The 72,089-nt window shown below is 47.1% G+C and overlaps 1 protein-coding gene and 2 long non-coding RNA genes across 4 annotated transcripts; 2 read left to right on the forward strand and 1 right to left on the reverse strand.

Annotated features, from left to right (window-relative positions):
• Positions 1 to 17,210: 17,210 nt before the first annotated feature.
• LOC137839932 (uncharacterized) lies at positions 17,211 to 22,236 on the reverse strand. Its single transcript, XR_011086330.1, has 3 exons — positions 22,145 to 22,236; positions 17,578 to 17,607; positions 17,211 to 17,369 (listed from the first exon to the last, which is right to left on the reverse strand). It is a non-coding gene; the product is annotated as an uncharacterized lncRNA (long non-coding RNA).
• A 13,186-nt stretch (positions 22,237 to 35,422) lies between these two features.
• LOC125993160 (janus kinase and microtubule-interacting protein 3-like) lies at positions 35,423 to 37,272 on the forward strand. Of its 2 annotated transcripts, none has more exons than XM_068649752.1 (5): positions 35,423 to 35,523; positions 35,605 to 35,658; positions 35,779 to 36,419; positions 36,499 to 36,624; positions 36,994 to 37,272. In XM_068649752.1, the coding sequence occupies exons 3-4, from the start codon at positions 36,192 to 36,194 to the stop codon at positions 36,613 to 36,615; spliced, it is 345 nt and encodes a 114-aa protein (XP_068505853.1). In that variant the 5' UTR covers positions 35,423 to 35,523; positions 35,605 to 35,658; positions 35,779 to 36,191; the 3' UTR covers positions 36,616 to 36,624; positions 36,994 to 37,272. The 2 variants fall into 2 exon arrangements, with proteins under 2 accessions (XP_068505853.1, XP_068505852.1); XM_068649751.1 differs by having other exon boundaries at positions 36,584 to 36,624.
• Positions 37,273 to 62,597: 25,325 nt separating this feature from the next.
• On the forward strand, positions 62,598 to 71,528 carry LOC125993161 (uncharacterized). The gene is made up of 2 exons (XR_007490045.2): positions 62,598 to 63,170; positions 67,062 to 71,528. It is a non-coding gene; the product is annotated as an uncharacterized lncRNA (long non-coding RNA).
• The last annotated feature ends 561 nt before the right edge of the window (positions 71,529 to 72,089 follow it).

Here is a 72,089-nt window from a genome sequence, read left to right on the forward strand (position 1 = left end):
TGAGTAACTAAGAGCTGAATCGACCCTGTTCCGAGTGCACACGGAAAGGCTTCGAAAGGAGACAGCTCGACCCTACAACTAGAGAAACTGCTATTCATTGAAAAGATGGCTAGCGGTGGAAGGAGATCGGATCCCGAACCTGGAAATCCTATGAAAGGAACCGGAAAGGAGGGGTCTAATCCAGACTCTCCAAGACGACATGAAGAACCAGCATGTGTAATATTGTATGGAGGAGGCTTAGAGAAGTGGCCTCAGAAATGGACTGAGTACATAGTGGGATCAAACCCGTCGATAGAGGCGGGATGCCTCTCGACGCGGATGAAAGAAGCCATCGAAAGGGATGGAAGATTTTTTGCCGAGCAACCAGGAGAAGATGGACTATCAATAATAGTGTCAGCCCACCCTGAAAGGGGCTACACTCGAAGAGAAGCACCTGACTGGTGTGAATGGGGGGCAAAAATGGTGGAGGAATGTAATATGAGAAAATTAATAAGCACAAGTACAGATTTGGACTCAATAGTGAAAATGCTGACCAACGAAGCTGGCATCGAGAGCGAGCTTGCAACCCCATTACCTGGAGAAGTGAAGGCAGTGCCTCGCTATTACGAGTGCCTGCAGCACCTGGCGAAGATGAGAAGTATTTTGGAGAAAAAGACTGATCAACCGGTATTCTCCAGTGAAGAAGAAGAGGAAGTGCCTAACGGAGAAGAAGGACTGGGCACTAGCAAGGACACAGAGGAGGTGTGGGAGGCCAAGGACACCAGGCGCGGAGGCGCCCTTGCACCGAAGCTTAATCTCCTCTTTAGAAAAGACCCCCTACCGTCTTTGCCGGAAGAATCAACCAAGAAAGTGATTGTGGGTAATGGAGTGTGGATGTGCCAGTTTGTCGGAGATATTTGGTCACTGACAGGAGACGCCCTCATTGTTTTCACCAACGACAAATTCCGTGCATGGAACCAGACCTTTGATTCACGACTGAGATTGATGGCCGGTGAAAAATATATTGAGGACCTACAGGATGCAAGACGACAAATGGAGCATGACCCGGAGGATCTTACTTTCATCTTCACAAGTGGGGGAAGATCAAAATACCACATGATAATACATGCCGTCGTGCAAAAGTGGAGGGCAGACCTGGACCAGCAGGACTATCTGAAGATGATGACAAGAATTCTGGAGAAAGCGGTGGATGCTGCCATCGAAAGAGGAGCCAGAAGAATAGTTACGGAAGTGAATGGCGTCAGATCTGGACGGATGTCATGGAAAATTGCAGAAACAGCAATTGCAGGGGCTTATAAGCTGCAGATAGCCACCCCGATCACAGCAGTGGAAGGGCTGGAGTTTGTGTTGGCAATATCAGCCTCTCAAAGAAGAGAGAGGGAATTAGTAGCTCTGGAAGCCACATATGACCAAGCGCTACTGGTGGCTCGGAAAGAGCAGAATATGGAACAGCAAACACAACAGAAGTTGACAGTCCTGCCCCATCCATCGGTCAAAGCAATTCGAACAGAAGAGGAAAAAGTGGCAGCCTCAAGTTCTACTCCAGTATTGCAAGTGAGGACCGTACGGTCAAGGACACCATCCCCAACAACAGGGGATGAGGACGAGACCGTGGCCAACGAAATCAACCCAGAGATAACCAAACCAGGGGGGCCGGATCCGGCACCAACCGAGGTCCCGGCTCCAGGGAAACCACCTCAGGAAAGAGGGAGAAGAATTGAAAGGGAGAGGAGAGTGGTTTTAAAATCAAACCGAGAAGTGGCTGGTACCTCTTACCGAGCACGCCTGACGTCTACTCCCAAAATTAGACCCTCCACAGTTCAGGGCCCACGTCAACAAATAGAATCAAGGAACACCGAAGTTGGGGCCACTGAACATGCTCATACATCCAACGAGGAAGAGGGTGATAATGATGAAGAGGGAGAAGACAGGGAGGCGGCCACCTCAAGTGATGACGTGGTTTCCGAAGAGGAAAATCAGGCTTCGGTGATGTCGGCAGTGGTCCCTCCTGATCTTAATGACCCCCCACCGAGAGTTGTGCTAGGAGCAACCCGGAAAGGAGCCAAGAAGCAACAGCCAGTGCTAAGCATCTTCCGGGCTTCGGAAAGGCTGGCAAGGGAAGTTCAATTAGGATGGGTGGAAACCAAGGATGGAAGGAAAACTTACATCCCAGAAGTCAGACAGAAAGAATACCCTTTCCCGCCAGCCTGGTGGGAAAAAATAGAAAGAAATATAGATATCCCGGTGAAACTAACTTACAGGGAGGCAATGAATGTGTTAAACACACCAGCCTACCACACCCTGGTAAGTTACACAGATTTGACAAAAATTTTTAGGGAAGGCTTTGTGACCGTAATGTATGACGTATTGTTGCGGAGGATGAAGCAGGGTGTGTATGATGCCGCTCAAGCAGAACTGAGAGCGTGTGAAGATTTGGACACACACACTGTTAATCCCGCAATGTCCACACAAACCAACATAATTGGAAACTTCACCCAACAAGCTCAGCCGAGCACCACGCAACTGGGAGCGACTTATCTGGAAAATACAGGGATGCCCGGAAATGACCTGGAAAGAGAGACACGAGCCTTTAAAACTCTAAAAGGAATGGTACGCGTAAAGTACCAAAAGGAAAGCATCAACGAATATTTATTGGCAACCTGGCTGGTAATCAAAGACAGTCCGGGCGGATAGTTGTCAAAGAAGTTGTGGCTGCAATATATTACAGCCGAGCCCATTGGAAGGGATGAGACAGCCCAGGATGCCTACCAGAGGTGGGTGGATGATGAAGAAGATGACGAAGATGCACATATAACCAGAGCTAAAGAAGCATTAAAGCAGGGTCTCACCTTGCTGAATGTATGGCATAAGTTGAAGCAAGTGATAAGCCCGAACAGATACGTGCGAGTATTGAGAGCAGTTACCGAGGACAAGGACACCACTTTTGTGAAGCTGGGTGCGGAGGCAACTCTGGCACGAATCGAAGAATCCATAAAGAAATGGGACAGAGTAACAAAACACTACATGGAGAGACAAAAGCCGAATCCATCGGGCAGCACTCGCACTCGCACAGAAGATACACAAGCAGGTCGGAAACCACCACCACGACCAACTTATGAGAAGGGGCAAAAATCTAATGAAAATAAGAGACAAAACACCCAAGATAATCCCAAACCACTTTATGGCAAAGTGAATTCAACTGGTTATGTGGCAAAAGATGTGTATGACAAAATGTCACCAGAAGAAAGAAAGGCCCTGGCAGAGGCTCGCAAGGCTGCGGCCCCTGCTGGGCCCAGAAAATAAGTAAAAAGGAGGCGCGGGTCACCCTGTCGGGCGTGTACAGAGAGGGAGACAATCTCTACACTGATATTGATGGAGCTCCGTATTTAGTAGATACCGGAGCCGAGGTGTCGATGACCCGCAAAGCCTTGAAAGTGATAGGACACCTAACTGTTATGATGGCAGATGGATCAGTGACCAGCATGCCGATTGGAGTCTGGAAAAGAATCGTTTGGGTGAAAGGGCCCCGCAATTTACTGACATTGAGAGACGCCGAAGATCTGACAAAACCAGCACATCAGCGTCAGCCAGTAAAAGCAAGATTGGAAAACATCAAAGCAAAAACAGTCCGAGTGGGTCCAACTAAAACCATGCCACTGAATGAATGGTACAAACCTGTGGATGTGGATTCCGTCCGGATCCAATTGGTCCAAAACAGCGACCTGTCTCCAGATGGGAAGCAGAAACTGACCGCTATATTGGAGAAGGCAACTGTGGCGCATTTCAAGAACGACTGTGGTGACCTTGGATCAAAATACATCCACACAATTGAAGGAGGAGTGCATCCACCGGTGAGACAATATCCCTTGAATCCCGAGGCAGTGGCTGAAATGGAAACAATCGTGAAGGAACTTCTACAGCTTGGCATCATTCGGGAAGAATCAAATCCAGTGACCAACAGCCCAATTCAGGCAGTGAAAAAACCAGAGGCGTCTGGGGGAGGATGGAGGCCAGTTATAAACTTTAAAGCTCTTAACCGCCGGACGGTGGCTAATCGAGCGAGCCTCATGAATCCCCAGGCATCCCTAAAGACTCTAAGAGTGAAGAAATACAAATCATGCATTGATTTAGCAAACGGGTTCTTTTCACTACGACTGGCCAAAACATCACAAGGAAAAACAGCATTCACGCACAAAGGGAAATCATACGTGTGGCAAAGATTGCCACAAGGATACAAAAACTCCCCAAATGTGTTTCAATCAGCGGTTTTACAAGTTCTGAGTGGTTTGGATGTTACGGTGTACATCGATGATGTGTTTGTTTCAAATGACGAAGAGGAGGAACATTTGGACTTGCTGCAGAAAGTGGTGGAACGAGTCTCCGCTGCCGGTCTCAAGCTGAATCTCAAGAAATGCCAACTAGCCCGATTCTAAGTGGATTACTTGGGATTCCAAGTGACTGAGAACTTAGGAATCTCAGAAGGATTTCGACAGAAAATCGAACAGATCTCGCCCCCGAGATCAGAAACAGAGTTGCAGCGAATACTTGGACTGTGCAATTATGTGCGGGATCATGTTCCTCACTATCAGAAGCATGCAAGGCCACTGTACGGCCGCTTGAAGAAAACTCCGGAGGGCCAAAAACCAACCAAGTGGCAGTGGTCAGACAGTGACAATCAGAATAATTTGAAACAGGCCGTCCGAGAAGCCGTGCGGCTTGAGCCACGAAGTTTGACAGTAAGACTGGTCGCAAAGGTGCAGTGCGAAGAAAATGATGCAATGGTGTCGGTCAGCAACGAAGGTGCCGGTTTGGTGGCCTTGTGGACCTACACCCTGTCCAGCATCGAGAAAAAATTCCCCCAGGAGGAGAAAGAACTTGCAGTGTTGGCAAGGTACTGGAGTAATTTAAAAGACCTGGCCCAAGGACAAGGTATCAAAGTCCAGACGGGAAGTAACGTGCATCGTTTTCTAAGAAAGACTACAATCGAGAGCACTAAAGCGACCAACATTCGATGGGGCAGATGGGAAGACATCCTACTGGACCCCGACTTGGAAATTGGACCAACTACAACCTCCACAAAGAAGCCGATACTCAAAAAGAGTATGGATGAAGAGAAGCCCTACGAATGGACTCTATACACCGATGGGTCAAAAAAGGAAGGAGAGCAGAATGCCCACTGGGGTTTTATTCTGAAGCAAAATGGAGTGGAGCGTTGCCGCCGCAAAGGAAAGACACCCGGCAGCGCGCAAGCAGGAGAGGCCACGGCAGTGCTGGAAGGACTGTTAGAAGCGGAAAAAAGTCACGCTGGACGCGTAAGACTTATAACTGACAGTCATTATTGCGCGCAAGCTCTCAAATTCGACCTAGCCATTTGGGAAGAGAATGGCTTTGAGGGCGCGAAAGGAAAACTAGTGGCCCATTATGAAGTGTGGAAAAAGATAGCCGAGTTACGGCTAAATTTGAGTCTGGATGTGGTTCACCAGAAATCTCATGTGAAGGAAGGAGCTCATTGGAGAGGTAATAACGAAGTTGATCGATACGTCCAGGAAAGAAGAATAATAGTTGTAGGAGCAGAAAAATGGGACAAGACCCCACGCGGAAAAATGGTCCCAGATGAGAGCGTGAGGCAAGTCGTGTCGGCAGTGCATGAAGCACTAGGCCACGCGGGTCCACTGCCTACGCGAAAAAAGTTAGAGATGCTGGAACTCTGGGTCCCTGACCGGACGATTCGTGCGGTCCTGCGGGATTGTAATCCGTGCAACAAATACAACGCAGGGCGAAGAGGACGATGCACGGATGGATTGACGATTAGGAGTACTGTGCCGTGGGGCTCGGTTTGTATGGACGTGGCTGGCCCCATGGGAATAAGTGGCGCAAAGGGTGAGAAATACCTGGTTGTGCTGGTAGACTCGATGTCAGGACACGTCGGGCTGAAAGCAGTGAGAAAAGCCAATGCAAACAGTGTGATCAAGACACTGGAAGATGGGTGCATGTGGCTAGGAATCCCAAAAGAGTTGAGAACAGACAATGGAACACATTTCAAAAACGCCCAGGTGGACGAATGGTGTCGTAGGTGGGGAATAGTCAGAGTCTATTCGCCTCCTTATACACCACAAGCAAATGGGGTGGCAGAAAGAACTATTGGTCTGGTCAAAACCTGGTTGGGAAAAAATGCTAACGGAAAAGAGTGGAGTACTAAACTGCTTGATTTGGTTGCGGACCTGAACGGGAGGAGCAGAAGCAGCCGGCCCTCCCCGTCCGAAGAGCTGAACCAACGACTCTTTGTGTCACAAGAAGTGGGCAGAACCCAAGACGGCTCGTCCCAGAATAAGGAGAAGTGTCGGTTCAGCGTTGGACAGAAGGTGTGGATCAAGTCGAGGGACCTGAACAGCAACACGGCAGTGAAGGCCAAGTACGACTGCTCGGACATCGTTAGTGAAGTTTTGGATAGAAACACAGTACGACTAAAGAAGAAAGGTATCCAAGGAGTTGAACAGCTGAAGCCGTTATCGGCTGACCCGAATCAAGCCAAGAAGTAATTCAAATAACATATGGCAACGGACCACGGAACAATCCCGGCCTTCGTGCGCATGGCCGCACACAAAGGTGCGGTCATCGTAAGAAGAACACTAAATGGGATCCAGACCGGAAGGGCCCTAAATCTGGTGAGATTGGCCAAGCGGGGTTGCACACCCAGTGGACCAGAACATTTTCACTGGACATGGGTCGACGAAGCTTGTGTCATTTGTTTGACACCCAACCTGTTGCCTACTATGTGGTCGGGAGTAGGCTTCATGATGCCATCTGTACTGACCACCGAAGTAAGAGAGCTGGAATTTGCCCAGAGAAATGAGGACAAGCTTCCAGTCAAAGTATTGGATGCCATGGTGTGCCACCAGTGTCGAATTACCATTTTGACACGAATGGTGTTCTTTTCACAATGGGAGATCGGACCAACCATGGATGTACGGGCTGGACAAATTAGCTCGTGCACGTGTGTTCGGGACGGGAGTGAGCGCTCCTCATCGCTTTCTCTCGGCTGACTTTTACACGCACCCAAACGCAGGATATGGATTACACCGACCTATGGAGATGCCCAGCGAGGCCCCTGTGGGGCTTGTCCGGCCTGCGCGTCGGGGAGGAGGACGGTGTGTTGGACATTGGACCCTGGATGGGTCTTACGTCCGGTGCAGAGAGCCATGCGAGGGTTGCATGGGGCGTCGGGATCCAGACGGCAGCCGTGCGTATGGAGGGCCTGGCTACAATGACGATCCTCCCCTCGACTCACCCATCAGCCCCGTACGGCTGATAAGCCCGCTGGATGTGGATGCAGCTCCTTCTGAGTCTGAGGACGACGATGAGGCTCGAGACGGAGGACGCAGGAGCGAGGCTGAAAATGAGGATGCAGATGTCAAGAGTGTGGCCACAGGGGGTTCAACACCACCGGAGCTGAGAGCCCTCGCCGTGGAGAACCACGCTGACGACGACAACGCTGCTGGTCGGTTGTCGCGCCTGATCAACGCCCTCGCAGAGATCGCCCGACAGGGAGACATGGCAGCGGCCTGCCCTACTTCAACGACCGCTGAGGTTGTGAATATCTCAGACGAAGACGACGACATGGCTGTGTCGCTCTTGGGGATCAGGGATAATTTATACCTGTTTTCAATCCAAAGAGGGGGTGTCATGTAACATGGGGGTAGAGATGGTGCAAATGGTAGAATATGGATTGTTCACAGGAATAAATTGGCAGAGCTGAAATTCCAAATTTGTCCAAAAGATGGCGCCAGACCAAAACGTGAGCCCAAAAGAGGGGCCAGAATAAGCTGAACCGGTTAAAATAGATATAAAAAAGGAACACGGTGTCAGAGTGTGAGTCACGCATGGAAGCACAAATGTGATTTTTATTTTTTTTTTATTTCCTTGCTTGGCTAAAAATTTATTCTGTAACCGCTTTAAGCAATATTATTTGTCAATTCGATCAAGAGACCCGTTACTATGAGAATAGGGGCGTGACATAAATTGTTTGGAGAAGCACAAATGTGATTCTTATTTTTTTATTTCTTTGCTTGGCTAAAAATGTATTCTGTAACCGCTTTAAGCAATATTATTTGTCAATTCGATCAAGAAACCCGTCACTATGAGAATAGTGGCGTGACATAAATTGTTTAGAAAAGTAGGTCAAGGGTTTGGATTTTTAATTCAGAGTTAATTGAAGCGTAACTTTAAAAAGTTATTTTCATGTAACAGAAAGAGAAGAAAAGGGGAAGTGAAAGGTTTTACCACTAGCTGTGCATTTGGTGGAAAGTACTGCGTGGTCAGGGCGGAAACAGCTGCTGAAGGCCACAGATAACCAAGCGTGGGGAAACTGGCCAGTTCCCTCTATGGGCGTGGGAAAACTGGCCAGTTCCCTCTATAGGCGTGAGAAAGCTGGCCAGTCCCTTCTATAGGCGTGGGAAAACTGGGCAGTCTTACCCTATAGGGAAAGTACAGGAGAAAAGAAAGGGGAGGGGGGGGACGGAGAGGTCTATAAAAGGTCCTGCAGGAGCAGCTTCAGGGCTTTTTCCCCCAAAAGAGCGCTCATACGTGAAGAGGCCCGGAGGAGTTTCAAGATTTTTTTTCCAAAGTCCCAAAGATCTTTGTGTGAGACGCAGGATCGCTGGACTGAAATTAACTTGGATTTACTCCCAAAAATTGGACTGGACAACTTTATAGGAGAAATCGGTGAGGATGACCGTTTTTATGTATTTTAGCGAGAGGGGGGAATAGTCATCGGGCCGCCGGCTTCCTCGTGGCCAGCCTGTTTCTCTAATTTGGATTTTAGAAGCAAGATCGAACTGATCACTCGATTTTGCTTCCACCAAAAATAGCACGCAGCTGGTATTTACCTCTTCCCTTTTTTATGAACTGTGTTTTGCAATCGAATTGTTCTGGGATTGAATGATTTTATTAACACGGGTATCAGTGAGTGAAATTGTTCAGTTTCTGGAGTAATTGAGATTTGTAATTCTATTCCATGTTACTACAATAAATGTGTTTTGTATATTACTTACTTCGTTGTGCGCGGATTTGTACTGAATATGCAACCGAAGGCTCAGGCCCGCTTCCCCTTTTAGACGGGCCGCGTAAAAAGGAACTCCGAACAAGTTAGAGACTTAAATAACTTCCGTAGTTATCTGAGCCACGAGTGAATTTCGATCCGTTCGAAAGTTGTTTCGACTGAATAAATTAAAGGAAGTGTTTAAATCACATTGAATGATTTTATTAACACGGGTATCAGTGGGTGAAATTGTTCGGTTTCTGGAGTGATTAAGATTTGTAATTCTATTTCATGTTTCTTCAATAAATGTGTTGTGTATATTCATCTACTTTGTTGTGCGCTGATTTGTACTGAATGTACAATCGATGGTTCGGGGTTGATTTGACAATTTGATTAATGTGCGGGGGGTTATTATGGTATAACATAGGACCGTAATAAATAAAAGTAACATCAGACAATTTTAGAGAATTGAATAACTTTCGTAGTTATTTGAGACACGAGTGAATTTCAATCCGTTTGAAAGTTTGCTTCGTCTGAATAAATTAACGGAAGTGTTTGAATCGGATTATTGGTTTGGTGTAGAACTGAAAGTAATTTAATTATTTGAAGGGCGCAGGCCCGTTTCCCCTTTTGACGGGCCGCGTAAAAAGTAACTCCGAACATGTTAGAGAATTAAATAACTTTCGTAGATATTTAAGGGAAGAGTGAATTTCGTCAAAAGTGAATTCGTTTGAAAATTTACTTCCTCTAAATAAAATAACGACGATGGTTAAAATAGATCATTTGAGTTGGTGAAGGATAAAAGTATTTCGATTGTCCGTCGGGCGCGGCCCAGTTCTTAATTTTGTCGGGCCGCGTCAAAAGTTAAACAGGACACGATCGAAAAATAGACTTGCCTTCCAAATTAATTACTGGGCAAATCTAAATAGAGTAAGACATTTTTATTCGTTTTAAGAAAGTTGTTATTCTTTTTAAAGCAATCAAGTGGGGTGAAGCACTCCGACAGTTAAGTGCTAGATCTACATATAAGAAGTTAGAATTAATAACGTAAAGTGCATTAATTTTCTCCTTAAATGCTATTATTGTCACACTTTTATTAATTCGATTCTCTTTCGAATAAACAAGTTGGTCGGCTCGCTGCTTGAGCGACCAAGTAGAACGGACCCATATCAACATTTACTTCGGCAAAACTAGTGCTAGGGTGCGCTATACAAACGAATCCCTGAGGTCTTAACAAAGACATCTAAAAATATCCGTAACATAATAAGAACTTCAAACATTAGCGGGGAGCCATCAATACGATGCGGTCACTTCGAAGTCTTGCCTCGAATTGAGTTACTCGGCTCGAGCTTAGGGTGACTTGAGAGGGATTGGCGTCGTACAGAAATTAGATTGATTCCGGTGGAGTTAATTTAACTCGGGTGGTTAGATTACGGACGAATCTCCGAACCCGGCTAAGACAAACCCGTTACCGGGAAGCCGGGGGCACCTTATTGAAAGAGGTGCGTTTGACACTACCATCAGCTTTTCTCTGGTCTGAAAGGAGGAGGAGGAGCCTCCCTCCTCCTCCTTTCAGACCAGAGAACACCCGAGCCTGGGTGAGAACGGGGAGGCTGCGACCCGGCCGGGGGTTGCGGGAAGGGGCGCCACCTTGATCTCCTTCTCGGCGTCGTAGTCCCCTCCGCTGGTCTGGGCTAGCAGAGCGTAGGCTCGTTGCAGCGCTTGATATTCTTGCGTCAGCTGGCGGTAGCGAAGCTCCGCCTCCTCATGCACACACCAATGCAACACAGCACTAGTACCAGAATCAGTCAGACCGGCGACAAAGCACCCGCGACGCAAAGACGAGTCCGATTCCAGGCTGAAGAGGAATGTTTGGCGCCAATACGCTGGCAGAAATGGCGGGCTACCTCTTCGGGTTCCGTGTCGGGGGTTCTGTCGGTGTGAAAAGACAAGGACGATCCGTCCGAGTCCACCAACACGTCTTCGTCGTAGCCGTAAAATGTTTCGATGACCTGCGGGCGCGGAAGCAAACATCTCTCTGAACAAACTGAAGCGACACCTCACGATGAATCGACGAGAGGAACGATAGCGAGAAAAAGGCCATTTCATCTTGCGCAACACCAAGCAGCCGCAAACAAACAGACTCACCTTGCAGGACCTCACGCTTTGTTCCTCCTCAGAGATTCTCGACGTCGGTATCGTAGCAGCAAATCTCTCTCCTGTCGACACAAATAATCCGCCTTTGAGATTCTTTGGATGCAAAGGGAACGAACGGCTCCGGCGCAGAAACAAACGCGACTCACGATGACATTTCTGACATGAGCTCCTGTCTCCAGAGCCTGAAAAACCCGTCACCGGCGATGATTGGAGGGACGCTCGTCTTTTCCAAAAGTGACAACTACAGGGTGTGTCAGGGTTTTCCAGATTATCTTTATCGTACGATTATGTTGCTTTGACTTTGACTGCAACCTGTAATAAATAATATTATTTATCCCTTATTTATCCCTATCGCTTATCCCTTCCTACACAAAGTCGTAAAACATCCCTTGCTATGTTTTGACTAGAGGTCAAGGGCTTTCTCTATTCAATCCACTCTTACACCCACCCTGTTTCTCTTAATAAAAATGCTCGTGCAGGAGCCGAGAGTCAGACTTCATTCGTACAACGGATGGACTCTCCACCTGCAGGTGTCCAAAAGAACTTACTTGTCTCCCGTGTGGTTCTTGCAAAATAAGTTGGAGCGAGCGCAACTCTAACAGGGTGCATTTTGCCACTAGCTGCCTACGGACAATGACGTCGCGCTCGCGGCTCATGGTTGACGGGCTGAGCAGCCGGGCGAGTCCGTCGTTTTCAGCGCACAGCGAGTGGCAAAGGCGCTGACAAAACGGGAGCTTTGAGCTGCTGAAAACGGCAAAACAAGTCTAAAGCGTGTTCAAACGCGTGCGCACAATGCTCCTGCTTGAAAGGTCGGAATTTAAGGGGCCAATCTTTTGGATGGCGGCCGCCGGCCAAGCTTTGGACGGAAAAGGTTTCCTGGCGACAGCGAGCGAGCGCGGCGCTGCCGTACGTGCACCGAGTCACCTGCCTGAAGACCTTGGACAAGTCGTCGATGATGTGCCGCTGCTCCACAACTTGAAGGAACTCCATTTCACAGTCCTGCTGGCCGCAACCGCGCTCCAGGTCATTGAGCGAACTAGGCCTTCTCTGTGGAACACAAATGCAGTGGACTCTGTTGGCACGCCGCCGTTGTCCGCGTCGACTTACCAAGCTTGCCATCTCCTCGTTCTCCTGGGTGACAAAGCGCACTTTGTTTTCAAGGCGACACAGCACCAGTGAGAGTTCTTCATTCTTCCTGCTCAGGCGTTTGTTTTTGTACAGGAGTGGCAGAAACTGGCTTTCTGTTTCTCTCAGTCGCTTAAGCTGCAAGCATGAAGTGCGGGATGCGAAAGACGCACAACACGCGGGCCAGAACGTATCCATTCCTTTTGCATCGGTTTGAACGGAATCGTGGCTTTGGCTCCCAATAAAAGACATCTACCAGGCAACCGACTCGCCGCACCGCTCAACTAATAAGCAAGCGCAATGGGTGCCTCGCTGGATGGCGCGCATCAAACGTAGCGCAAACCTTCAAGCGTGCCGTCAATAAATTACCAGTTCATTGCGCTCTTCAGAAAGCAGGGCGTTTCGATCCTCCAGTTTCCTGATGACTGCGCTGAGCTCAGCGATTTTCAGATGAAACCTTCGCGTGTCCCGATCCTCCTGAGACTGAAAACGCCCCGCAACACACACACACAACCACTCGTTCAAAGTTCAAAACTGTTTTTGTGCTACCTTCCTCCAGCAACGAACTAAGTCATGCGTACTGCAAGTGTGTGATGAGGTGGCTTACGCTATGAAGAGGATTGCTAGTAGCGCCGTTGACCCCACTTCCAGGGTAGTTTAGGCCCGCCCTTTGGGAATCCCTCAGGGCAGCGATCTGCTGCTCGGCAGCCTGAGTCTGCAGCTGAAGGCGGTGGACGTGGCCGGCCCCAGGGATTTATCCAAAACACTAACCGCTCTGTCTTTCAGCTTGATCTCATCCATCTGGATGTACAAACGGGGAGCGCTCAGGCAGGCGGGCAAACTCATTTGCCAGAATTGTGACAAAAACAAAGAGAGCAACCGGCCAATTTTTATCTTGAATCGACTAGAACACCATTGCTGTGACAAAAGCGAAGCGAGCAACCGGACGTTTTCTTCTTGTGAAATAGAATAGAATAGAATGCCTTAGGTGTCATTGCACTGCAGGTATACAACGAAATTGGGAACATAGCCACGCACCGCGCATCTGATCAGTCCTACCAGTCGGCGGATCTCCCTCTCGCAGTCTCTCTTGGTTCGGCTCAGCTCCTCCCGATGCTGGTGATGAGCCGATCGGAGCTCGGCCGCTCGGGACTGCCAGGCCTGCTGGGCCGCTGCCAGGGCTTCTTCCGCGCTCCTGGTGGAGGCGACACCGCTCGGTCTCCCGACACCGCCGCGTCTCCTCCACTTCCGCCAGCAAAGCGCCCCCGCTCCTCACCTGAGCAGACATTGCGCCACATCGGGCCGTTGAGACCGCAACGGAGCGCCGCGACGCTTACTGAGGACAAGCTACACAATACGGTAGCGGCCGCATCGGAGCCCGACGTGGCGTGCGGATAGTCAGACACGGATTGAGCGGATCACCTTGTCCATGGAGCCGTCCCTCAGGCTGAGGACCAAGGCATTCAGTCGCTGGATCTCTCCATCTTTGATTTTGATCACTCTCATCAGCTCCATTTCATGCTGCCGCAGTAATGTCTCCCTGGTAACGGCTAACTCTTTCTGCTTCTCCTCATGGAGTTTGCTTTTGAGTTCCGTCATGGCGGCGGTGGCACGGTGGTGCTCCGCCCGCAGGTCCTGACTTCTCTCTCTCTCCAGACAGCTGACCTGACATGACTTAGACAAACTTTATTGTCATCTTGTCTGCACATGGTGCATACAAAACGAAATTTCGTTGCACACGGCTTACAACAAAGTAGTGATATTGCAGTTGAATAGAAGTAACATATCCTATGAAAATATATATATACATATACTGTATATATATATATATATTACAAATAAGTATAAAGTGCAGCAGTGCTAATTATGCAATAGTGCAAGTAGGCAAAACAGTATTCAAGAGTGTGCAGAGGAATGCTAAACCATGTATTAAACTTCTATTTAAAGGGTTTACACAAGTTCAGTAAAGTTGGTAGTGCGAGATAGTGCAAGATAGAGGTCCGTAGTGTCATAAAGTACAGTTCTGTGAATGTGTGATGCAGAGTTCAGTTTAGAGCTCAACAGTTCTAATGTTCAACAGTCTGATGACAGCAGGGAAAAAGCTGTTGCAGAACCTGGTGGACCTGCAGCGGATTGTGCGAAACCTCTTCCCAGAGGGCAGCAGGGAGAACAGTCCATGGTGGGGGTGTGATGGGTCATTGATGATGTTACGGGCACGGGACATGCAGCGCTGAGATGAAATGTCCTGAATGGAGGGAAGAGGAGCCCCTATGATCCTCTCTGCTGTCCTCACCACTCTCCTCACGTTCTTCCAATCGGAGGCGGTGCAGCCTCCACACCACACAGAGAGTCAGCTTGTCAGAATGCTCTCTATGGTGCTCCTGTAGAACGTCCTCATGATGGGTGGGGGCAGGTGGGCTCTCCTCATCCTCCGCAGGAAGTACAAGCGCTTCTGTGCCCTCTTGATCAGTGCCGTAGTGTTCATAGTCCAGGTGAGGTCTTCTGTGATGTGGACCCCCAGGAATTTGGTGCTGCTGACCACCTCCACAGCTGAGCTGTTGATGATCAGTGGAGCGTGGTGAGGCTGGTTTTTCCTGAAGTCGACGATGATCTCCTTCATCTTCTCCACATTCAGGATCAGGCTGTTGTCTCTGCACCAGCCCACCAGCTGCTCCACCTCCTCTCTGTAGTCCAGGTCGTTGTTGTCTCTGATGAGCCCCACCGCCGTTGTGTCGTCTGCGAACTTCACGATGTGATTGGTGGTGAACCTGGGGACGCAGTCGTGTGTCATCAGGGTGAACAGCAGGGGGCTCAGGACGCAGCCCTGAGGGGAGCCTGTGCTGAGGGTGATGACATCAGAGGTGTTCTGTCCGACCCGGACTGACTGAGGTCTGTTGGTGAGGAAGTCTAGCAGCCAGTTGCGAAGGGGGGTGTTGAAGCCCAGGTGTTCCAATTTTCCTACTAGATGCTGTGGGATGATGGTGTTAAACGCTGAGCTGAAGTCCAGGAACAGCATCCGAACATGGGTGTTCTTCTCCTCCAGGTGAGCCAGGCTCAGGTGAAGAACGGAGGAGATGGCGTCCTGAGTGGAGCGGTTTTGCCGGTCGGCAAACTGGAACGGGTCAAATAATGGGGGGAGTCTGGAAACGATGTGATCTTTAAGCAGCCTTTCGAAGCACTTCATCATGACCGGAGTCAGTGCAACAGGCCGGTAATCATTAAATGAGGTGATTTGAGGTTTCTTCGGCACCGGAATGATGGAGGCAGTCTTAAAGCACGCTTGCACTGTGGCTTGGCCCAGCGAGGTGTTAAAAATGTCTGTGATGACCCCAGCCAGCTGACTTGCACATTCCCTGAACACACGCCCAGGAATGTTGTCGGGGCCAGGGGCCTTACGGGGGTTGACTCTCCTCAGGGTCTTCAACACATCGGCGGAGTCAAGGCAGAGTACCTCCTCTTCCTGATGGGGGACAGTTTTAACTGCTGGAGTGCCGTTTAGTGCCTCGAACCTCCCAAAGAAGTTATTTAGACCATTTAGAAAGTCAGCATCAACTTCACCCACCGGGGGGGGAGGGTGAGTTGTCGTCTGTAATCGCCCGTATGCCTTGCCACATACTCCTGGTGTTGTTGGCGTCGTGGAAACGATCCTGAATTTTTCGACTGTGGTCTCGCTTCGCTACCCTGATGGCACGGTTCAAGTTGGCTCTCGCTGTCCTCAGTGTCTCCTTGTCGCCAGACTTGAAGGCAGAGTTCCGTGCTCGTAGCGTTTGACGTACCTCCTCAGTCATCCAGGGTCGTTGGTTGCCCCGGGTGATGATATTCTTAGTGGTGCTGACGTCCTCGGTGCATTTGTTGACGTAGGCTGACACAGTCATGGCACACGCATGTCAAATCTACATCGGGGAAACTGGGAGGGAGGGAGGGAGGGAGGGAGGGAGGGAGGGAGGGAGGGAGGGAGGGAGGGAGGGAGGGCGGGAGGGAGGCAAGCAGGGAGGCAGGCAGGCAGGGAGGCAGGCAGGGAGGCAGGCAGGGAAGCAGGCAGGGAGGAAGGCAGTGTCTGTCTGTTGAGGTTTTCACCTTGTTCTTCTCCTGCTGAAGTTCTAACTGGACGTCCATCAGTTTGGCTCTCAGCTCGTCATTGGCGGCCTGAAAGGCGTCCGTTCGCTCCGCCTTGACCCGCCCTGCCGGAGCTCGTTTGGACATCTCTTACTCGAGTCTCGCCCGGTCGTCAGTCAGAGATCACAACATTTGTACCTGGAGAGCACAAACGCAGCGCTGTTTTCCACTGGCTTCGGACTCAACTTCAATCGGTACCGTAACGTACAACATCATAAACATAGATCTAGCTTGACTTATTCATTGAATAAATGCATTTGGTTCTTCAAAACTGCATCACGCAACATAGCGTGACCGAGACGGCCGTTATCCACCTGCGTGAAGTTATTTGGTGAAATGAATGAGATGTTTAAGACACCATCGTTCTGTCTCTATGTAGATGAAGGGAAATAATCGATTGCTGAAGGTCCAAAGGTGTTGTGATAAACAAATAAACATATTAGTGACATATTTGTGATAAACATATTAGGCAGGATAATCACATATGTTAACTTGACTGCCCACACTGTATTTATTTATGGTTATTTGTTAAATCGAGTACTGTTAGACATGAAACAGGAAGTGTTTAACATAAATGGACGACGAAAGGGGTACTCACCATTGTAGCTCCTGCTGGTCAATGATACGAGCCTCTTCTTGCAGTGGAAAACATACAGCCAACAAACACCGTGGAACCTAAAGGAAGGAAATTAAACATTAACATTTAGCCTCAACCAACATTCACAGATACAACGCAACGCAAACTACACAAACGAGTTGTACTTACCGTGTACGCTCTAGACGGTCCACTTGCAAGCAGAAAATAAAGATATTTCTGTTGATAATCGTCGTGTTTGTATCCGTTGTCTCGCTCAAGGCCATTGCGCCCACAGATTTGAATTTTGGCGAGAGTTCAGCCTATTGACGTCATTTCCGCGGTGTAATACCCGCATATCTGAAACGGCAAAGTTAAGAGTAGAGTTAAATAAAGTTTTTAATCAACGCAAAAATTTACAAACGTTGACCAGTTGAAATAATCGTCGAAATTTGGCGTCTGTGGCTGGAAGCAGACGCCGAGTTCGACGTTCCTCCCAAATGCCACACTGCCTCGCTTTTCAGGCCAACAAAAAAACATATTTTTCAAAACAATGAGTTGTAATTACCTTGTACGCTCTAGACGGTCAAGTTGCAAGCTGAAAACAAAAATATTTGTCTTGTTAGTCGTCGTGTTACTAACCGCTGTGTCTTGTTTGCCAGCATTGCCGCTTTCCTACTTCCTGTTGCAAGCCACGCCCACGGATTATAATGTTGCCATGAGTTCCGCCTATTGACGTCATGTCCGCGTCGCATGACTGCGACGTAATATTATCTAAAACTGTTTGTGCGGCATGGTGTTGTTCTGTGCGGTATTGTGTTATTCTGTGCGGCGTCGTGTTGTTCAGTGCGGCATGTTGTTGTTCAGTGCGGCATGTTGTTGTTCAGTGCGGCATGTTGTTGTTCAGTGCGGCATGTTGTTGTTCAGTGCGGCATGGTGTTGTTCAGTGCGGCATGGTGTTGTTCAGTGCGGCATGGTGTTGTTCAGTGCGGCATGGTGTTGTTCAGTGCGGCATGGTGTTGTTCAGTGCGGCATAATATTGTTCAGTGCGGCGTAATGTTGTTCAGTGGGGCATGGTGTTGTTCAGTGCGGCATGGTGTTGTTCAGTGCGACATGATGTTGTTCAGTGCGGCATAATGTTGTTCAGTGCGGCATAATGTTGTTCAGTGCGGCATAATGTTGTTCAGTGCGGCATAATGTTGTTCAGTGCGGGATGGTGTTGTTCAGTGCGGCATGGTGTTGTTCAGTGCGGCATGGTGTTTTTCAGTGTGGCATGGTGTTGTTCAGTGCGGCATGGTGTTGTTCAGTGCGGCATGGTGTTGTTCAGTGCGGCATGGTGTTGTTCAGTGCGGCATGGTGTTGTTCAGTGCGGCATGGTGTTGTTCAGTGCGGCATGGTGTTGTTCAGTGCGGCATGGTGTTGTTCAGTGCGGCATGGTGTTGTTCAGTGCGGCATGGTGTTGTTCAGTGCGGCATGGTGTTGTTCAGTGCGGCATGGTGTTGTTCAGTGCGGCATGGTGTTGTTCAGTGCGGCATAATGTTGTTCAGTGCGGCATAATGTTGTTCAGTGCGGCATAATGTTGTTCAGTGCGGCATAATGTTGTTCAGTGCGGCATGGTGTTGTTCAGTGCGGCATAATGTTGTTCAGTGCGGCATAATGTTGTTCAGTGCGGTATATTGTTGTTCAGTGGGGCATAATGTTGTTCAGTGCGGCATGGTGTTGTTCAGTGCGGGATGGTGTTGTTCAGTGCGGCATGGTGTTGTTCAGTGCGGCATGGTGTTGTTCAGTGCGGCATGGTGTTGTTCAGTGCGGCATTGTGTTGTTCAGTGCGGCATGGTGTTGTTCAGTGCGGCATGGTGTTGTTCAGTGCGGCATGGTGTTGTTCAGTGCGGCATGGTGTAGTTCAGTGCGGCATGGTGTTGTTCAGTGCGGCATGGTGTAGTTCAGTGCGGCATGGTGTTGTTCAGTGCGGGATGGTGTTGTTCAGTGCGGCATGGTGTTGTTCAGTGCGGCATGGTGTTGTTCAGTGCGACATGATGTTGTTCAGTGCGGCATAATGTTGTTCAGTGCGGCATAATGTTGTTCAGTGCGGCATAATGTTGTTCAGTGCGGCATGGTGTTGTTCAGTGCGGCATAATGTTGTTCAGTGCGGCATAATGTTGTTCAGTGCGGTATATTGTTGTTCAGTGGGGCATAATGTTGTTCAGTGCGGCATGGTGTTGTTCAGTGCGGGATGGTGTTGTTCAGTGCGGCATGGTGTTGTTCAGTGCGGCATGGTGTTGTTCAGTGCGGCATGGTGTTGTTCAGTGCGGCATTGTGTTGTTCAGTGCGGCATGGTGTTGTTCAGTGCGGCATGGTGTTGTTCAGTGCGGCATGGTGTTGTTCAGTGCGGCATGGTGTAGTTCAGTGCGGCATGGTGTTGTTCAGTGCGGCATGGTGTAGTTCAGTGCGGCATGGTGTTGTTCAGTGCGGGATGGTGTTGTTCAGTGCGGCATGGTGTTGTTCAGTGCGGCATGGTGTTGTTCAGTGCGACATGATGTTGTTCAGTGCGGCATAATGTTGTTCAGTGCGGCATAATGTTGTTCAGTGCGGCATAATGTTGTTCAGTGCGGCATGGTGTTGTTTAGTGCGGGATGGTGTTGTTCAGTGCGGCATGGTGTTGTTCAGTGCGGCATGGTGTTGTTCAGTGCGGCATGGTGTTGTTCAGTGCGGCATGGTGTTGTTCAGTGCGGCATGGTGTTGTTCAGTGCGGCATGGTGTTGTTCAGTGCGGCATGGTGTTGTTCAGTGCGGCGTCGTGTTGTTCAGTGCGGCGTCGTGTTGTTCAGTGCAGCATGGTGTTGTTCAGTGCGGAATGGTGTTGTTCAGTGCGGCATGGTGTTGTTCAGTGCGGCATGGTGTTGTTAAGTGCGGCATGGTGTTGTTCAGTGCGGCGTAATGTTGTTCAGTGGGGCATGGTGTTGTTCAGTGCGGCATGGTGTTGTTCAGTGCGGCATGGTGTTGTTCAGTGCGGCATGGTGTTGTTCAGTGCGGCATGGTGCTGTTCAGTGCGGCATGGTGCTGTTCAGTGCGGCATGGTGCTGTTCAGTGCGGCATGGTGTTGTTCAGTGCGGCATGGTGTTGTTCAGTGCGGCATGGTGTTGTTCAGTGCGGCATGGTGTTGTTCAGTGCGGCATTGTGTTGTTCAGTGCGGCATGGTGTTGTTCAGTGCGGCATGGTGTAGTTCAGTGCGGCATGGTGTAGTTCAGTGCGGCATGGTGTTGTTCAGTGCGGCATGGTGTTGTTCAGTGCGGGATGGTGTTGTTCAGTGCGGGATGGTGTTGTTCAGTGCGGCATGGTGTTGTTCAGTGCGGCATGGTGTTGTTCAGTGCGGCATGGTGTTGTTCAGTGCGGCATGGTGTTGTTCAGTGCGGCATGGTGTAGTTCAGTGCGGCATGGTGTTGTTCAGTGCGGCATGGTGTTGTTCAGTGCGGCATGGTGTAGTTCAGTGCGGGATGGTGTTGTTCAGTGCGGCATGGTGTTGTTCAGTGCGGCATGGTGTTGTTCAGTGCGGCATGATGTTGTTCAGTGCGGCATAATGTTGTTCAGTGCGGCATAATGTTGTTCAGTGCGGCATAATGTTGTTCAGTGCGGCATGGTGTTGTTCAGTGCGGGATGGTGTTGTTCAGTTTGGCATGGTGTTGTTCAGTGCGGCATGGTGTTGTTCAGTGCGGCATGGTGTTGTTCAGTGCGGCATGGTGTTGTTCAGTGCGGCGTCGTGTTGTTCAGTGCAGCATGGTGTTGTTCAGTGCGGAATGGTGTTGTTCAGTGCGGCATGGTGTTGTTCAGTGCGGCATGGTGTTGTTAAGTGCGGCATGGTGTTGTTCAGTGCGGCATGGTGTTGTTCAGTGCGGCGTAATGTTGTTCAGTGGGGCATGGTGTTGTTCAGTGCGGCATGGTGTTGTTCAGTGCGGCATGGTGTTGTTCAGTGCGGCATGGTGTTGTTCAGTGCGGCATGGTGCTGTTCAGTGCGGCATGGTGCTGTTCAGTGCGGCATGGTGTTGTTCAGTGCGGCATGGTGTTGTTCAGTGCGTCATGGTGTTGTTCAGTGCGGCATGGTGTTTTTCAGTGCGGCATAATGTTGTTTAGTGCGGCATAATGTTGTTCAGTGCGGCATAATGTTGTTCAGTGCGGCATAATGTTGTTCAGTGCGGCATAATGTTGTTCAGTGCGGCATAATGTTGTTCAGTGCGGGATGGTGTTGTTCAGTGCGGCATGGTGTTGTTCAGTGCGGCATGGTGTTGTTCAGTGCGGCATGGTGTTGTTCAGTGCGGCATGGTGTTGTTCAGTGCGGCATGGTGTTGTTCAGTGCGGCATGGTGTTGTTCAGTGCGGCATGGTGTTGTTCAGTGCGGGATGGTGTTGTTCAGTGCGGCATGGTGTTCAGTGCGGCATAATGTTGTTCAGTGCGGCATAATGTTGTTCAGTGCGGCATGGTGTTGTTCAGTGCGGCATGGTGTTGTTCAGTGCGGCATAATGTTGTTCAGTGCGGCATAATGTTGTTCAGTGCGGTATAATGTTGTTCAGTGCGGTATAATGTTGTTCACTGCTGCATGGTGTTGTTCAGTGCTGCATGGTGTTGTTCAGTGCGGCATGGTGTTGTTCAGTGCGGCATGGTGTTGTTCAGTGCGGCATGGTGTTGTTCAGTGCGGCATGGTGTTGTTCGGTGCGGCATGGTGTTGTTCAGTGCGGCATGGTGTTGTTCAGTGCGGTATCGTGTTGTTCAGTGCGGTATCGTGTTGTTCAGTGCGGCATCGTGTTGTTCAGTCCGGTATCGTGTTGTTCAGTGCGGTATCGTGTTGTTCAGTGCGGTATCGTGTTGTTCAGTGCGGTATCGTGTTGTTCAGTGCGGTATCGTTGTGTTGTTCGTATTGTGTTGTGTTGTTCGTAATGTGTTGTGTTGTTTGTATTGTGTTGTTGGTATTGTGTTGTGTTGTTCGTATTTTGTTGTGTTGTTCATATTGTGTTGAGTTGTTCATATTGTGTTGAGTTGTTCGTATTGTGTTGTGTTGTTCGTATTGTGTTGCCTCTAACACTTAGCTTCTAACACTTAGCCTCTAGCACATAGAAGGTAAATAAATAGAAAGGAAGGACTCACCGGTGACGTCGTCGCCCACGTCCAAGCGTTGTACTTTGTATTTTCATCCTTCTGACAGTGGAAAACATATAGCCAACAAACACCGTGGAACCTAAACGAATGAAAGAAAACTATCATTTGGCCACAACCAACATTCACAGATACAACACAATGTGATGTGCGGTGTTGAGGTTAAAGGTTGAGTGAAGGGCCCTCGTTTTAAATTACTTTTTTGAAAAGGAGTGGGAACAAGTAAGACGTATTTAATTTATTTATTGGGAAGTAGTAAGACTTATTAAATTTATTTAATCTACTTTTCTTCCCAGGCAAAATTTGACGTGCTGCAATTCCAAATTTCCAAAGTGAATGAAGGAATGAAATCCTTTAAATTATGATTTTGTATAAATACTAGGCATAAACACAAAATCTACGGCACAAAATGGGCAGACTTTACTTGTTTGAAAAGGACTGGTTACAAGACAGACTTTTTTAATTTATTTAATGGGAAGAAGACTTATTTAGTTTAAGTGATCTATTTTTGTTCCCTGGCAAAATTCGATTTGCTGCAATTCCAAATTTCCAAAGTGAATGAAAGAATGAAGTCGTTTAAATTATGATTTTGTATAAATACTAGGCATAAACACAAAATCTACGGCACAAAACGGGCAGACTTTACTTGTTTGAAGAGGACTGGTTGCAAGACAGACTTTTCTGATTTATTTAATGGGAAGAAGACTTATTTAGTTTATTTAATCTCTTTTTGTTGCCTGGCAAAATTGGATTTGCTGAAATTGTATTTTGCCAAATCTTGACTTGAGACCTGATAGGAAGTATTAAACGCTCAGTTAAATCGATACAAGTTGGTAATAAGAGCGAGTAATGTTGGTTGAAGCGATGAATGAAGGTTAAAAGCAATTTAAATTATGACTTTGTATAAATACTAGATATTAACAGAACATCTACTGCGCAAAATGGGCAGAGTTTACTTGTTTGAGAAGGAGTGGCTTATTTAAGTCTAAGATTTATTTAATCTGTTTGTTCCCAGGCAAAATTGGATGTGATGCAATTCCAAATTTCACCACATGATGGTGCCAAATTTTGACTTCATAGGACATATTCAACACTTAACTATTATGTTCAAGGTAATCAGATTTGTTTATTATTCTAATGGCCTTTTCAAAACTATTCTGGATTACTACTTTGGATCTATTCTACATTACTTGGCAACAACATACTCTGTAACAGATTAGGCAGTATAATCACATATGTTAACTTGAGAGTGCCCACACTCAATCTACTTATCGTGATGTGTTAAATCAATTACTGTTAGACATTATTATTCTGATAATCTACCAAATCTTTGAATTGAAGAATTTGTGATTTAATTAATAGCTTGTTGTTATGTTCAGGGTAATCAGACTTGTATATAATTCTAATGGCCTTCTTTTGAAAACTATTCTGAATTACAACTTTGGATCTTATATTACTTTGCAACAATATACTCGGTGACAGATTAGGCAGTATAATCACATATGTTAACTTCAGTGCCCACACTGTATTTATTTATGGTTATTTGTTAAATCAAGTACTGTTAGACATGAAATAGGAAGTGTTTAACATAAATGTTATGGCTACTCACCGTTGTAGCTCGCTCCTGGTCAATGATACGAGCCTCTTCTTGCAGTGGAAAACTTGCAGCCAACAAACACCGTGGAACCTAAAGGAATGAAATTAAACATTAACATTTCGCCTGGACCAATATTCACACGTACAACGCAACGCGGCTACACTTCTGCTAGCGCCTCAGCTACACGTTGCTATTACAAACGTAAATCTCTTTAAACACAATGAGTGTTACTTACCGTGTACGCTGTAGACGGTCCAGTTGCAAGCAGAAAATAAAGATATTTCTGTTGATATTCGTCGTTGCTCAGTGGCTCACGGCCATCGCGCCAACAGATTTGAATTTTGGTGGAAGTTCAGCCAATTACGTCATATCCGCGGCACATGACTGCGACGTAATACCCGCTTATCTGAAACGGCAGTTAAAAGTAGAGTTACATCAAGTTTTCTTTTTTAATCAACGCAATCATTTACAACCGTTGACCAGAAAGAATCGTCGAAATTCGACGTTCCCCCCAAACGCCACACTCACTCGCTTTTCAGGGCAACAAAAGTACTTCTTTTTAAAAACGATGAGTTGTACTTACCGTGTACGCTCTGGACGGTCCAGTTGCAAGCAGAAAATAAAAATATTTCTCTCGTTAGTCGTATGTTACCATCCGCTGTGTCTTTGTCAACATCGCCATTTTCCTACTTCCTGTTGCGAGCCACGCCCACGGATTTAAATTCTGGCGGAAGAGCCCGCCCATTGGCGTCGTTTTCGCGTATAGCAAATCCGATTGGTTGGGAAGGGGGCGCGGTTATGCAGCCGAGGGGTCCTGTGATCGGTGGGATGTAAAGTAGGCGTCGACGTCACGTCCGCGTCACGTGACCACGACGTGGCAGACGTCATATAGCAACCGCTGTTTTGTTTAGTAGACTTACAGTTGTTATGCATTGACATAATGGCGCACACTCCAAATAGATTTAAATAAATTAAATAATTCTTCTGCCCACTCCCTTTTAAACAAGTTAACTCTCCCCGCGGATTTGAATTCCGGCGGAAGTTCTTACAGTTGTTATGCGTTGACATAATGGTGCACTGGTTAGCATGTCCACCTCTTAAGCATGATGTTGCGGGTTCGACGCCTGATCAATGTTAGCATGGAGTGAGCTGAAGTGCATGGCGCTGAAGATTTGAATCTTTGAAATGCGCTGAGGTCTGACGTATCAGGCAGAATGGTTTGCCATCACGTTCAACAAAAAATAGAAACTTTCCCACTCTGATAAAAACGTCCTGTGTTCATCTACATATTTTCGTTTTGCTGTGCATCTTTTCCCTGCCATTTCGAGAGCCCAATTGACACTAATAGTTTACTGGAATGTGTTTGCCCATCCTACTTTGTGGAATTTCACCACATGCGCTTTTGACGAAAATACTAAATTGAACTCAAGTGAAGCCAACACGCACAACCCCCCCCCACACACACACACACACACCTACACACACACACACAAATGTTGATATGAACATAAAAGAGCCGCATGCGGTTCGGGAGTTGCGGCTTGGCCAAACCTGTACTATACAACTTTATTTGTGTAAAATTTTCACAACAGCTGTCACACAAACAAAGCGGGAAAAACCGAAGACGTGCGTGTTCCGCCCACGCTGGATTTATTTGCACCTTTGAAAAGACACCGTATTGCCGCAGATGTGGCAAAGAGTACTTTTGGGCATCTGAGACGGAAGGATGTCCAAAGCATCACGTCACCTGCTCTGGTAGGAATGGTGGTGGGACGTTGAGGTCAACCGCTTTGGGGTTGGCTGAATCTTTGGTCGCAGGATGCCACACACTTGAAGACAGAAGCAGAAAAGCAGAGCTAAATGCAAAATGTACTCACCGGTGACTCCAATTTTTTCCCCCCCTGAAGAAATGGATGGACGGGTGGCCCCGGCTGGCCGGTGGGACTCTTGTTATTCTGACCCTTTTTAGTGCGCGTTTGGGGCAACAACCGTTTTTTGTGGCGCTCTCTTCTGGTTCAAGAGTGCCCTGCATGTGAATTTGCCTTTCCTGCCTTCTGATTGGATGAGCGCCGGTGTGACGCGGTGCCTCTGTCACCGTGGCGGGGGGTATACGTCGGCATCGGAGCGTCTGCCAACGTCTGAGACCGGCTGGCAGTGTATCGGAGGTGTCGAGTGCGGTGCCGCTGGAGCTCACTCACCAGCTGGTGTTAGGGCCACAGAATGAAGGCCAAGGAGAAGACTAGAAAGAGAAACAGAAACTTCTCAAGATTCAAGATTCAAGAGTTTTTTATTCGCCATGTTTGAGCGTGCCAAACAAGGAATTTGACTTCGGTAAATCACAGCCTCTGTTCAACATTTAGGTGACTAACAACAACACTCAGGACATGTGAAGAACGAAAGATATTCTCAAACACCCCCTGATCTTAAACTCCCAAGAGGGCAAGGAAAAAACTCAAAACTCCAGCTAGAGGAAATGAGAAACCTTGAGAAGAGACCACAGATGGGAGGGTCCCTCTTCTAGGATGACCAGGCTGCAATGGATGCAGAGAGGACACATAGTACAAACAGTGTAGACAAAAAAGGTGTGGCAAGCGGGATGTTATTGCACAGTAATGACTCTGAGACTCTAAGAGTGGTGTGAGTTCATCAGAGCGACAGCCTGGGGAAAGAAGCTGTCTCTGTGTCTGCTGGTTTTAGTGTACAGAGCTCTATAACGGCGTCCGGAGGGGAGTAGTTCAAACAGGCTGCAACCTGGGTGCGAAGGGTCTGTTGAGATGTCACTTGCACGTTTCCTGGTCCTGGACAGGTACAAGTCTTGGATAGATGGGAGGTTGATTCCAATTATCTTTTCTGCAGTCCTTATTGTCCGTTGCAGTCTGTGCTTGTCTTGTTTGGAGGCCGATCCAAACCAGACAGTGATGGAGGTGCAGAGGACAGACTGGATGATGGCAGTGTAGAAGGTCTTCAGCAGCTCCCGTGGCAGGTTGAACTTCTTGAGCTGTCTCAGGAAGTACAGCCTCTGCTGGGCCTTCTTGCGGACAGAGTCTATGTGGCCGGTCCATTTCAGGTCCCGAGAGATTGTGGTTCCCAGGAACTTGAAGGTGTCTGTGGAGAGAATAGTATTACTGCGGATAGTGAGGGGTGAAAGTGGTGAAGGGCCTCGCCTGAAGTCCACTGTCATCTCCACGGTCTTGAGCGGGTTCAGGTCCAGGTGGTTTTGGCTGCACCAGTGGACCAGCCGCTCCACCTCCTGTCTGTACGCAGTCTCATCACCGTTCTGGATCAGTCCGATGAGAGTGGTGTCGTCTGCATACTTCAGGAGCTTCACGGAAGAGTCACTTGCGGAGAAATCGTTGGTGTAGAGGGAGAAGAGCAGTGGGGAGAGGACGCATCCCTGAGGGGCTCCAGTGTTGGTAGTCAGGGTGTCAGATGTGATGCTCCCCAGCCTCACACGCTGTCTCCTGTTGGTCAGGAAGCTGGTGATCCACTGACAGGTGGAGGCAGGCACCGCAAGCTGGATGAGCTTCTGTTGGAGGATGTCAGGAGCGATGGTGTTGAACGCCGAGCTGAAGTCCACAAACAGGATCCTGGCGTACTTTCCTGAGGTGTCCAGGTGTTGCAGGATGTAGTGCAGTCCCATGTTGACCGCATCATCTACCGACCTGTTTGCCCGGTAGGCAAACTGGTGGGGGTCCAGCAGGGGGCCCGTGACATCCTTCAGGTGGTTCAGTACTAACCTCTCGAAAGATTTCATGACCACAGATGTCAGTGCAACAGGTCTATAGTCATTCATACCTGTGATGGCGGGCTTCTTGGCCACTGGAACGATGGTGGAGCTCTTGAAGCACGAGGGCACCTCACACAGCTCCAGGGAACGGTTGAAGATCCGTGCAAAGGTGGGCGCCAGCTGCTCAGCGCAGACTTTCAAGCAGGAAGGTGACACGCCGTCTGGGCCCGGTGCCTTCCTGATCTTTTGTCTCCGGAACATCTGGCGCACTTCCTCCTCGCGAATCTGGAGTGCGGGCGCGGCCTCTGCAAGAGAGAGAGTCGGTGACCACGGTGATGGAGGTGTGGACAGAGCAGTTGTGGGGGGAGGTGAGTATGTGGATTGTGTGGATTGTGCTGCAGGAGGTCCCGTTGTGTGGGAGGACCGATCAAACCTGCAGTAGAACCTGTTTAGCTGGTCAGCGAGCCTTGGGCTCTCCACAGGACGGGGGGTTCGTTTCTTGAAGCCCGTGATGCTCTGCAGGCCTTTCCACACTGTTGAGGGATCAGGATTGGCAGAGAGGTGTCTCTCCAGGCTCTCCCCGTAACACCTCCTGGCTTTCCTGACCTCTCGGTTCAGTGTGTTTCTGGTCTGCTTGAACAGGTCCCGGTCGCCGCTCCTGTAGGCCTCCTCCTTGACTTTGCGCAGCCTCCTAAGGTTCGGTGTAAACCAAGGTTTGTCGTTGTTGTACGTGCAGAAGGTCTTAGTCTCCTCCAATTGTTTGATTTGTCTCTTCTGAGCTTCGATGAATTCTTTCAACTCTTTGTTCCTCTAGGACGGACAAATGGAAAGTAGCCTTCAAAAGCCAGTAAGCGTGCAAGTAAGTGCCGGGCTGGCTTTGGGCCCTTACCTGTTGCGCGCTGTGCAGCAGATCCATTCTCTCTTGGAGGATGCAAGCGTCGCGCTCCCTCAACTCCCACATCAGGGCTCGCTTCCATTGGTCCACGGCGCTCCTAAGCTCTTGTCTCTGATCCGCCGTCAGCACGTCATTCACGCCAGTGTGGCTGGCTTTTTCGCCGTCCATGGCGGGGCAGTCCCGCTGCGGTAGCGCCTCGTACAACATGGCCTCCAGCTCCATGATCCTCTGGGCCGCAATCCTCGTCCATCAGTGGTCCGGCGGGAGATTTGAGGGCGGCTTACCTTATGAGCCTGGTCCATGGAACGCTTCCTGAAGTCCAACTCTTCATCCAGGTAGCCCTTCTGGTTGCAGAACATATCCTAGCACAGCTCAAGGTCAGAATTGTTGGGGCACATTGCCCCGAGTTCCCCTTGGCTGATGTCGCGTGTCTGTCTACCTTCTCACTTTCAATGTCCAACATCTTCTGTTGAAGTGCTGACTTGGTCACTTTGATGTATTCTAACCACTGAGGAAAGGCTGCTGTCACATAAGCAGAATGCGAGAGCGTGCGTGGACGTGCGCGTTACCTTCTCGGCTAGGGTGGGAAGGGTCCTGGCGTGAATCACGACCACCTGCTCCTCGTTGGTGAGATTCTGCAAGAGCCCAAAGGCACAGCGTCAACAAGGTTCTTTCAGCGCAAAGCCTTCCAAAAGTCACATTTGAGCCGCCGAGTCTCGTGGAGTGCGAACATAAGGAGTTCGACATACACTTACGGCGTTATCGCCCAGGATGTCCAGCTTCTTCATCAGATCACTGATGACGATGTCCTGGGGAAAGGCGCAAGGAGCAATGTAAGGTGTTCTGGGACCTCAGGTTAAGGTTAGGGTTGCGAGGGACGCCTTACGTACGCTCACACCGTCGGCCTCGCAGTAGATCTGCAAAGGGCTGAGGCCGTCTGGGAAACGGACTTGCAGAAACTTCAAGACGGGGGAGCGCCACTCCCTCTCCTGAAAGGCAGAGGCATGCATCCGTCCGTCCGTCCGTCCGTCCGTCACATCTCTGGCCTCAACACGCTTGTGCGAGTCTTGTTGACTCTGACCTGACATGACTTAGACAAACTTTATTGTCATCTTGTCTGCACATGGTGCATACAAAACGAAATTTCGTTGCACACGGCTTACAACAAAGTAGTGATATTGCAGTTGAATAGAAGTAACATATCCTATGAAAATATATATATATACATATACTGTATATATATATATATATATTACAAATAAGTATAAAGTGCAGCAGTGCTAATTATGCAATAGTGCAAGTAGGCAAAACAGTATTCAAGAGTGTGCAGAGGAATGCTAAACCATGTATTAAACTTCTATTTAAAGGGTTTACACAAGTTCAGTAAAGTTGGTAGTGCGAGATAGTGCAAGATAGAGGTCCGTAGTGTCATAAAGTACAGTTCTGTGAATGTGTGATGCAGAGTTCAGTTTAGAGCTCAGTAGAAGGTGATCCGCTCAATCCGTGTCTGACTATCCGCACGCCACGTCGGGCTCCGATGCGGCCGCTACCGTATTGTGTAGCTTGTCCCCAGTAAGCGTCGCGGCGCTCCGTTGCGGTCTCAACGGCCCGATGTGGCGCAATGTCTGCTCAGGTGAGGAGCGGGGGCGCTTTGCTGGCGGAAGTGGAGGAGACGCGGCGGTGTCGGGAGACCGAGCGGTGTCGCCTCCACCAGGAGCGCGGAAGAAGCCCTGGCAGCGGCCCAGCAGGCCTGGCAGTCCCGAGCGGCCGAGCTCCGATCGGCTCATCACCAGCATCGGGAGGAGCTGAGCCGAACCAAGAGAGACTGCGAGAGGGAGATCCGCCGACTGGTAGGACTGATCAGATGCGCGGTGCGTGGCTATGTTCCCAATTTCGTTGTATACCTGCAGTGCAATGACACCTAAGGCATTCTATTCTATTCTATTTCACAAGAAGAAAACGTCCGGTTGCTCGCTTCGCTTTTGTCACAGCAATGGTGTTCTAGTCGATTCAAGATAAAAATTGGTCGGTTGCTCTCTTTGTTTTTGTCACAATTCTGGCAAATGAGTTTGCCCGCCTGCCTGAGCGCTCCCCGTTTGTACATCCAGATGGATGAGATCAAGCTGAAAGACAGAGCGGTTAGTGTTTTGGATAAATCCCTGGGGCCGGCCACGTCCACCGCCTTCAGCTGCAGACTCAGGCTGCCGAGCAGCAGATCGCTGCCCTGAGGGATTCCCAAAGGGCGGGCCTAAACTACCCTGGAAGTGGGGTCAACGGCGCTACTAGCAATCCTCTTCATAGCGTAAGCCACCTCATCACACACTTGCAGTACGCATGACTTAGTTCGTTGCTGGAGGAAGGTAGCACAAAAACAGTTTTGAACTTTGAACGAGTGGTTGTGTGTGTGTGTTGCGGGGCGTTTTCAGTCTCAGGAGGATCGGGACACGCGAAGGTTTCATCTGAAAATCGCTGAGCTCAGCGCAGTCATCAGGAAACTGGAGGATCGAAACGCCCTGCTTTCTGAAGAGCGCAATGAACTGGTAATTTATTGACGGCACGCTTGAAGGTTTGCGCTACGTTTGATGCGCGCCATCCAGCGAGGCACCCATTGTGCTTGCTTATTAGTTGAGCGGCGCGGCGAGTCGGTTGCCTGGTAGATGTCTTTTATTGGGAGCCAAAGCCACGATTCCGTTCAAACCGATGCAAAAGGAATGGATACGTTCTGGCCCGCGTGTTGTGCGTCTTTCGCATCCCGCACTTCATGCTTGCAGCTTAAGCGACTGAGAGAAACAGAAAGCCAGTTTCTGCCACTCCTGTACAAAAACAAACGCCTGAGCAGGAAGAATGAAGAACTCTCACTGGTGCTGTGTCGCCTTGAAAACAAAGTGCGCTTTGTCACCCAGGAGAACGAGGAGATGGCAAGCTTGGTAAGTCGACGCGGACAACGGCGGCGTGCCAACAGAGTCCACTGCATTTGTGTTCCACAGAGAAGGCCTAGTTCGCTCAATGACCTGGAGCGCGGTTGCGGCCAGCAGGACGGTGAAATGCAGTTCCTTCAAGTTGTGGAGCAGCGGCACATCATCGACGACTTGTCCAAGGTCTTCAGGCAGGTGACTCGGTGCACGTACGGCAGCGCCGCGCTCGCTCGCTGTCGCCAGGAAACCTTTTCCGTCCAAAGCTTGGCCGGCGGCCGCCATCCAAAAAATTGGCCCCTTAAATTCCGACCTTTCAAGCAGGAGCATTGTACGCACGCGTTTGAACACGCTTTAGACTTGTTTTGCCGTTTTCAGCAGCTCAAAGCTCCCGTTTTGTCAGCGCCTTTGCCACTCGCTGTGCGCTGAAAACGACGGACTCGCCCGGCTGCTCAGCCCGTCAACCATGAGCCGCGAGCGCGACGTCATTGTCCGTAGGCAGCTAGTGGCAAAATGCACCCTGTTAGAGTTGCGCTCGCTCCAACTTATTTTGCAAGAACCACACGGGAGACAAGTAAGTTCTTTTGGACACCTGCAGGTGGAGAGTCCATCCGTTGTACGAATGAAGTCTGACTCTCGGCTCCTGCACGAGCATTTTTATTAAGAGAAACAGGGTGGGTGTAAGAGTGGATTGAATAGAGAAAGCCCTTGACCTCTAGTCAAAACATAGCAAGGGATGTTTTACGACTTTGTGTAGGAAGGGATAAGCGATAGGGATAAATAAGGGATAAATAATATTATTTATTACAGGTTGCAGTCAAAGTCAAAGCAACATAATCATATGATAAAGATAATCTGGAAAACCCTGACACACCCTGTAGTTGTCACTTTTGGAAAAGACGAGCGTCCCTCCAATCATCGCCGGTGACGGGTTTTTCAGGCTCTGGAGACAGGAGCTCATGTCAGAAATGTCATCGTGAGTCGCGTTTGTTTCTGCGCCGGAGCCGTTCGTTCCCTTTGCATCCAAAGAATCTCAAAGGCGGATTATTTGTGTCGACAGGAGAGAGATTTGCTGCTACGATACCGACGTCGAGAATCTCTGAGGAGGAACAAAGCGTGAGGTCCTGCAAGGTGAGTCTGTTTGTTTGCGGCTGCTTGGTGTTGCGCAAGATGAAATGGCCTTTTTCTCGCTATCGTTCCTCTCGTCGATTCATCGTGAGGTGTCGCTTCAGTTTGTTCAGAGAGATGTTTGCTTCCGCGCCCGCAGGTCATCGAAACATTTTACGGCTACGACGAAGACGTGTTGGTGGACTCGGACGGATCGTCCTTGTCTTTTCACACCGACAGAACCCCCGACACGGAACCCGAAGAGGTAGCCCGCCATTTCTGCCAGCGTATTGGCGCCAAACATTCCTCTTCAGCCTGGAATCGGACTCGTCTTTGCGTCGCGGGTGCTTTGTCGCCGGTCTGACTGATTCTGGTACTAGTGCTGTGTTGCATTGGTGTGTGCATGAGGAGGCGGAGCTTCGCTACCGCCAGCTGACGCAAGAATATCAAGCGCTGCAACGAGCCTACGCTCTGCTAGCCCAGACCAGCGGAGGGGACTACGACGCCGAGAAGGAGATCAAGGTGGCGCCCCTTCCCGCAACCCCCGGCCGGGTCGCAGCCTCCCCGTTCTCACCCAGCCTCGGGTGTTCTCTGGTCTGAAAGGAGGAGGAGGGAGGCTCCTCCTCCTCCTTTCAGACCAGAGAAAAGCTGATGGTAGTGTCAAACGCACCTCTTTCAATAAGGTGCCCCCGGCTTCCCGGTAACGGGTTTGTCTTAGCCGGGTTCGGAGATTCGTCCGTAATCTAACCACCCGAGTTAAATTAACTCCACCGGAATCAATCTAATTTCTGTACGACGCCAATCCCTCTCAAGTCACCCTAAGCTCGAGCCGAGTAACTCAATTCGAGGCAAGACTTCGAAGTGACCGCATCGTATTGATGGCTCCCCGCTAATGTTTGAAGTTCTTATTATGTTACGGATATTTTTAGATGTCTTTGTTAAGACCTCAGGGATTCGTTTGTATAGCGCACCCTAGCACTAGTTTTGCCGAAGTAAATGTTGATATGGGTCCGTTCTACTTGGTCGCTCAAGCAGCGAGCCGACCAACTTGTTTATTCGAAAGAGAATCGAATTAATAAAAGTGTGACAATAATAGCATTTAAGGAGAAAATTAATGCACTTTACGTTATTAATTCTAACTTCTTATATGTAGATCTAGCACTTAACTGTCGGAGTGCTTCACCCCACTTGATTGCTTTAAAAAGAATAACAACTTTCTTAAAACGAATAAAAATGTCTTACTCTATTTAGATTTGCCCAGTAATTAATTTGGAAGGCAAGTCTATTTTTCGATCGTGTCCTGTTTAACTTTTGACGCGGCCCGACAAAATTAAGAACTGGGCCGCGCCCGACGGACAATCGAAATACTTTTATCCTTCACCAACTCAAATGATCTATTTTAACCATCGTCGTTATTTTATTTAGAGGAAGTAAATTTTCAAACGAATTCACTTTTGACGAAATTCACTCTTCCCTTAAATATCTACGAAAGTTATTTAATTCTCTAACATGTTCGGAGTTACTTTTTACGCGGTCCGTCAAAAGGGGAAACGGGCCTGCGCCCTTCAAATAATTAAATTACTTTCAGTTCTACACCAAACCGATAATCCGGTTCAAACACTTCCGTTAATTTATTCAGACGAAGCAAACTTTCAAACGGATTGAAATTCACTCGTGTCTCAAATAACTATGAAAGTTATTCAATTCTCTAAAATTGTCTGATGTTACTTTTATTTATTACGGTCCTATGTTATACCATAATAACCCCCCGCACATTAATCAAATTGTCAAATCAACCCCGAACCATCGATTGTACATTCAGTACAAATCAGCGCACAACAAAGTAGATGAATATACACAACACATTTATTGAAGAAACATGAAATAGAATTACAAATCTTAATCACTCCAGAAACCGAACAATTTCACCCACTGATACCCGTGTTAATAAAATCATTCAATCCCAGAACAATTCGATTGCAAAACACAGTTCATGAAAGAGGGAATCAATTTTTAGCCAAGCAAAGAAATCAAGAAGTAAAAATCACATTTGTGCTTCTCCAAACAATTTATGTCACGCCACTATTCTCATAGTGACGGGTCCCTTGATCGAATTGACTAACAATATTGCTTTAAGCTGTTACAGAATACATTTTTAGCCAAGCAAAGAAATCAAAAAGTAAAAATCACATTTGTGCGTCCATGCGTGACTCACAATCCGACACCGTGTTCCTGTTTTATTTCTATTTTAACTTGCTTAGCTTATTTTGGCCCCTTTTTTGGTCTCATGTTTTGGTCTGGCGCCATCTTTTGGACAAATTTGGAATTTCAGCTCTGCCAATTTATTCCTGTGAACAATCCATATTTTACCATTTGCACCATCTCTTCCCCCCATGTTACATGACAGTAGAAATGGGTCACTATCAAAGCAGAGTAGCAGATCTGGAGTCAGCGCTGAAGCAACAAGGACAGGTAAGCTTATCAATGAGCACACCTTTTTCTCAGACAAAATAGCTACATTCTTCAGTCACTCATTCGTCTGGCATTACTGGACCAACCCCCCCCCCCCCCCCCCTTGAACGTGGCTGGGAAAATGCGGAGAAAAGCAAATGTCATTTTCCAGTCAACCAAAGAATTTGTGGATGAAAATGACACAACATTTCAAAGCTGTCCACGCGTTTGTCTCTTCTAGAATGTCAAGTGGGTGGAGGAGAAGCAGCTGCTGCGTCAGAGCAATCAGCAGTTGGCCGAAAAGGTGACGGAAAGAAAGGCGCTGGGCGGAGTCGCTTGGCGTCACACCCGTCCGGAAGCCCCGCAGATGAGGTCTGACTGTCTTTTCAGGTCAGGCGGATGGAGGCGGAAGAAGCGCGTCTGAAAGAGCACATCCAGGATATCCGAGACCAAAACGAACTGCTTGAGTTCCGCATCCTGGAGCTGGAGGTGGGAAGACTCGCACAAGCGTGTTGAGGCCAGAGATGTGACGGACGGACGGACGGACGGACGGACGGATGGATGCATGCCTCTGCCTTTCAGGAGAGGGAGTGGCGCTCCCCCGTCTTGAAGTTTCTGCAAGTCCGTTTCCCAGACGGCCTCAGCCCTTTGCAGATCTACTGCGAGGCCGACGGCGTGAGCGTACGTAAGGCGTCCCTCGCAACCCTAACCTTAACCTGAGGTCCCAGAACACCTTACATTGCTCCTTGCGCCTTTCCCCAGGACATCGTCATCAGTGATCTGATGAAGAAGCTGGACATCCTGGGCGATAACGCCGTAAGTGTATGTCGAACTCCTTATGTTCGCACTCCACGAGACTCGGCGGCTCAAATGTGACTTTTGGAAGGCTTTGCGCTGAAAGAACCTTGTTGACGCTGTGCCTTTGGGCTCTTGCAGAATCTCACCAACGAGGAGCAGGTGGTCGTGATTCACGCCAGGACCCTTCCCACCCTAGCCGAGAAGGTAACGCGCACGTCCACGCACGCTCTCGCATTCTGCTTATGTGACAGCAGCCTTTCCTCAGTGGTTAGAATACATCAAAGTGACCAAGTCAGCACTTCAACAGAAGATGTTGGACATTGAAAGTGAGAAGGTAGACAGACACGCGACATCAGCCAAGGGGAACTCGGGGCAATGTGCCCCAACAATTCTGACCTTGAGCTGTGCTAGGATATGTTCTGCAACCAGAAGGGCTACCTGGATGAAGAGTTGGACTTCAGGAAGCGTTCCATGGACCAGGCTCATAAGGTAAGCCGCCCTCAAATCTCCCGCCGGACCACTGATGGACGAGGATTGCGGCCCAGAGGATCATGGAGCTGGAGGCCATGTTGTACGAGGCGCTACCGCAGCGGGACTGCCCCGCCACGGACGGCGAAAAAGCCAGCCACGCTGGCGTGAATGACGTGCTGACGGCGGATCAGAGACAAGAGCTTAGGAGCGCCGTGGACCAATGGAAGCGAGCCCTGATGTGGAAGTTGAGGGAGCGCGACGCTTGCATCCTCCAAGAGAGAATGGATCTGCTGCACAGCGCGCAACAGGTAAGGGCCCAAAGCCAGCCCGGCACTTACTTGCACGCTTACTGGCTTTTGAAGGCTACTTTCCATTTGTCCGTCCTAGAGGAACAAAGAGCTGAAAGAATTCATCGAAGCTCAGAAGAGACAAATCAAACAATTGGAGGAGAAGTTTCTGTTTCTCTTTCTAGTCTTCTCCTTGGCCTTCATTCTGTGGCCCTAACACCAGCTGGTGAGTGAGCTCCAGCGGCACCGCACTCGACACCTCCGATACACTGCCAGCCGGTCTCAGACGTTGGCAGACGTTCCGATGCCGACGTATACCCCCCGCCACGGTGACAGAGCCACCGCGTCACACCGGCGCTCATCCAATCAGAAGGCAGGAAAGGCAAATTCACATGCAGGGCACTCTTGAACCAGAAGAGAGCGCCACAAAAAACGGTTGTTGCCCCAAACGCGCACTAAAAAGGGTCAGAATAACAAGAGTCCCACCGGCCAGCCGGGGCCACCCGTCCATCCATTTCTTCAGGGGGGGAAAAAATTGGAGTCACCGGTGAGTACATTTTGCATTTAGCTCTGCTTTTCTGCTTCTGTCTTCAAGTGTGTGGCATCCTGCGACCAAAGATTCAGCCAACCCCAAAGCGGTTGACCTCAACGTCCCACCACCATTCCTACCAGAGCAGGTGACGTGATGCTTTGGACATCCTTCCGTCTCAGATGCCCAAAAGTACTCTTTGCCACATCTGCGGCAATACGGTGTCTTTTCAAAGGTGCAAATAAATCCAGCGTGGGCGGAACACGCACGTCTTCGGTTTTTCCCGCTTTGTTTGTGTGACAGCTGTTGTGAAAATTTTACACAAATAAAGTTGTATAGTACAGGTTTGGCCAAGCCGCAACTCCCGAACCGCATGCGGCTCTTTTATGGTCATATCAACATTTGTGTGTGTGTGTGTAGGTGTGTGTGTGTGTGGGGGGGGGGGGGGGGGGGGTTGTGCGTGTTGGCTTCACTTGAGTTCAATTTAGTATTTTCGTCAAAAGCGCATGTGGTGAAATTCCACAAAGTAGGATGGGCAAACACATTCCAGTAAACTATTAGTGTCAATTGGGCTCTCGAAATGGCAGGGAAAAGATGCACAGCAAAACGAAAATATGTAGATGAACACAGGACGTTTTTATCAGAGTGGGAAAGTTTCTATTTTTTGTTGAACGTGATGGCAAACCATTCTGCCTGATACGTCAGACCTCAGCGCATTTCAAAGATTCAAATCTTCAGCGCCATGCACTTCAGCTCACTCCATGCTAACATTGATCAGGCGTCGAACCCGCAACATCATGCTTAAGAGGTGGACATGCTAACCAGTGCGCCATTATGTCAACGCATAACAACTGTAAATCTACTAAACAAAACAGCGGTTGCTATATGACATCTGCCGCGTGTGGTTACGTGATAGACGTCACGTGATGGGCAGAACTTCCGCCGGAATTCAAATCCGCGGGGAGAGTTAACTTGTTTAAAAGGGAGTGGGCAGAAGAATTATTTAATTTATTTAAATCTATTGGAGTGTGCGCCATTATGTCAATGCATAACAACTGTAAGTCTACTAAACAAAACAGCGGTTGCTATATGACGTCTGCCACGTCGTGGTCACGTGACGCGGACGTGATGTCGACGCCTACTTTACATCCCACCGATCACAGGACCCCTCGGCTGCATAACCGCGCCCCCTTCCCAACCAATCGGATTTGCTATACGCGAAAACTACGCCAATGGGCGGAACTTCCGCCAAAATTTAAATCCGTGGGCGTGGCTCGCAACAGGAAGTAGGAAAATGGCGATGTTGACAAAGACACAGCGGACGGTAACATACGACTAACAAGAGAAATATTTTTATTTTCTGCTTGCAACTGGACCGTCCAGAGCGTACACGGTAAGTACAACTAATCGTTTTTAAAAAGAAGTACTTTTGTTGCCCTGAAAAGCGAGTGAGTGTGGCGTTTGGGGGGAACGTCGAATTTCGACGATTCTTTCTGGTCAACGGTTGTAAATGATTGCGTTGATTAAAAAAGAAAACTTGATGTAACTCTACTTTTAACTGCCGTTTCAGATAAGCGGGTATTACGTCGCAGTCATGTGCCGCGGATATGACGTAATTGGCTGAACTTCCACCAAAATTCAAATCTGTTGGCGCGATGGCCGTGAGCCACTGAGCAACGACGAATATCAACAGAATTATCTTTATTTTCTGCTTGCAACTGGACCGTCTACAGCGCACACGGTAAGTAACACTCATTGTGTTTAAAGAGATTTACGTTTGTAATAGCAACGTGTAGCTGAGGCGCTAGCAGAAGTGTAGCCGCGTTGCGTTGTACGTGTGAATATTGGTCCAGGCGAAATGTTAATGTTTAATTTCATTCCTTTAAGTTCCACGGTGTTTGTTGGCTGCAAGTTTTCCACTGCAAGAAGAGGCTCGTATCATTGACCAGGAGCGAGCTACAATGGTGAGTAGCCATAACATTTATGTTAAACACTTCCTATTTCATGTCTAACAGTACTTGATTTAACAAATAACCATAAATAAATACAGTGTGGGCACTGAAGTTAACATATGTGATTATACTGCCTAATCTGTCACCGAGTATATTGTTGCAAAGTAATATAAGATCCAAAGTTGTAATTCAGAATAGTTTTCAAAAGAAGGCCATTAGAATTATATACAAGTCTGATTACCCTGAACATAACAACAAGCTATTAATTAAATCACAAATTCTTCAATTCAAAGATTTGGTAGATTATCAGAATAATAATGTCTAACAGTAATTTTACCGTGGCACTATTGAGAGCGTCATCACCAGTTGCATCGCTGTCTGGGGTGGTAACTGCACTGAACAGAACTTGAAGGCCCTGCAGCGCATAGTGAATACGGCTGGTAAGATTATTGGTGCTTCGCTCCCCTCCCTGAAGGACATTTACACCTCCCATCTCGCCCGCAAGGCAACCTCGATTGCCAGAGATGTGAGTCACCCGGCTCACTCTTTGTTTGACCTTCTGCCCTCTGGGAAGAGGTACAGGAGCCTGCGCTCCCGCACCACCAGACTTGCCAACAGCTTCTTTCCCCAAGCTGTTAGGGCCCTGAACTCGCTACCCCCTTCTGCGTAGCGTGTGGCACTGTTGCGCTATTTTCGGGAATGTCTGCTGTACGCGCACTTGCTCCTTTTTTTTTCTGCTCCTCTTATTTATTTATTTATTGTTGTGTTATTTATTCATTATTTTTATTCAGCACGCTTTTGTTATACTTGTTACTTGTTTGTCTGTTGTGAGCCATGTCTTGTCACCGTGGGATAGGGGGGAACGAAATTTCGGTTTCTTTGTGTGTCTTTGGCATGTGGAGAAATTGACAATAAAGCTGACTTTGACTTTGACTTTGACTTTGATTTAACACATCACGATAAGTAGATTGAGTGTGGGCACTCTCAAGTTAACATATGTGATTATACTGCCTAATCTGTTACAGAGTATGTTGTTGCCAAGTAATGTAGAATAGATCCAAAGTAGTAATCCAGAATAGTTTTGAAAAGGCCATTAGAATAATAAACAAATCTGATTACCTTGAACATAATAGTTAAGTGTTGAATATGTCCTATGAAGTCAAAATTGGGCACCATCATGTGGTGAAATTTGGAATTGCATCACATCCAATTTTGCCTGGGAACAAACAGATTAAATAAATCTTAGTCTTAAATAAGGCACTCCTTCTCAAACAAGTAAACTCTGCCCATTTTGCGCAGTAGATGTTCTGTTAATATCTAGTATTTATACAAAGTCATAATTTAAATTGCTTTCAACCTTAATTCATCGCTTCAACCAACATTACTCGCTCTTATTACCAACTTGTATCGATTTAACTAAGCGTTTAATACTTCCTATCAGGTCTCAAGTCAAGATTTGGCAAAATACAATTTCAGCAAATCCAATTTTGCCAGGCAACAAAAAGAGATTAAATAAACTAAATAAGTCTTCTTCCCATTAAATAAATCAGAAAAGTCTGTCTTGTAACCAGTCCTCTTCAAACAAGTAAAGTCTGCCCGTTTTGTGCCGTAGATTTTGTGTCTATGCCTAGTATTTATACAAAATCATAATTTAAACGACTTCATTCCTTCATTCACTTTGGAAATTTGGAATTGCAGCAAATCGAATTTTGCCAGGGAACAAAAATAGATCAATTAAACTAAATAAGTCTTCTTCCCATTAAATAAATTAAAAAAGTCTGTCTTGTAACCAGTCCTTTTCAAACAAGTAAAGTCTGCCCATTTTGTGCCGTAGATTTTGTGTTTATGCCTAGTATTTATACAAAATCATAATTTAAAGGATTTCATTCCTTCATTCACTTTGGAAATTTGGAATTGCAGCACATCAAATTTTGCCTGGGAAGAAAAGTAGATTAAATAAATTTAATAAGTTTTACTACTTCCCAATAAATAAATTAAATACGTCTTACTTGTTCCCACTCCTTTTCAAAAAAGTAGTTTAAAACGAGGGCCATTTACTCAACCTTTAACCTCAACCCCGCACGTCACATTGTGTTGTATCTGTGAATGTTGGTTGTGGCCAAATGATAGTTTTCTTTCATTCGTTTAGGTTCCAAGAAAACTTGATGTAACTCTACTTTTAACTGCCGTTTCAGATAAGCGGGTATTCCGTCGCAGTCATGTGCCGCAGATATTCGGTAATTGGCGGAACTTCCACCAAAATTCAAATCTTTTGGCGCGATGGCCGTGAGCCACTGAGCAACGACGAATATCAAAAGAAACATCTTTATTTTCTTCTTGCAACTGGACCGTCTACAGCGTACACGGTAAGTAACACTCATTGTGTTTAAAGAGATTTACGTTTGTAATAGCAACGTGTAGCTGAGGCGCTAGCAGAAGTGTAGCCGCGTTGCGTTGTACGTGTGAATATTCGTCCAGGCGAAATGTTAATGTTTAATTTCATTCCTTTAGGTTTCACGGTGTTTGTTGGCTGCAAGTTTTCCACTGCAAGAAGAGGCTCGTATCATTGACCAGGAGCGAGCTACAATGGTGAGTAGCCATAACATTTATGTTAAACACTTCCTATTTCATGTCTAACAGTACTTGATTTAACAAATAACCATACATAAATACAGTGTGGGCACTGAAGTTAACATATGTGATTATACTGCCTAATCTGTCACCGAGTATATTGTTGCAAAGTAATATAAGATCCAAAGTTGTAATTCAGAATAGTTTTCAAAAGAAGGCCATTAGAATTATATACAAGTCTGATTACCCTGAACATAACAACAAGCTATTAATTAAATCACAAATTCTTCAATTCAAAGATTTGGTAGATTATCAGACAAATAATGTCTAACAGTAATTGATTTAACACATCACGATAAGTAGATTGAGTGTGGGCACTCTCAAGTTAACATATGTGATTATACTGCCTAATCTGTTACAGAGTAATGTACAAGTAATGTAGAATAGATCCAAAGTAGTAATCCACAATAGTTTTGAAAAGGCCATTAGAATTATAAACAAATCTGATTACCTTGAACTAAGTGTTGAATATGTCCTATGAAGTCAAAATTTGGCACCATCATGTGGTGAAATTTGGAATTGCATCACATCCAATTTTGCCAGGGAACAAACAGATTAAATAAATCTTAGTCTTGAATAAGCCACTCCTTCTCAAACAAGTAAACTCTGCCCATTTTGCGCAGTAGATGTTCTGTTAATATCTAGTATTTATACAAAGTCATAATTTAAATTGCTTTTAACCTTCATTCGTCGCTTCAACCAACATTACTCGCTCTTATTACCAACTTGTATCGATTTAACTGAGCGTTTAATACTTCCTATCAGGTCTCAAGTCAAGATTTGGCAAAATACAATTTCAGCAAATCCTATTTTGCCAGGCAACAAAAAGAGATTAAATAAACTAAATAAGTCTTCTTCCCATTAAATAAATCAGAAAAGTCTGTCTTGTAACCAGTCCTCTTCAAACAAGTAAAGTCTGCCCGTTTTGTGCCGTAGATTTTGTGTCTATGCCTAGTATTTATACAAAATCATAATTTAAACGACTTCGTTCCTTCATTCACTTTGGAAATTTGGAATTGCAGCAAATCGAATTTTGCCAGGGAACAAAAATAGATCAATTAAACTAAATAAGTCTTCTTCCCATTAAATAAATTAAAAAAGTCTGTCTTGTAACCAGTCCTTTTCAAACAAGTAAAGTCTGCCCATTTTGTGCCGTAGATTTTGTGTTTATGCCTAGTATTTATACAAAATCATAATTTAAAGGATTTCATTCCTTCATTCACTTTGGAAATTTGGAATTGCGGCACATCAAATTTTGCCTGGGAAGAAAAGTAGATTAAATAAATTTAATAAGTCTTACTACTTCCCAATAAATAAATTAAATATGTTTTGTTCCCACTCCTTTTCAAAAAAGTAGTTTAAAACGAGGGCCCTTCACTCAACCTTTAACCTCAACCCCGCACATCACATTGTGTTGTATCTGTGAATGTTGGTTGTGGCCAAATGATAGTTTTCTTTCATTCGTTTAGGTTCCACGGTGTTTGTTGGCTATATGTTTTCCACTGTCAGAAGGATGAAAATACAAAGTACAACGCTTGGACGTGGGCGACGACATCACCGGTGAGTCCTTCCTTCCTATTTATTTACCTTCTAGGTGCGAGAGGCAACACAATACGAACAACACAACACAATACGAACAACTCAACACAATATGAACAACTCAACACAATATGAACAACACAACAAATTACGAACAACACAACACAATACCAACAACACAATACGAACAACACAACACAATACGAACAACACAACACATTACGAACAACACAACACAATACGAACAACACAACGATACCGCACTGAACAACACGATACCGCACTGAACAACACGATACCGCACTGAACAACACGATACCGCACTGAACAACACGATACCGCACTGAACAACACCATGCCGCACTGAACAACACCATGCCGCACCGAACAACACCATGCCGCACCGAACAACACCATGCCGCACCGAACAACACCATGCCGCACCGAACAACACCATGCCGCACTGAACAACACCATGCCGCACTGAACAAAACCATGCCGCACTGAACAACACCATGCCGCACTGAACAACACCATGCCGCACTGAACAACACCATGCCGCACTGAACAACACCATGCCGCACTGAACAACACCATGCCGCACTGAACAACACCATGCCGCACTGAACACCATCCCGCACCGAACAACACCATCCCGCACCGAACAACACCATGCCGCACCGAACAACACCATGCCGCACTGAACAACACCATGCCGCACTGAACAACACCATGCCGAACTGAACAACACCATGCCGCACTGAACAACACCATGCCGCACTGAACAACACCATGCCGCACTGAACAACACCATGCCGCACTGAACAACACCATGCCGCACTGAACAACACCATCCCGCACTGAACAACACCATCCCGCACTGAACAACACCATGCCGCACTGAACTACACCATGCCGCACTGAACTACACCATGCCGCACTGAACAACACCATGCCACACTGAACAACACCATGCCGCACTGAACAACACCATGCCGCACTGAACAACACCATGCCGCACTGAACAACACCATGCCGCACTGAACAACACAATGCCGCACTGAACAACACCATGCCGCACTGAACAACACCATGCCGCACTGAACAACACCATGCCGCACTGAACAACACCATGCCGCACTGAACAACACCATGCCGCACTGAACAACACCATGCCGCACTGAACAACACCATCCCGCACTGAACAACACCATGCAGCACTGAACAACATTATGCCGCACTGAACAACATTATACCGCACTGAACAACATTATGCCGCACTGAACAACATTATGCCGCACTGAACAACACCATGCCGCACTGAACAACATTATGCCGCACTGAACAACACCATGCCGCACTGAACAACACCATGCCGCACTGAACAACACCATCCCGCACTGAACAACACCATCCCGCACTGAACAACACCATCCCGCACTGAACAACACCATGCCGCACTGAACAACACCATGCCGCACTGAACAACACCATGCCGCACTGAACAACACCATGCCGCACTGAACAACACCATGCCGCACTGAACAACACCATGCCGCACTGAACAACACCATGCCGCACTGAACAACACCATGCCGCACTGAACAACATTATGCCGCACTGAACAACATTATGCCGCACTGAACAACATTATGCCGCACTAAACAACACCATGCCGCACTGAACAACACCATGCCGCACTGAACAACACCATGCCGCACTGAACAACACCATGCCGCACTGAACAACACCATGCCGCACTGAACAACACCATGCCGCAATGAACAACACCATGCCGCACTGAACAACACTATGCCGCACTGAACAACACTATGCCGCACTGAACAACATTATGCCGCACTGAACAACACCATGCCGCACCGAACAACACAATGCCGCACTGAACAACATCATGCCGCACTGAACAACACCATCCTGCACTGAACAACACCATCCTGCACTGAACAACACCATGCCGCACTGAACAACACCATGCCGCACTGAACAACACCATGCCGCACTGAACAACACCATGCCGCACTGAACAACACCATGCCGCACTGAACAACACCATGCCGCACTGAACAACACCATGCCGCACTGAACAACACCATGCCGCACTGAACAACACTATGCCGCACTGAACAACACCATCCCGCAATGAACGACACCATCCCGCAATGAACGACACCATGCCGCACTGAACGACACCATGCCGCACTGAACGACACCATGCCGCACTGAACGACACCATGCCGCAGTGAACGACACCATGCCGCACTGAAAGACACCATCCCGCACTGAACAACACCATGCCGCACTGAACAACACCATGCCGCACTGAACAACACCATGCCGCACTGAACAACACCATCCCGCACTGAACAACATTATGCCGCACTGAACAACATTATGCCGCACTGAACAACACCATGCCGCACTGAACAACACCATGCCGCACTGAACAACATTATGCCGCACTGAAAAACACCATGCCGCACTAAACGACACCATCCCGCACTGAACAACACCATGCCGCATTGAACAACACCATGCCGCACTGAACAACACCATCCTGCACTGAACAAAACCATCCCGCACTGAACAACACCATGCCGCACTGAACAACATTATGCCGCACTGAACAACATTATGCCGCACTGAACAACACCATCCCGCACTGAACAACACCATGCCGCACTGAACAACACGATCCCGCACTAAACAACACCATCCCGCACTGAACAACACCATGCCGCACTAAACAACACCATGCCGCACTGAACAACACCATGCCGCACTGAACAACACCATCCCGCACTGAACAACACCATGCCGCACTGAACAACACCATTCCGCACTGTACAACACCATGCCGCACTGAAAAACACCATGCCGCACTGAACAACACCATCCCGCACTAAACAACACTATGACACACTGAACAACACCATGCCCCACTGAACAACACCATGCCGCACTGAACAACACCATGCCGCACTGAACAACACCATGCCGCACTGAACAACACCATGCCGCACTGAACAACACCATGCCGCACTGAACAACACCATGCCGCAATGAACAACACCATGCCGCACTGAACAACATTATGCCGCACTGAACAACATTATGCCGCACTGAACAACACCATGCCGCACCGAACAACACAATGCCGCACTGAACAACATTATGCCGCACTGAACAACACCATCCTGCACTGAACAACACCATCCCGCACTGAACAACACCATCCCGCACTGAACAACACCATGCCGCACTGAACAACATTATGCCACACTGAACAACACCATGCCGCACTGAACAACACCATGCCGCACTGAACAACACCATGCCGCACTGAACAACACCATGCCGCACTGAACTACAACATGCCGTACTGAACAACATGACGCCGCACTGAACAACACCATGCCGCACTGAACAACACCATCCCGCACTGCACAACACCATCCCGCACTGAACAACACCATGCCGCACTGAACAACACCATGCCGCACTGAACAACATTATGCCGCACTGAACAACATTATGCCGCACTGAACATTATTATGCCGCACTGAACAACACCATGCCGCACTGAACAACACCATGCCGCACTGAACAACATTATGCCGCACTGAGCAACATTATGCCGCACTGAACAACACCATCCCGCACTGAACAACACCATGCCGCTTTGAACAACACCATGCCGCACTGAACAACACCATCCTGCACTGAACAACACCATCCCGCACTGAACAACACCATCCTGCACTGAACAACACCATGCCGCACTGAACAACATTATGCCACACTGAACAACACCATGCCGCACTGAACAACACCATGCCGCACTGAACAACACCATGCCGCACTGAACAACACCATGCTGCACTGAACAACACCATGCCACACTGAACAACACCATCCCGCACTGAACAACACCATGCCGCACTGAACAACACCATGCCGCACTGAACAACACCATGCCGCACTGAACAACACCATGCCGCACTGAACAACACCATGCCGCACTGAACAACACCATGTCGCACTGAACAACACCATGTCGCACTGAACAACACCATCCCGCACTGAACGACACCATGCCGCACTGAACGACACCATGCCGCACTGAACAACACCATGCCGCACTGAACAACACCATGCCGCACTGAACACCACCATGCCGCACTGAACAACACCATGCTGCACTGAACAACACCATGCCGCACTGAACAACACCATGCCGCACTGAACAACACCATCCAGCACTGAACAACACCATGCCGCACTGAACAACACCATGCCGCACTGAACAACACCATGCCGCACTGAACTACACCATGCCGCACTTAACAACACCATGCCGCACTGAACAACACCATGCCGCACTGAACAGCACCATGCCGCACTGAACGACACCATGCCGCACTGAACGACACCATGCCGCACTGAACATTATTATGCCGCACTGAACAACACCATGCCGCACTGAACAACACCATGCCACACTGAACAACATTATGCCGCACTGAGCAACATTATGCCGCACTGAACAACACCATCCCGCACTGAACAACACCATCCCGCACTGAACAACACCATGCCGCTTTGAACAACACCATGCCGCACTGAACAACACCATCCTGCACTGAACAACACTATCCCGCACTGAACAACACCATCCTGCACTGAACAACACCATGCCGCACTGAACAACACCATCCCGCACTGAACAACACCATGCCGCACTGAACAACACCATGCCGCACTGAACAACACCATGCCGCACTGAACAACACCATGCCGCACTGAACACCACCATGCCGCACTAAACAACACCATGCCGCACTGAACAACACCATGCCGCACTGAACAACACCATGCCGCACTGAACAACACCATCCCGCACTGAACAACACCATGCCGCACTGAACAACACCATGCCGCACTGAACAACACCATGCCGCACTGAACTACACCATGCCGCACTTAACAACACCATGCCGCACTGAACAACACCATGCCGCACTGAAGAGCACCATGCCGCACTGAACAACACCATGCCGCACTGAACTACACCATGCCGCACTGAACAACACCATGCCGCACTTAACAACACCATGCCGCACTGAACAACACCATGCCGCACTGAACAACACCATGCCGCACTGAACTACACCATGCCATACTGAACAACATGACGCCGCACTGAACAACACGACGCCGCACAGAACAACACGACGCCGCACAGAATAACACAATACCGCACAAAACAACACAATACCGCACAAACAGTTTTAGATAATATTATGTCGCAGTCATGTGACGCGGACATGATGTCAATAGGCGGAACTCACGGCAAAATTATAATCCGTGGGCGTGACTTGCAACAGGAAGTAGGAAAGCGGCAATGCTTGCAAACAAGACACAGCGGTTAGTAACACGACAACTAACAAGACAAATATTTTTGTTTTCAGCTTGCAACTTGACCGTCTAGAGCGTACAAGGTAATTACAACTCGTTGTTTTGAAAAATATGTTTTTTTGTGTAGCCCTGAAAAGCGAGGGAGTGTGGCGTTTGGGAGGAACGTCGAACTCGGCGTCTGCTTCCAGCCACAGATGCCAAATTTCGACGATTATTTCGACTGGTCAACGGTTGTAAATTATTGCGTTGATTAAAAACTTATCCTCGGTTATCCGTGGCTAAAACACCACAACCCTGCAATAAACTGGGAGTCAGGGAAGATAAAGGGGTGGGCATCCCAGTGCCAAGTATCGTGTGTCAAACCGAACCCTTCGATCGAGTCCCCATGCACTTCTCCCTCGGACTTTGCGTCTCCTGAACCAGAGTTCAGAGCTCCGGATCTAAACCAAGTACCCAAATGCTACCATCAACTTGCGGAGGTATTTAGCAAAGCCAAGGCGAGCTCCTTACCACCCCACCGTCCCTACGACTGCGCCATAGACCTATTGCTCGGTGCTTCGATCCCCAAGGGGAGACTTTATTCCCTTTCGGGCCCCGAAAAGAAGGCCTTAAATGACTATATTGACGCGTCACTTAAAGCGGGTCTGATCATGCCGTCATCATCGCCTGCAGGGGCCGGGTTTTTCTTTGTGGGGAAGAAAGACGGAACCCTGCGCCCCTGCATAGATTACAGTCCCCTCAACCAGATCACTATAAAGAATCGGTACCCCCTCCCACTCATGTCGGCCGTGTTTGATCAGTTGCAGCAGGCTCGGGTATTCACCAAGTTAGATTTGCGTAACGCGTATCACCTCGTGCGCATTCGGGAAGGTGATGAGTGGAAGACGGGCTTCAACACCCCCCGGGGACACTTTGAATACCGGGTAATGCCGTTCGGCCTCACCAATGCCCCCGCGGTCTTCCAGGCCATGATCAATGACGTTCTGAGTGATTTCTTAGACCACTTTGTTTTCGTTTACTTGGATGACATCTTAATTTATTCACCAGATTTGAGGACCCATGAGAGTCATGTTAAGTCGGTCCTGCAACGGCTCCTGGACCATCGACTTTATGTAAAGGCCGAAAAGAGCGAGTTCCATGCAGAAACGATATCGTTCCTTGGCTTCATCATAGCCCCAGGGAAGGTCCAGATGGACCCAGCCAAAGTAAGCGCGGTGACCCAATGGCCGGTACCGGATAGCCGCAAAAGAGTGCAGCAATTTCTGGGATTTGCTAACTTTTATAGACGATTCATACGAGGCTTCAGCGCCACCGAGGCTCCCCTGCACGCTCTCACCTCCCCGACAGTTCCGTTTCGCTGGACGGCGGAGGCTGAAGCCGCCTTCCAGGAGCTGAAGAGGCGGTTCACCACCGCTCCAATCCTTACCTTGCCCGACCCATCTCGTCAGTTCGTGGTGGAGGTTGATGCCTCCAGTCAGGGAATCGGCGCCATCCTGTCTCAGAGATCCCAGGTCGACAACAAGCTCCATCCATGCGCCTTTTTGTCCCGACGGCTGACCCCCGCGGAGCAGAACTATGACGTCGGAGATCGGGAATTGTTAGCAAATTCAAAAAGGCTCTTGAAGAATGGAGACACTGGCTGGAGGGAGCCCAACACCCCTTTCTGGTTTGGACCGATCACAAGAACCTGCAATATATCAAGGAGGCCAAGCGATTGAACTCCCGCCAGGCTTGTTGGTCCCTCTTCTTTAACCGTTTCCATTTCACGTTGTCTTACAGACCGGGGGCCAAGAACACCAAACCTGATGCGCTGTCACGCATCTACAGCCCAGACCCGGTGTCCACAGAGCCAGAGCCCATTCTCCCCCCTCACTGCGTGGTGGGAGCCGTAACCTGGCCCATAGAGGACTTGGTGAAGCGGGCAAACCACGATGATCCACCCCCTAGGGGAAGTCCCGAGAATAGACTGTTTGTTCCGCCCCAACTACGATCCCAAGTGATCCACTGGGCGCACACCTCCCGGCTCACGTGTCACCCGGGCGTGCGAAGAACCCTGCACGTCATCCAACAAAGATTCTGGTGGCCCTCCATGGGGGCGGACGTCCGGGAGTATGTTGCAGCCTGTTCCATCTGTGCGCGGAGTAAGAACACTCCGGGCCGCCGTGTGGGGTTGCTGCAGCCTCTCTCCATTCCCTCTCGACCATGGGCCGACATCTCTGTGGATTTTGTCACGGGACTGCCGGTGTCTAGCGGTAAGACGACGATACTCACCGTCGTGGATAGGTTCTCCAAGATGGCCCACTTCATTGCCCTGCCCAAATTACCTTCGGCCAAACGTACGGCAGTAGTTCTCATGGACCACGTCTGCAGGATTCATGGATTTCCTCGGACGTCGTGTCAGATAGGGGCCCCCAGTTCGTGTTCCGCTTTTGGAGGGCTTTCTGCAAGCTTATAGGGGCCACCGTGAGCCTCACTTCGGGCTACCACCCGGAAGCGAACGGCCAAGCAGAACGCATTAACCAACAGCTGGAAATGGGCCTCCGCTGTTTGGTAACCCAGAACCCCTCGTCGTGGAGTCAAAACTTGACCTGGGTAGAGTACGCCCATAACTCCCTTCCCATCACGGCGACCGGGATGTCCCCCTTCATGTGCGTCTTTGGATACCAGCCCCTGCTCTTCCCCGACAGCGAGCCGGAGGTGTCAGTTACCTCGGCGTGCGCCGTGGTGAGACGCTGTCGGCGCATCTGGGCAGCGGCAAGGGCCATACTGGTCCGCCAGGGCGACAGGGTGAAGAGGATGGCTGACCGGAGACGTCGTCCGGCACCTGTCTACCGGCCCGGCCAGCGGGTCTGGCTGTCCGCCCGGGACCTTCCCCTCCAGGTGGGCTCCAGGAAGCTGGCCCCCCGTTTTGTAGGGCCGTTTCCGATCTCCAAGGTCGTCGGTCCAGCGGCTGTGCGACTCCGTCTGCCTCGGTCCCTTGCGGTGCATCCCACCTTCCACGTCGGGAAGGTCAAGCCGGTTAGGGAAAGTGGGATGGTGCCGGCTCCCGCGGCACCCCCGCCTACGCGGACGGTGGGGGGTGGGCCTACCTACACAGTTAAGAAGTTGCTGGACGTGCGCCGGAAGGGCCGGGGCTGGCAGTTCCTGGTGGACTGGGAGGGTTACGGGCCAGAGGAGCGGCAATGGGTGCCGCGTAGCTATATCCTGGATCCCGGGCTACTAGATGACTTTTACGCGGCTCACCCCGATGCTCCGGGTCCGTCTGGGATCCGGCCCTAGTGGGGGGGGGTTATGTCATGCTGTCATGTGTCGTCCGGATCACTTCCTGTTTTATTGTGTGATTTTCCTCTCGTTCCAGTCGGTGTGTCCTTCCCCTGTGCGTCCGGTCACGTGAACCCCTGATTCCAAGTGTGTGCACCTGCGTCAATGACCAACTGTCTTCACCTGTGTTCCCCTCCTGTGTCCATATAACCCGCGTCTTTCCCAGTATCCAGTGCCAGTGCGTCTTGCCTTGTAAGAACACTAGCGATCACGAAACCCTCGAGTTCCACGTACAAGCCTTGTTTGAGCGACTTTGATCCCCGATGTTAACTTGGTTACATCGCTATCTTGTTTTTGTATTTCCCTCGGTTCGAGGTGCTTTGATTTCCCCTTTTTCTCCCTCGGTTCGAGGCGCCTTAGTTTTCCCTTTTTTCCCTCCTATTGAGGCGTTTTTTGTTCGACTATCAGTGGAGACAATAAAAGCCTTTTTGGACATTGAAGTCTCTGCATTCGAATCCTCTCCCTGCTCTGCACCTGACATAAACTAAAAAGTGGTTGAAAGTAAAAGTTTACACTATCAAAAAAACAATACTTACCTGGATAACCTGAAACAGAAAAACACACAGTTATACTTACCTATGCCGAGTTCACATATTCACACCCAATCGGTACCTGCAAGAAAAGAGCAAAAACAACAAGTTAATAAGCTAAAATGAGTAGATGGAAAATTATCCGGAACGAAACGCAAATTGCTGACATGAAACACATATAAGGACCGCTCGGAGCAGGAAATTCAGTCTCGATGCGGCCATGAAGGAGGAAACAGCTCCACATGCAACAAAACTAAATTTAGCTTCCATTCCCGTGTGCCAGACCTGAGGAAGGCACAAAAGATGCCGAAACGTTGTCGATGGCCACACGGAGGAAAAAAAAAGGGAGCGCAAACTAGCGCCGATAGGAAAACAATTAGACGCAAAATTATAATTTACCCACGCTCTACCCAGATAGGAGAGCGGATGGATGCCGCACAGAGCAAGATGCTCTCGCTCCACCCAGATAGGGGAGTCGATGAATTAAGTGCGAGGTACGACTAATTTGACCGCAAATGCAGCTGTCAATCTATCATGCCAAGTCGAGACTCATTTATTACATATATAACAAAGGCGACCGGATAGGCAAAGTGCAAACACAAAAACAAACAACAAATACAAAGCAAATACATGTTTATTAAGCCCAACTTGGCCTGACCAGCATGGCTGGCGCAGCCACGACGGACAGGTTGCTCTGGGGCTGGATGTGGGACGTGGGCGTGGATGGTAGGACCGTGCCTTTGCTCCTCTCCTTCGGGGGAGGAACTCCCTTCTTAATCCTAACTCGCCTGTGCCACCCCCACTGCCCCCCCACGTTTCCAGTTTCCATTGAGCTCCTGCTGCGTCTGTGCGCTGTCCCCTAAACCGATCCTACCCTAACCCTAACCTAACCCCAAACCCTAACCCCAACCCTAACCCTAACCCTAATCCAAATCCCTCCCTGACTCCCATTATGAAAAAAATTTCAACCTGCAAGTCAAAAAATGGAAATTAAGAAGTCAAAAATTTGAACACAAACACGAAATTGAATATAAACTAAAAAGTGGTTGAAAGTAAAAATTTACACTATCAAAAAAAACAATACTTACCTGGATAACCTGAAACAGAAAAACACACAGTTATACTTAACTATGCCGAGTTCACATATTCACACCCAATCGGTACCTGCAAGAAAAGAGCAAAAACAACAAGTTAATAAGCTAAAATGAGTAGATGGAAAATTATCCGGAACGAAACGCAAATTGCTGACATGAAACACATATAAGGACTGCTCGGAGCAGGAAATTCAGTCTCGATGCGGCCATGAAGGAGGAAACAGCTCCACATGCAACAAAACTAAATTTAGCTGCAATTCCCGTGTGCCAGACCTGAGGAAGGCACAAAAGATGCCGAAACGTTGTCGATGGCCACACGGAGGAAATAAAAGGGAGCGCAAACTAGCGCCGATAGGAAAACAATTAGGTGCAAAATTATAATTTACTCACGCTCTACCCAGATAGGAGAGCGCATGGATGCCGCACAGAGCAAGATGCTCTCGCTCCACCCAGATAGGGGAGTCGATGAATTAAGTGCGAGGTACGACTAATTTGACCGCAAATGCCGCTGTCAATCTATCATGCCAAGTCGAGACTCATTTATTACATATATAACAAAGGCGACTGGATAGGCAAAGTGCAAACACAAAAACAAACAACAAATACAAAGCAAATACATGTTTCTTAAGCCCAACTTGGCCTGATCAGCATGGCTGGCGCAGTCACGACGGACAGGGTGCTCTGGGGCTATTTTCTGGCACTAAGGTCATTTCTGCCTACAAGCGGAACAAGAGTCTGGCAGATATTTTGATCCGGGCAAAATTGCCAACATTGAAGTGGGACAAACCCTTATTGTTGGACACTCAATTCAAGAGACTAAATTTCATTAAAAATATAGAAATGGGAACAGTATTTGGAATTGACCAGGGAATCAACCCAAAATCTAGAAATTGTGTTTATGTTATTTTTTGTAACAAATGTGGGATCCAATATGTTGGCGAATCACGAAACAATTTGTCCACACGCATGTATCAGCATCGGTATAATGTGAAGAACAAGAAAGAAATGGACACACCCTTAGTTAAACATGTTGTTGATCATGGTATGGCCTCAATGAGAATGGCGGGATTACAAAGGAACATTAATTGGACAGACATAGAAAGAAAAGGGAGGGAACGATATTGGATATTTACATTGGGAACTAGGGAGCCAATTGGACTAAACATTAAGCATTGAAGATTCACCATACACCACTTGATTTGGATCCTTACTACAATCCCATCCCTAACCCCAATCCCTACTCCTTACCCATAATCCTAACCTAACCCCAATCGCTACTCCTTACCCATAATCCTAACCTAACCCCAAACCTAATCCTAACCCTAACCCTAACCCTACCCTAACCCTAACCCTAACCCCAAACCTAATCCTAACCCTAAACCTAACACCTAACCCCTAACCCTAACCCCTAACCCCACCCACATCACACAATCCTAACATCAACAATCGCCTAAATTATAATTCTGCCGCTGTAACATGTAAAAATAAAAAAAAATGACAATTACAAATTTTCAAAAACACTAAGAAAGCTTAAAAATGCATAAAAGTTTAGAACGTCAAAATTTAAAATGTATAAATACTAATTAATTTAAAATCATTTACGAAATTTCAGAAGTATTAAAAACACAGAGGTAACATTAAATATTAATTGATGATTGAGTCGAAAGAGATAAATAAATAAAACAATATTAACATAAATTATACATTTGATGTAAAATAAGCAACAGAACGAATGAAAATAATTAGACCAGTGGATTTAGTGGTTTATGGTGCGAAAAGTGATATACAAGTCAACAAAATAAAATCTGAATCAAAAGGAAAAAAGGAAAAAGGAAAAGGGACCCGGAAAAAAGAAAAAATGAAAGAGTATAAAAGGAGGCGAGAAAAAAACAGGTTCATTGTGCTTTTGTCTCTCGAACAGTCGACAACTCTCTGCTCTCTTAAAAACTAGCCAACTCTTTCACTAATATATTTTTTGGGGGTTTTCTTCATTTTTTTCATTTTTTTTTTTTTTTTATAGTACCCGATGAAGACCGATTAAGGTCGAAACGTCGTATTTGTTTCAGTTCATTTAAAAAGAAGTTTTTTTGTTGTTTTTGGCACAATACACTGGGTTTGGGTTATTGGGGACTTTATTGATTTGGGGGTCTCAATAAATACGTGAATAAATAAAGGGATTGAATTGGATTTCATTGGCAAATTAGTACATTAAATGCTTTGGTAAATAAATAAAGTTAAAAATACATTAAATTTTCAAAATTAAATAAGTTAAAAAAAACAACAATGACAGAGTGGACGGTGGTTAGTCGTGGTCGGAGGGGACCACGTCAACCGCCCAATTTTTTGGACAGGGAGGATAGGGGATCCTGGGACCGGGAGGTCCGTGCACCTCCTCGCTCCTTTTGGAGTGGGTCTCTGTACTCAAAACCTAACCCTAACCCTAACCCTGACCCTGACCCTAACCCCAACCTAAAAAAAGACACTCAACAAGGTGAAGTTAAGAAGATTAAGGAGACTAAGAAAAAGAGAAAGAGGAGTAAGAAGCTCACCCACCACTCAGGGGAACAGAGGGATGCCCAACACATAGAGGATTGGGGAGCGCCTCAAACGACTTACCTTGACCAGCAGATGGAAGACTTACCTTCACCGACTCAAGAGGAGGACTCGACAGCTTCCGAAGAACCGACGACAGAGACTCCAATGAAGCGCATTGAAGGAATAAGGAGGAAATACCAGGAACCTACTGGCCCTAACTCGTCAGAAACACCAATTAGGAGAAGAGAGACACCACGACCGAAATTACTGGAAACAATATTCTTCCAGTCACGTGACACACAAACCGAACCACAATCGATGTACACCACACACGAACATGAAGGGAATAAGAGGGCAAATTGGTTTTTGTTTCCCCAGAGAAGATGGTTGATTGTAGGTGATTCAAACTTGGCCAAATTGCAGAAAATCGAAGACCGCGAAGTACAAGTGGACTGTTACCCGGGAGCTAAAATCCGCCATGGGATTCACCTACTCAGAAACAGAACTGCAACCTCTCCCAACGTGCTAGGGGTCATTTTATCCTTGGGCCTTAACAATAGAGGTAGGGTCATCCCAATATTCATATCCAAGGAGATAGCCAGATTGCTGGGAGCAGCTAAGGCCACTTTTCCTTATGCTAAAATATTCATTCCTAAAATTAATTATTCCCAATCACTTCCTTTGGAGATCCAAGCCAACCTTAGGGAACTGAATGAAATAATAGAGGAAACGGGTCATTCGATTCAACGCTTACCATCAAGACTGTTTACCACAGGACCGGACAACATCCATTGGACAACGGACACGGCTGAAGAGATATGGAACTTGTGGAAAACCTTTTTTATGCCAAGGAGCCTCCCCTAACTCAAGGAGATAACCCTGGCTGATCCAGTGGTCAACCTGTCGACCTCCTTTAGTTTGACGAAAGATCATAGGGAGCTTCTGGAGAAGGGGCTTACATTCGTCCCCACCGCAACCATGATGAAGGATCAGAGAAGGATCACCAAGGCCCATGTGCGACAGTACCATAGAAGGTTAAAACTAGACTCTTATTTTGGAACTTCGACGACGGCAGCACCACCCAAATTCCAGTCGGCTTCAATGTGGGAGCCCAAGGATGATGAAGTACCCAGGGAGATAAAAGTATTAATACACAAAGACAGAGCAGTCCTAAAACAAGTGGAAGTCCCAAGAGAGATGCCAAATTTGACAGAGGGCGAAAGAAGAGCCCTGGACGACTTAAGTTCGGCAGAGGAATTGATTATTAAGCCAGCAGATAAAGGGTCAGCGGTGGTCATTATGGACCGAAAAAATGACGTGAGAGAGGCTCATCGACAACTTCGCAATACGGAGTATTACCATTCGATCCAAAAACCGATTTATCCGGATACAGAAAAGTTAGTCCACACAATATTAGATCAAATGAGAAAAGAGCACCACATTACTAAAAAAACAATTCTTGTATTTAACAGGAGCATCCCCGTCACGTCCTTTTATCTACTCCCTAAGATTCATAAAGACCCGGCATCGTGGCCCTGGCCCTACGAAATGCCGCCAGGACGTTCCATCGAGTCAGATTGTAGTAGCGAATCCTACGGCTCGGCTGAGCTAGTAGATTATTACTTGAATCCCTTGTCAATTCTACATCCGAGTTACATCAAAGATACTAATGATTTTGTTTCAAAAGTACGGACCTTGACCGTGCCACAGACCTGTTGGTTGTTTTCCATGGATGTTGAAAACTTGTATACTAATATTGAAACTGCTAGGGGTTTAGAGGCGGTACGCAATGTTTTGGCACGTAATCCGATTTTGGGCCGCCCGGATGAACACATTTTGGCATTGCTGGAACTCAATCTGACTAAGAATGATTTTCAATTTGACAATGGGTATTTTTTACAGGTCAAGGGGACAGCAATGGGGAAACGTTTCTCTCCAGCCTATGCCAATATCTATATGGCTGAATGGGAGGAGAACGCCTTGACACAGTGCTCTAAGAAACCTATAGCTTACCTGAGGTTCTTAGATGATATTTGGGGAATTTGGGGAGATTCTAGGGAAGAATTTGACGTGTTTCTTAAAACCTTAAATGGCCACCACCCTTCAATTAAACTGACGGCACAGATTAGCGAGAGGGAAATTAATTTTCTTGACACAACTACATATAAGGGACCGGAATTTCATACAACAGGGGGACTTGATGTCAGAGTATTTTTTAAATCCACAGATACTCATGCGCTACTACACAAAAAGAGTTTTCACCCTAGACACACGTTTGGGGGTTTGGTTTATTCACAACTCTTGAGATTCGGGAGAATTTGCACTCACACAGAAGATAGGGAAGAAGCGACCAAAGTCTTGTTCAGGTCATTACAGCAACGAGGTTATTCTCGGTCATTTCTTCGCACGATTAAGCTACAAACATGGAAAAAAGGAAGAAGAGGGGACACTCAGCGGGTTAAAAAAATGATACTTCCTCTAATTTCGATTTACAACTCTTACACAGTCAATGTTCACAGAAAAATTAAACAGAATTTGGAAGCGTCGGCGCTGACTGACCTGAAGGCGAAACATAAGGTGGTTTCAGCCTTCAAAAGGAATCCAAATTTAAAAGATTTGTTGGTTAGCACTAAAATGAAAAGTGGGTCCTCTCGTGCAGCCAGGAGATCAATAGGAGTGATAACAGACTCTCAGAAGAAAGAACATTTCTTCACACAGACGGTGTTAGATAAATTGTATATATATGTTATCATGCGTTCCCTAATGAGTACTTATTAATAAAGTTATTGCGCAGAATGCTTGCTGTTTCTTCTTGCAGACATCCCCCAGTCCACAGCAAGTCAAACGATGCTGTCTGGAGCTTCCTGACTTTCTACACATCTGGGAATCCAAGAAAGTTGTTGATGTCTGCACATGTCATTTTGTCTATGCACTCTTTTCTCATGACTACTTTGTTTCCCATAACATTCACTTTTCGGTTCTCATGGGATCCTGTCCGCGACTTCTAGTTTCACATAGAATCTCGTTTCTTCACTCTTGAGACTAGCCCACGCTTTCCCCCCCACCTATCAGGGGCTAGTCTCACATTGTAGGTAGGGCATTCCTTAATAAAAAGAGAGGAGTGTAACCAAGACCTTTAGTGTATTTTGGATTGCTGTAAGTCTGGATGCACTCCTCGCGAGAAAAGATCAACATTTTGTCTCACTGGTTTTGTCTGCTGATCCTTTTGCTGAATCTGAACCTAACAGACGGGTAAGGCCTTGTCTACGCGGAATGCGGTCTACTGTATGAGCTGTCGATTGTGTGGAGTTATGTATGTGGGACGGACTCGAAATGATGTCAGAAGCAGACTGCATGCGCACCGCTACAGCATCACACATAACCAGAAGCGTAACACGCATGTAGTACGCCATTTCCGCCTGCACGGGTTACGTAACTTGAGAATACGGATTTTGGAGAGCTGTGCGGGCTGGACACAAAGGGATAGGGAAAACGCGGAAATGAGATGGGTCAGGAGGTTGAAAACTCAATATCCACTAGGACTCAATTTGGCAACAACGGAAACGGAGAACACTGGAATATCGGGGTTAAAATAGAAGTTCTAGTGGTGGAGTTTACACGGTTGGGGAAAATTTGGAGGGAATGCCCTCCCGAAACGATATATGGAAATTAGGGAAAATATCATAATTGTTCCTTGGTTTAAGTTCTTGTGGGGGATGTTTATGTGATTGGGAGACGGCTGAAAGGAGGTTGGAGAAAAACCTGACACTTTCCATTTAATCAAAGAGTCTAACTCTGGTTGGCTGGTTTTCCTGACAACATAGATAAAGTGCCCAACTCGGACACCAAATTCTAATCTTCATCCTTATTTGGACTCTACTCTAACATTAAATCCTAACACTTAATCAATTCATAAAACTTACATAAATTCAGATTCAGAATGAAAACCTAACCCAAACCCTAATTCTAACCTTGACCTCTGACCCTAACCATTAACGCTAAATTAATTAGGAATTACACCAAATTTCAACAAAATTAATCTAAACTGAACCTTATGTTGATCCTAAATGCAATGAGATTCCAGAATGAATTTTAATCCAACCAAATCTAAAAATTTACGATTAAATTGAATTAAATTACAAAACAAAAAAAAGGGGGGACTATAATCGAATTATATTTTTGATTTTAAGCAAACTCTAAAAGAAAAATATAAAAAAAAGAAGGATTTTTCTTCTAACACATAAAAGGAAAACATAGTACGTGATGGGACGCTTGAGGGCGCCCTTGGCACACTAAATCGCTGTGGTACGAATAGAGCTCGGCTAGACGCGAATATTAGGGGATTAATGATACCCTTTAAATTCAGAAATGAAAAAGTACTTCCGCATTGCTAACGCTCATAACATTAGCCACGATACGCTTATAGTGATTTCGTTACAAATATACGATCGTATTAATGTTATAAATTAATTCTACGAATTAATGGAATCGGGAAACACACTTTAATAATACCAGGGGGTTGAGGAGAATTTTATTCCATATGAATTTTTTATTTGGACGAGGGGAGGGTTTGGGAAAATAGGGGGATTACAGAAAAAAAAAGAGCCGGCAGAGTAATTGACAGGAGTTTACGAGTATTTCCGGGGGGCGGGACCTAGGGGGATCGCGATTTACGTAGATGAATGTATTTCTAAATATATAATTTGATTTAGATGATGAATTCAATTTACATTTAAATGTTTCACGACTAACCTAATTAAACGGTACCAATAGGGTTTACAGAATGTCTTAGTGCTTATCAGTTAGATGTGGGAACGTGATTGAATGACGAGAGCCGTCAGTTGCTTCGCTGAGGCTCGTGGGAGAGAAAAGAAAAGAGAAAAGAAGGGTTGGCTTTCGGCGGTGGCGCTGTGAGGCAGGAGAGTGGCACTGGGGAAGCCCTTCTTTCCAGGTAATGTGGAAGATTCTTCCGATTCTTTTTGAGAAAAACAGGTGAACCCTTTTTAATCGCTAAAGCTAAGTTATACGGTACTACGCTATGCTAGCCTTTATTGGTATAGGATATGTGAGAGTATGCTAAGCTAAAAGACAACGAAAAGAGAAAATATTAAATTGCCGGATGAATGAGACCGGATATCAATAAAGGAAACACAGCTAACGCTCATAACATTAGCTACGATACGCTTACGGGGATTTGGTTACGAATGTACGATCGTATTAATGTTATAAATTAATTCTACGAATGAAGGGGATCGGGGTACACACTTTAATAATACCAGGGGATTTAGGAGAATGGTATTCCATATTGTTCGTTTATTTGGGCGATGTGAGGTTTTGTAAGATAGGGGGATTACGGAAAAAAGAGCCGCCAGAGTGATTGACAGGAGTTTACGAGTGTTTCCAGGGGGCGGGACTTAGGGGGATCGCAATTTATGTAGATGAATGTATTTCTAAATATATGTCTTGATTTAGAGGATGAATTCAATTTACATTTAAATGTTTCACGTCTAACCCGATTAAACGGTACCATAGGGGTTACCGAATGTTTTAGGGCTTATCGGTTAGATGTGGGAACGTCATGGGATGACGAGAGCCGTCAGTTAATTCGCTGAGGCTCGTGGGGGGGGTGGCGTTCGGCGGTGGCGCTGTGACTCAGGAGAGTGGCACTGGGGAAGACCTTCTTTCCAGGTAAGGTGGAAGATTCTTCCGATTCTTTGAGAGAAACAGGTGAACCCTTTTTAATTGCTAAAGTTACGTTATGCGGTACTACGCTATGCTGGAATTTATTGGTATAGGATGTGCGGGAGTATGCTAAGGTAAAAGAGAACGAAAAGAGAAAATATTAAATTGCCGGATATCAATAAAGGAAACACAGCTAACGCTCATAACATTAGCTACGATACGCTTACGGGGATTTGGTTACGACTGATGGCGCCGCGGATGGCTGCCACGGTGAGTCGCTCTCTGTTTCTTTGTCTTATTTTGTGTGTTTTCTGTGTCTTCTGCTGTCCATCCCGGATCACTTTTACTAGAGAAGCACTGTTAAACATCGGTCAGTCTTCTTCTGGTATTTTCTCTCCTGTTCTCTCTGATTCAGACTGTTTGTCGGAGATTTTAGCCGGAGCGGCGGTGCTATACAAGCTAGCGCGACGGCGGCGACGCGGAAAACGAGCGGGAGCCCTCGTAAAGCTGAGGCAGAGAGGGTTCCGTTCTGCCCTACCGTCAATTCATCTGGCGAATGTCCGCTCCCTGGCGAACAAGATGGACGAACTGCTGCTCCTCACTTCAAGGAACACGGACTTCAGCAGATCCGCCGCGCTGTGTTTTGTTGAGACGTGGCTTAGCGAACGAACCCCCCACCACGCCATGGAGTTAGCTGGGTTTCGGCTAACGCGTGCAGATCGCAGCGCGGAGCTCTCCGGAAAATCAAAGGGAGGTGGTCTCTGTTTCTACATTAATGAACGTTGGTGTACCGATGTCATGGTGTTGAAAGAGTTTTGCAGCCCTCTCCTAGAAACACTTTTCATAAACTGCCGGCCGTTCTATTCACCACGGGAGTTCTCCTCGATCGTCATGGCGGCTGTTTACATCCCACCACACGCACGTGCGAGTGAAGCCACGCAGATGCTGGCTGACCAGGTGACAGACATGGAGAAACTTCTACCAAATTCACTAATCATTGTTCTGGGTGATCTTAACAGGGCGAACCTCGCACACAAACTCCCCAGATACAGACAGCACATAACGTGTCCCACCAGAGGGGCACAGACACTGGACCACTGCTACACCGTAATTAAGGATGCATACCACTCTGTGGCTTGTGCAGCTTTAGGACTCTCGGACCACTGTCTAGTTCATCTGATCCCTGCCTACAGACAGAAACTAAAAACTAAAAGCCTGTGGTGAGGACTGTCAGGAAGTGGACATTGGAGTCAAGGCAGGACCTCCGAGCCTGCTTTGACTGCACCGATTGGAGTGTTTTTGAAGCTGCAAATTCAGACTTGCATGAACTCACTGACACTGTCACATCATACATCAGTTTTTGTGAGGATCTGTGTGTGCAGACTAAGACCTTCTGCACGTACAACAACGACAAACCTTGGTTTACACCGAACCTTAGGAGGCTGCGCAAAGTCAAGGAGGAGGCCTACAGGAGCGGCGACCGGGACCTGTTCAAGCAGACCAGAAACACACTGAACCGAGAGGTCAGGAAAGCCAGGAGGTGTTACGGGGAGAGCCTGGAGAGACACCTCTCTGCCAATCCTGATCCCTCAACAGTGTGGAAAGGCCTGCAGAGCATCACGGGCTTCAAGAAACGAACCCCCCGTCCTGTGGAGAGCCCAAGGCTCGCTGACCAGCTAAACAGGTTCTACTGCAGGTTTGATCGGTCCTCCCACACAACGGGACCTCCTGCAGCACAATCCACACAATCCACATACTCACCTCCCCCCACAACTGCTCTGTCCACACCTCCATCACCGTGGTCACCGACTCTCTCTCTTGCAGAGGCCGCGCCCGCACTCCAGATTCGCGAGGAGGAAGTGCGCCAGATGTTCCGGAGACAAAAGATCAGGAAGGCACCGGGCCCAGACGGCGTGTCACCTTCCTGCTTGAAAGTCTGCGCTGAGCAGCTGGCGCCCACCTTTGCACGGATCTTCAACCGTTCCCTGGAGCTGTGTGAGGTGCCCTCGTGTTTCAAGAGCTCCACCATCGTACCAGTGGCCAAGAAGCCCGCCATCACAGGTACGAATGACTATAGACCTGTTGCACTGACATCTGTGGTCATGAAATCTTTCGAGAGGTTAGTACTGAACCACCTGAAGGATGTCACGGGCCCCCTGCTGGACCCCCTCCAGTTTGCCTACCAGGCAAATAGGTCGGTGGATGATGCGGTCAACATGGGACTGCACTACATCCTGCAACACCTGGACACCCCAGGAAAGTACGCCAGGATCCTGTTTGTGAACTTCAGCTCGGCGTTCCACACCATCGCTCCTGACATCCTCCAACAGAAGCTCATCCAGCTTGCGGTGCCTGCCTCCACCTGTCAGTGGATCACCAGCTTCCTGACCAACAGGAGACAGCGTGTGAGGCTGGGGAGCATCACATCTGACACCCTGACCACCAACACTGGAGCCCCTCAGGGATGCGTCCTTGTTGGAAATGATATACTTTTTATCATTGGATTCTATGTATCTACTTTTGTGTGCAAGACTCTCCGCAGTATGTGACCATCTAGCCTTGTGAAAATGATTTGGGGGCATATGGCCGGCTAATGACTGGAGTCATTAGCCGCGCTATACAATAAGCCCCATAGTTAGCTAGACATGTTCAGATCATGAGATTGTCATGGGATGGCTGAAGCAGACAGAGGTCTCATTTAAGTTGAAGTCATGAGTACGACACCGGGATGTATTCCCAGGGCCACTAAAGACTACGTTTTTGTTAAGCTAATAGTCATGAGACGTCCATACTGCTCCGTCCACGAGAGTTTGTTCTGTGGTAATGAGATATAACTATGGAATGTATTTCCTGCCTGTGAACCTACCCGATCATGTACACTTGCCCAATTGTTTCTTTCTCAATAAAAAGCTCGGCAAAACTCAGAGCAGAGCGCGAATCTCAGCCACACTTGCTGTGTCTGGGATGCGCCCTTCTGCGCAGGAGAAAACGCTAAGCCAAGAAAGACCTACCGTCTCCGAGATTGATTTCAGATAAATGTTGTCAACCCAACATTTTTGGGGGCTCGTCCGGGATTTCCTGAAAATCTGCTCGCTGATCCGAAGAGTGTTGAAGACGCCGAATCCGTGCACGGCAGAGGTCACAGGACGCCTGAAGGAAAGCCCTGGGGAACAATGTTCATCCACCAGGCCGGCGTCCGGTTCAGCACCTCTCGGCAGCGAGGATTGACGGAAACTTCAAAAGAAATCTCTCAGAGACTCGGTGAGACCTCTTTGTTGGCTGCGTGGTTGGGGTATTTTAGTCCCCAGAAAAAGGGTACCTGGGTAAGGACGGCGGAGTCCTTGTTGTGAATTCCAAGTGATAGAAATTCGGTCTACAGATGGAACTTGTAGACGGAAATACACCTCGTTGTGTTAAGAAAATTCCGCGGTGTGAATGTGTGTGAATGGTAGCACGTATCACTCGCTATTGTGCTGCATGTAACATGGTGGGAAGAAATGGCAAATTTCTGTGGAATTCCTCACCAGAAAACTGGTCAAAGCAGGAATTACCACAGAAAGTTGTTATTGCACTAAAGAAACATTCCATCTTTAGAAATCCCTATGATTTAAATGTTGAACTAAATTGATTACAATGGGGGGCCGTCAAAGTGTTACTGACAATGTATCAGGGGATGAGAAGTATACGTTAAATAAGTTACCAAACTTGAGGCCGCAAGTATGATTGTCAGACAATGAAGCTATAGTGCGTAGGCGCACTGTTAGGCGTGGCTCAAGAAGAGGAGCCTGAGGCAGAAGCTCCTTCTGCTCCTATGCAAAACATGCATCTAATTTAAAAGACCTGAATAATAGCAAAATATATTATGGTCAGTCAATAAGAACTCCTACCAAACAAGAAGCATGACCAAGGCTGTTAAATTTCCCCAAAGTATAAATGACGCTGATGTATGCGAATGATACAGTTGTCAAACCTTATTGAAAGGCCAGTAATGTGAGAAAAAATAAATAAAAATAGTAAAACCAAAACATCAAATAGAGGAAGACGTTTGCACAGCATTGTTTGTTGATGTTGTTTGTGCACTGTGTTTTGTTGTGGGCCTTTGTGTTGTCCTTGTGTTCTCTGTGTGTTTATGTGTGTCTATGTGTTAAAATTTTGAAATTGGCTAAAATAGTGTGCAAGGAAAGTTACTAGACTGGGGTCTATTCGATTTGCACTGCAAGAAAAAATAAAATAAAAAAGGAGACATTGAAACTGGAAAATGCATTTTTTGGAGAAATTGGTGTAAAGACAGGCGAAAAAGATGAATAAATATTTAGGAGATGCAACAGAATGATGTTCGAGCAGAATTGAATCAGTTGAAACATGTAGAACTTAGAGGTGAAATATGAATTTTGTAAAATTTTGCAGAAATTTTAATCAATCTTTTATTGGCCAAGTTTGAGCATGCCATAGCATTACAAAGAAGTAATAATTTAACGTGAAAATATGAATTTCTTAATTTTGCAATTTCGGGAATGTTTAAAAACGTTCCCAGTGTGATTTAAATGGGCTGAATGATGTGAATTTCAAACTGGGACAATGTAAAGGTGAAATGTAGAATTTGCCTGTAAGAATGAGTGGAAGGAAAATTGCCCTAAATCTGCAAATTTTTTGGAAATGAAAAGCTTATGGAATTAATTCAATGCAAGCATCTCTTGAGTGAATTTTTGGAATATGTCAAAATCGGAATGAGTGGGTTGTTTTACCAAGAACCTTGAGATAGGACAGATTCAAATGAGGACTGTGAATTAAAAATGATGTAGTATGACTGTGTGGACAGCTTGAAGAGAGCTTGAGGAGAGTGAGAACAGTGCATGCGTGCGTGCCTGTGTGTGTGTGCGCGTGTGTGAGATCCAAATGAGCAGGAATGAATGACAAGATACAGCTTGACTGGTTGACGTTGTTGGAGACCACTATGTGAAAAGTAGTAGAACAACTTTGAAGAAAGAATGATTTTGAGCATATTTAATGCTAAGAAAAGAAAATAGGCCTTATTTCACAGTGGTTGACTGATTATCATGAATTGAATGGCTCGTTTTAGGCTTTCATCTAAAAGTCAAGTCAAGTTTATTTGTATAGCCCTAAATCACAAACAGTCTCAAAGGGCTTCAAGTAGACAAAAGTTCAAGTTTTCGTCTACAATGATGATAATTGCTTTTGAAACAAAGGAAGTGTAAGGATGAGATTCCTTTCTCCTCATGCAGCATTTAGGCCAGAGAGGAAGTGAAGTCAAGTAACAGAAGTTAGGATGGGTAAAAACCAGAAGTAAACTATCTTGGTTTACTCTCAGCGAAAGGGAGAGCAGGTAACAGGTTATATTAGACACACCACGACCTGCCACGAAGAACAACTGATGTTTTTTTTTGTCATTACAGCTGAGCTTGGGCTCCATGCTATGCTGAAATTGCTAAGCCACTAACAGGAGTGGCTCATGGACAGCCGTTAGCAGTCAAAGATACATTCGCGTGGACACCAAAAGTAGAAGAAGGATTGACAAGATTGAAAATGATATTAGTTCAAACAACAAAGGGTGTGATAATGGATAAGGTGCTATTGACGATGTCAATAACAAAACTGTTTTGCCAAAATGACTTTTAAGGCAATGCCTGTTGTGTCACTTATGTGACAACAGGGGGGAGATGAGTTATTAGTTACCTATTAGTTACCTTTGGTTTAGATTCTTGAAAAAAAAATTTTTTTTTAAGCATGTCCTGTTTGTGTGAAACATGATCCACACAGGAACCTAAAAGAAACTCTATATGAAAATTCGAAGATTCGAATAGTGGAGCCTAACAGGAACATGGAAAAAGTGAACAGCTGAGAAATGGCCTTCGATGTACTGGCAGTGAATTATAAATTCAGGACAGTTCAGTAATATCTGTAAAGTGAGCATAACACCATTAATACTGAGGTCAAAATAGATATGATACTAGGCAAAATTTGGAAACTAGATCAGAAATTGAAGGCTCAAATCAGGAAAGGTGGAAAGGTAATAGAGAGAATGGCATAAAATCAAAGTTAGGAAAACAAAAGATAGATAGTGGCCTGAAAATAGGAGGAGTTTCTGGAAATTACAGTATAATTGAGAGAAATAACAGTTAAGACTTGCAATTTAAGTTTAGGGTAATCTGTCAATTTAAAATGGTTCAAATGAGGTCCATCACAATACATCCGAGCGCTCATGAAAGAAAGGCGCTGTTCTTCTCAGGTAGATTAGATTATTGATAATAGTAGAATTTGAAGTTTGATTAACAGAAGGCACTATGGAATTTATGTCAAATTGGAAGATGATATTTAAGTTTGGTATCCCAGTCTGTTTTTTCAGTATCCATCAGTGACTCTGAAACTCGATCCCGAGACTCCACCGACAGCTGAGAACATCAAGAAAAATGGTGCATGGCTCTAAGGCACCTTTGACCTTTGCAAGAGCAAAGAAGGACTATATTTGTGCTTGGGGGGAGCACAACGCCCTGGAGGAGAACGACATCCTCGGAGGCGGAGTACAAAGAGTGAAGGAGCTCACAAGATGAGAATGGACTCAGTTGAAAATGGACTCATCCAAGAGTGAGGGATGAGTTGACTCTGAGACTACAACCAAAGATAACAACCTGACAATGAGGTGCGGCGAAAGACACACAAGACCTGAAAGATGCACCAAGCTGCTGAGACGTTATCAAACTTGGTGGAGCTTGGGTCAGAGTGGATGGAAGCTTGCTTGGGCACTGAGTTTGACACAACTGAGGAGTCTTGCTAAAAGATAAACAAATAAGGAACAAATTGTGTAGTGTTACGAAGAAAGAAAAAGTATCATAGTCAGAGGATAAATTTGGATGAAACAGATAGGCTAAAATTGTAAGAGATAAGAGTAGAATCACATTTAGCCCATCCAGCTTAACAATTAGACATTTAGTCATTAACAGTTCGGAGAAGGAAAAATAGGGCATTAGGATCTACTAGGATGCAGTCAAAAGGTGATTAGATTATTCAATGGAGGTAATTAATAAAGTAGAAGTTAATCACACCTCATAGGGAAATTCTGGTGTCAAAACAAAAAGTTTGATAAGATCAAGGAATAACAGCCATGAAAACTTTTGACAGTTAAGAATAACACTGCATGAGACTCACACCAAGTGACAGTGAACGCGATGACAAATGTGATAGGACTCGGAAAACAAATGCCTTAACATGGCAAAGTGAAAATAATGTAGTGGAGTAGACTGTTGGAGGAAGACTTTTGAGTATCTTTACCCAGGTGCTCGATCAGAACGATGGATTAGGACAAGATTATTTAAGGACCTACTGAGGCTGCTTCTTTCCCCATGCTCACCCATGAACATGCTCAGCAGTACAAATGACTGAATTTTTAGGCATTTAATTGGCAATTTTACAGTAAAGGTCCGGTACGAATGTACGAAATATTCACTTGGGAAGGACATCCAGAAATGAAGGGTTTACCGTTAATATTCGCTGATTGCCTGTTCACTTACACATACTAAATTTGTTTGTTGTTGTATGAGTGATAGATGCAAATGAATTGGCGCTTGTGTGGTTACGAATATGTGTGTGTGTGTGTGTGTGTGTTGAGGGCAGTATGAAAGGCCAAAGTATTTTGTAGTTGGTATGAAAGGGTCACAGTTGAGGGTAAGATTCCTCTCACCTGAGACGGGAACACCCAAGTGTGATGACTAACAGCCGATGGTTAATCAAAGGCACCATGAACAACAAAAATAGTTCATGGAGAAGGCCGAATTCAGCAACACGGATGGACAAGACAGGACTGATATCGAACACTAGGACGATGGACATATGACATGACGAACCTGAACTCACCCGACAAGGTGACAGACTATGTAGATGACAACCATACATATGGAACTTAAGCTTGCTTGTGGCAAGTGCGAGCTTGGCTTTGTTTCTGTGTGTCACTTGACTTATTGCAGCGTCAACCGACAGCCAAGGAGCAGATTGCTGGTTGTTTTATAACTTGTATTACTTTTGCAGGTTGTCGATTGCAGTCTTGGAAAGTTTATGTTGAATTCACGTGAAAATGTTAACCCTAACCCTTTTGATTTTTATGATGATTGATGATTTTCAGGACGGAATCCCCGTGCGCCATGATTCATTGTGTGTCTATTTTCATTTAGTAGATACTCGATGCCTGTGTAGTTTTGTGAGCACAAGTGTCCGTTGTTGGTATTGCCGAGTGTGAGGTGCACAGTCAATTTTCAGGAACTTGGGGATGACGATCCTGGATGACTGCAAGGTTCGACAGGACTGGCTGCAAGACGTGATGATGTGGTAGGACGTTTGCCGGTTCCTTTTTAAATGCCTAATGACACATTGGGCGAATGTGTTAAAGGGGGGTGGAGTTACGTTTGAGTGCGTAAGTAGATACATATAAAATTTAATTGTGACATTCAATGCTTTTTTGGATTCACTTGTTTTGGAGGCTTTAACAGGACGTGCCAGAATTCAACAGGCAGCAGTCACAGGAGAAATCGTGCGAGACTGACAGCACGATGAGAAATAAGGAAGATAATTCATAACTCCTGGGGGGAGTGTTGTTGTTTGTTTGTTTGTTTGTTTTAGGTTCACGCGGGCCTCTGGATCGTAGGAGTAGATGCAGGGACGCTTGGAGGTTCTATTGAACAACGACCACCAATCATCCCCGTGCCCCAAACAACCACAAAGGAGAAGAATTGTTTGCTGACGACTGGTTATGGAGATGTCGATTACTAGGGAACTCCTGAACGCTGACCGGGGCCTGGGAAGAGACTCTGAGGACGGTGAAGTGGACATAAAGATCTTGGATGGACAGCAGGCCCTGGGCAGTGATCCCAGAACAATTCATCGACAGACACATACATATGCAAGGGGGGCAAAACTAAGAGCATTTCAACTTTGCAGTATGCTGTGATATTGTGTCAATATTATGTGCTTCATTACTTTATCAAACGACCACATGCGGCATTATTTTAATTAGTCACATGACTAAAAGGTTGACATCAGCATCTGCTGTCCAGAATATCATGTTGGCCCAGTGTGAACAAGAGGAGTGGGACCGCCTTGCGTAAATCGCCTACCTGTCTATTTTTCTTGACGATCCAGAACAAAATACATTCCATTATAACGAACATAGCCAAAGCCGGATGAAGGGCTGTAGTTCTGATAAACTCTGGAATGTAAACTTTCATGCTTTTTGATGGTACTATACTATATTGTGTAAGCATATACTCATTTATACACATATGTAGTTATTAGTTGATGTTTTGTTTTCCCATGAATTCCAATGTTAAAAACAGGAGGGAATGTTGGAAATGATATACTTTTTATCATTGGATTCTATGTATCTACTTTTGTGTGCAAGACTCTCCGCAGTATGTGACCATCTAGCCTTGTGAAAATGATTTGGGGGCATATGGCCGGCTAATGACTGGAGTCATTAGCCGCGCTATACAATAAGCCCCATAGTTAGCTAGACATGTTCAGATCATGAGATTGTCATGGGATGGCTGAAGCAGACAGAGGTCTCATTTAAGTTGAAGTCATGAGTACGACACCGGGATGTATTCCCAGGGCCACTAAAGACTACGTTTTTGTTAAGCTAATAGTCATGAGACGTCCATACTGCTCCGTCCATGAGAGTTTGTTCTGTGGTAATGAGATATAACTATGGAATGTATTTCCTGCCTGTGAACCTACCCGATCATGTACACTTGCCCAATTGTTTCTTTCTCAATAAAAAGCTCGGCAAAACTCAGAGCAGAGCGCGAATCTCAGCCACACTTGCTGTGTCTGGGATGCGCCCTTCTGCGCAGGAGAAAACGCTAAGCCAAGAAAGACCTACCGTCTCCGAGATTGATTTCAGATAAATGTTGTCAACCCAACAGTCCTCTCCCCACTGCTCTTCTCTTCTACACCAACGATTTCTCCGCAAGTGACTCTTCCGTGAAGCTCCTGAAGTATGCAGACGACACCACTCTCATCGGACTGATCCAGAACGGTGATGAGACTGCGTACAGACAGGAGGTGGAGCGGCTGGTCACTGGTGCAGCCAAAACCACCTGGACTTGAACCCGCTCAAGACCGTGGAGATGACAGTGGACTTCAGGCGAGGCCCTTCACCACTTTCACCCCTCACTATCCGCAGTAATACTATTCTCTCATCAGACACCTTCAAGTTCCTGGGAACCACAATCTCTCGGGACCTGAAATGGACCGGCCACATAGACTCTGTCCGGAAGAAGGCCCAGCAGAGGCTGTACTTCCTGAGACAGCTCAAGAAGTTCAACCTGCCACGGGAGCTGCTGAAGACCTTCTACACTGCCATCATCCAGTCTGTCCTCTGCACCTCCATCACTGTCTGGTTTGGATCGGCCTCCAAACAAGACAAGCACAGACTG

The sequence above is a fragment of the Syngnathus scovelli genome, unplaced genomic scaffold, assembly GCF_024217435.2.
Source record: "Syngnathus scovelli strain Florida unplaced genomic scaffold, RoL_Ssco_1.2 HiC_scaffold_27, whole genome shotgun sequence".
Taxonomy (NCBI): Eukaryota; Metazoa; Chordata; class Actinopteri; order Syngnathiformes; family Syngnathidae; genus Syngnathus; species Syngnathus scovelli.

Excerpts from the sequence above, each read along its gene's own strand:
- LOC125993160 (XM_068649751.1), top strand. The coding sequence starts at position 36,192 with ATGGAGCTGGAGGCCATGTTGTACGAGGCGCTACCGCAGCGGGACTGC. Across the intron at positions 36,420-36,583 it reads TGCTGCACAGCGCGCAACAG|TCTTCTCCTTGGCCTTCATT; the intron begins GTAAGGGCCCAA and ends TTCTCTTTCTAG. Across the intron at positions 36,625-36,993 it reads TGTGGCCCTAACACCAGCTG|TGTGTGGCATCCTGCGACCA; the intron begins GTGAGTGAGCTC and ends TCTGTCTTCAAG.